Raw genomic sequence first — 72,089 nt, 5'->3', positions numbered from 1 at the left:
TAAGTGGCCCTTGATAATCCCAGGTGTAACTTCCAAGGAGGGTGGGCAGGATAGTAAGAGACTTGGAAAATACCATATTTTCCAAGTTTGGTTGAGCCTGGAGCAAGGAAGCCCTAACATGGAGACCAACATGTTCTTCAAACATTTAGAGGTCATCATTGTGTGGGGGTGGATTTGTTTTGTTTGCTATTGCTTCAGAGAATGAAACTTGGTTTCAGAAAAAGAGGGGGCCTTCCAGAGGGGAGCTTAGTAATATCTATTTGCTGGGGGAGGGAGGGAGATGGGGGAGTGCGATGGGGCACAGGAAGTAGCCAGAAGGGTGAGTTTCACATTTACTCCCAGCCGCTCCTTCATGCACACAGAATCTCAATGACAGAAATTCAGAAGTTGTGGTCAGGATTCCAGGTGCTCTTTGACAGGGAGGTCCTGGTCTCAGAGACACAAACAAACTCTGGCCTTCTAGCAAGATGACCCTCAGAACCAGGGGTGACTTTCCATCAGCCTTATGCCCTGTTTTTTTCAGGGTCTTGACTCATGAGCAACTTTTTGTGGAGGCTATGCTTTTCTTTTTCTTTCTTTCTTTCTTTCTTTCTTTCTTTCTTTCTTTCTTTCTTTCTTTCTTTCTTTCTTTCTTTCTTTCCTTCTCTCTCTCTCTCTCTCTCTCTCTCTCTCTCTCTCTCTCTCTCTCTCTCTCTCTCTCTTTCTTTATTCCTTCCTTTCTTTCTATCTTTCTTTCTTTTTTGTATTGTTTTGTTTTTGTGTTTTAAAAAATAATGTTTTAAAATATAAAATATAGTTATTAGTAATAACACCTGAAAATCACACAAAAAAAATATGCAATGAGTGAATACTTCATATGTTATAAGCTCAGCTGTATAAAATATAACTTTAATTTCCACAACACATTAGAATTTCTGACTCTGAGCACACTTTTGTGAAAATTTAATTGCTTCTAGGAAACCTTTTCTCCCGACATTTGGGTTGAAACCCAGTCCCAATGAGGACTGTTTGCCCCTTACTCTTCTTCCCTCCTCTGGGGTTAGGAGCAAGCCTGAGTGGGGAGGGGGTGACTTATATAAATACCACTTTAGTCAAGGGCAGAAAGGGGTGTTCTCCTTTGCCTAGCTAGGCTGCAAGGGACTGTGCTAGCATCATCTTTCTCCTCTGTCCTTAGTCACACCCACCTGGCATGTCCACCCATGAGCTCAGGTCCTGCTTGCCGCATCTGATCCATAGAAAAAAGTCCTCCTGCATCCACAATCAGGGGCCCCCTTATTTCAGCTGTGGGACCCTTTCTAGACTACAGGCCTCTCTCAGCTAAGTGCTACCTGCTCCTTAAACTTGGGAAAATTTAGCTGCTGTGCCCACCCATGGTGTGGGGGACTTCATGAAGCTGCCTTCAAGCCCATCCATCTAGACAACCCTGCAGCCACGGTCTACCACTGCTCTGGTGCTACCTGCTACTCGGGGGCTTCTCCCTGTGCTACACGTGCACCTCTTTTCCTCGCCCAGCCCCATGGTGAGGCCTGGGTTCCCTTTGCTCTGGAATTTCCACACTGTTCTTGGGGTGATTCTATTGCCACCCCAACCTGAGGGTTGAGGGAGGAAGGAAAGTTCTGTTTGATCATCCTTTCTGATCATTTCTGTCCATTACTTGGAGCCTTTTTTTTTTTTGGTATCTTTATTCTTGGATTTTCCATGGGTGACAATTTCTAAAGCACTAGGAATTGTCCAGTTTTGCTGATGCTAGGAAAATGAAAAGCAATTAATAACTGACCTATTATCCTACCACCTATAAACAGAAAAACAAACTCATCCACAATCTCATCACCCAGAGATAAACGTTTTAGTACATTTCCATTTTGTCTTTTTTTCTTATGCAAAGGATTATTTTAATGTAGTTTAAATCATACTGTATATGCAACTTTGTATTCTCCTTTTTTACTTAAAATTATAACTGGAATATTTCTCCCATATTATTAGACTTGAAGAACATGCTTATAATGACTGTCTATGATTCTGTCATGTGTATCATTTATTTAACCATTCTCTTATTGTTGGACATTTAATTTGTTCTCAAGTGATCACTATCATATACAAAAGCTGGAATGAAATTTATTTAGGAATCTTTGGTGTTCTAGTTATTTTTTCAGAATAGATTCTTATTAGTGAAAGTACTGATTCAAATGACTTGGATATTTTTACTTTTAATAGTTTACTTTTATTGTATTTTTCCATAGCGATTTATCCCCCTTATGCCCTCTTCCACCTTCACCCACCCCCTTCCCCCCTCAATCACCACACCGTTGTCTGTGTCCATGAGTCCTTTTCCTTTTTTGCTTGATCCCTTCACTCTGCCGCACCCAGAGCTGTCATCCTGCTCTCCATCTATGAGTCTGTCTCTATTTTCCTTGTTAGATCAGTTTGTTCATTAGATTCTGTATATAAGTGAAATCATATGCTATTTGTCTTTCTCTGACCGGCTTATTTCATTTAGCTTAATGCTCTCCAGGTCCATCCATGCTGTTGCAAAGGATAACATTTTCTTTTTTTATTGATTTGGATATTTTTAAAGCTCTTCATTTCTCTGGCCAAACTGCCTACCAGAAAGCCTGTGCCAATTTACACCCCCCACCCCATTTAACTGGTGCACTGTATCAGGTCCGCTGCTCTCTATTTTCCTCCGCTACTGCTCCCATGCTGACCCCTGTGGGAACTTAGATGTGGGAAAAGCATCATAACTCTTTTTTAATGTAATTTATTAATATCTTCAGTCTTACCTCAAATATTCCATATGTCTAATTTTCATAAGCTAAAATAATTTTGATGTCAAGCTGAACAAAATGATCCCTCATTTAAATTGTTTCAGTTTACTTTCAAAGAAATGTTACCATTTACTCACTGACAATGAAGAAGAAAATAAATGACATTATGGTATGTTTTCCAAAAGAGCTGTAGCAAAGAGTGCCAAAGGGAGGTTATAGATATTTCACTGTGCCCGATGCCACCAAGTTCAAACTTGGAAAGATTTTCACCTGCCAAATGCCAAGTGCTCTCAAGTCAGCTCCATCCACCACCACCGCGACCCTGCCTGCTCCAGCTTCTTTGCATGCCAGTAGGAGATAGGCATTTACTTCTCTTTTTGGTCATTTGTCTCATTATTTTGATTATTTATCTGTGTAATTTTCTATGAGGCCCACATCCCTGTGTTAAAATAATGCTCTTCCCCATTCACACTAACTGTGTCTGATCGTGTATGGAAAACACCAAGGACTTGTTAAAGCAGGTAGAGGAGAGCAGGCCCAAAGGCCTAAGGAACAGAAGAGGACCGGTCACCTCCAGGAGATGGCAGCAGGGCCCTGGGAGGGCTCGCTGGGTGGAGCCTCCACGCACACGGCTGATGGTGGAGATCTCAAGATGGCATCTGGGTTGGCACCAGGTCTCTGGATTTGTCCGTAGAGCTCCCTAGTAGGGCAGCAGTGCATTCAAACTGTTCCAAGGCAGTGTTCAGGATGTATGGTTGCCACTCAGCAGGTAGGACAAGAAGGATCATGGGAAAGCTTGGGGTCAGATTGCTGAGGTTGTTTCTGTCGGAGCCGAGCCAGTGGTAACAAGTCTCTCAGGGCGAGGATAGAACTACAAGAGGGTGAAATATCATGCCAGGAAGTGAGAGATGAAGTGAGAGCCTCTCACAAAACAGGACATGGACAAGGGCATGTCAGCAAAAGCCAGAGGAACGATTGGTTTTCGCAGGGAGGAAGTGGCAGTGGTTGGTGTTTAAATCATTGGGCCGGATTCCTGGCTCTGCCCTTTCTGCTACTTAAAGGGCCTAGGCCCTGAGTGGCTAAGGATTAATTTCTGATAAGTGTGGTGTTTCTTCATTCATATGGACATTTATTAAATATCTACTATCTGTGATGTTAGGTGTTTCGATGCAGAGTGATGAGAAGACACCATCTTGCCTGAAGGAGTTCATCTTGACTCGTTTGGTCCAGTGACATTTGATTAGCCAAGAACTGTAAGTTATACGAAATTATAATATTTGTCCTGTGGAGACAGACTGGAATTTATTTCTTCAATGTAAAGCATCGCTTAATGGAATGCAAGTTACCGTTATACAAGGACCTGCCAGATTTCTTGTGAAGGTAACTCAGCACCAGTTGCCTTGGACGTGATTTGGAAGAACCCTTTGTACTCAGTGCCACAGCACCGAAGGTGGGAGATGTGAGCCTGAGCATATCGTGATAAAAAATTATTAAGCCACAGTGCCCAGAGGTGATTACTCTCTTCTTTGGGTGGAGATAGACTACAGGCTTTCTCCCAAGCCTGCCCTCATAATGACCTGGCTCTGAAAATCCAAACCCTGAAAAGATATGCATTTGAGGGGGTAAATGAGAAAAGTAGGGCCTGGGCTAGGGTGGGGCCAGGGAGAGGGGGAAGGTGCAAGATTTAAGGAGGCACTCATTCGCAGGGTTGTACCTCCTTAAACATTGCATCTTTGGTCTCTCCCTTGCTACAGCCTAGTCCCAGCCCTGGGAAGGAGGCAAAATCTAAACCCAGAATAGAAAAAAAACCATTGTACTTCATCAAATCTTTCTACTCTTTTAAGGAAAGTTCTTTTACCATTTGGGCTGGTGATTCTATCTGTAAAATTGGCCTCAAGAACACAGTGGTCCTTGCAGTAGGCTTTTCATCATCATGTAAGAAACTATGGGAAACTTTCCATTCTATTCTGTTCGGAAGGCTTCAAACTATATACTGTTTCCTGTGGGTTTAACACCCACCCAAATGTCTGTCTCTCAAAAGAGAGTCATTTTAGGGTTAAAGAAAGCATGTGGAGATTTGGGCTTTCTGAGGCTGGAATGGCTTTTCCTCAGGAAAACAGTGTAATCATAGCTAATGTTGACTTCTTATTCTGCCATTTGCTTCAATCCTCATAACTCTGTGGGAGCTGTACTGTTCTCATCTTCTGTTCTTTATAGAAGAAGAAGCAGAGGCTCAGACAGGTTCTGGAACCTGACCACACCACACAGAGGTGGAGCCTGGATTTAGCCCAATCACATTTTCTCTGTTAACCCCAAATCAAAGGAATGTAGGGCCTAAAGAAAGTTGAGGAGTCTGGCTGCTGGACACTGCCTAAAAGTAAGCAAATCATTATTCTTAACAATAGCAGAAATGGCTATATACTGTATTTGAAGGAAAGTGAAAAAAGTTATAAAATGGATTGAGTTTGGTTAACAAAAGAATTTTAAAAATTTGTTTACCCACATAATTTCAGTCAGTAGAAAATACATGGAAATCAATATTGCAGAAGAGACTTTTACCTGTTGACTTTAGTGAGGACTCAGCTGGTGTCGAAATGATTTCTACTTCAGGTTTAGAAAGTAAATAAAAAGTAAATGATTACATTATTTCTGGTTAATGTTTTCCAGAGCAATGCTACTCAATGCAGAGAATCACATCCATTTCTCCTGCTGGTTTTTGTCTTTAACTTTTGATATCTTCGAAATCAAGTTAGTGGCACTCTTCAGACAAGAAGGAAGATAAGAGGTGAATGCATCATCTCCTAATGAGCCCCATGATCCACTCTTTGGGGCCATTGGACATGGAGATGTTCAGGAGAGCTGTGTCCTTACCATCCAAGGGTCATATTGTTACAATGAAGCCACTGGAGTTAAGTAACCTATTGTTCCTTAGTAAATCTGGGCACTTCTTTATTTATCATGTACATTACTGGAATTGCGGTGGGTCCTTTCAACAGTGAGTCAATATTGTAGATTAGGTGTATCCATTTATAGACCTGAACTGAGAATTCTCTGGACACAAACTCATTAACTTCAAAACCAATTTCTTACGTATTGTCAGGTATTAAGTATTACAGATAGAAGGTATAATTCTTGCCTTCTAGATGCTCACTGTTGCACTATGTTTAGCTTTTATGAGCACACAAGGGAAGTATAAGCTGTGGTTCCTGCCTGCAGCCTGCATTAAATCCGAGCAACAGAATCTCTGAGTTAGAAGGGTTCTCAGAGGACAGCAGTGTCTATGTCATTTTACTGATCTTGAATCCCCAGCACCTGCTTTCTGACCAGCACAGACCGAGACCTATGCGTGATTGCGGAGGGGCTCTGTGCCAGTCTTCCACTCAACTCAGAGCCTCCCTCCAGTGTCTGGTGTCTGCTTGAGGACATTCAGATACAGGAGTCTCTTCACCACCCTGGCAGTCCATTCTATTGTTAAACTGCTCTAGTAACTAGGATGTAACTAGTTCCCTCCATATTGAGTCAACATGTGCCTACCTTGTAAACTTACCAATGGATTCTCAGTCTCCCCTAGGGACTACACAGCCTAAATCAACTTTCTGCTCTATACTTTGGGCTTTAGGTATTTAGAGACATCCATGTTATATCCTACTAACCTCCTACAACCTCCATCATCTCTGTTCCTTCAGTTACTTCTCAGGTCACTTAGTTTTGAGACCACATCAACATCTTATTGAAATAGACCAGAATGGCACCAGTGGTTAAAAAATAAGATGAATCATCTTGTGATTGATAATCAAATGAATTGCATAGCTATCCAAGTGGGTGAGCACTTGTGTGTGCATATCTGTGTGCACATGTGTGTGCACAAGTGAAGGACAATTTAACTATTACTAGGAAAGGAGGTAGGCTATCTGCTACTTATAGGACAGGAGGCTTTCTCCTGATTTCTAGAGATTTATCTGAACTGTTAAAAGTATTAACAAGGAAACCAACCAACAGAGAAGCCATCCTTCTCCATAGATTGCCTTGATTAGACTTCTTGAATGTTGAGATGGAACATATGGTCTTCAAATATGAGCTAGTTGAAGACCTGTAAGAGAGGACCAAGTCTTCACTCATCCTGAATTCAGCAAGACTCTCAGATGGCAGCATTTCTTCACTATTAGTGGTCTGATCTCTAGAAAACACTTAGGGATGTGGAAAGTCTTTGCTTCTGGTGTTCTTGTTAGGTGACAAGTTGAAATTGAGAGGGTGCTGAGCATAGGGCCAGGGCAAGGAATGTGGGCAACTTTCTTTCTGCACTAGGATTGTGCAATAGGCAGCCAAATCACTCGGTGAGTTAAGCAATGATTGAACCTCCAGGACTCATATTCTAATGGACATTGAGGCAGTGGGAGAGTGGATACAGCAGGAAGCTAAGGGTGAGTAAGACAGAGAGGGGCCAGATGGGGGGGGGGGGGCAAGAGCAGGAGAGCAGCTTAGCTTATTTAGGAGGCTCACATTTAAAATCAAGACAGACCTTGATGTCGCTACTTACTAGCTATGTGACCTGACTGGTGGTTTAATCTTGCTGAGCCTTAATTTCCTCATCTGTTAAATATGGGTAATAAAACCTGGCTAGTAGAGATGTGCTCAGGATTTAAAGAGACTACACTTGCTATGCTCAGCATCGGGCCTGGCACACAGTGAGCTATCAGTAAATAGGAGTTCTTAATAACCCCAATAATATGTTAGTATTGAAAGCACAATGAGGTGCAATAGTGAATATAATGTGACTAAGATACGGTCTTTGTCTTCAATTAGCCTATTTAGGCAATATAGCCCAGTAGCTAAGAGCAAAGGGCTCCTTAACTTTATTATCTTTGTCAAGTTATTTAACCTCTCTGACTTGTACTCATCTGTAAAAAAGCACTGCATACTTCATTCTTATTAAATAATATAGTATGCTTAACATTTCTGGCATCAGGCAAGCATCTATATTACCACTTAGAGACAAGACGCAGAACAGGTGGAATAATGTGACTTCATTTTTGGCAAGAACATGCTGGTAATGAAGAGTTGTGTGTTGGCAACTTCAGGTAATGGGAGGAAACAGAGAGGAAGGGAGATAAAGTTATTGTGAAAAATAATAGATTCTTCCCTATTTCTTGTACTAGTGGCCAGGCCAAGGAAATCAATAAGGTGGGACTCAGGGATAAGGAACAGTAAGCATAGATAAGAATACCTGGGGCCTCAGGGAGCAGACCCTCAGGCAAGTGCTAAGAGATAGAGAGCCAGGCATGTAGGTGCTGGAGTGCTGGAGCACTAGATGGGCTCAGAAAAGTGGGCAGCTCAGGAGGTTCCCTGGGAAGGGATTAGAATGGGCATTTAAATGATATCATTTGTTCATGGGCCTCTCAGTTCCCCCTGGAGTGTTCTGGTGTAATTATCTGGCTGGCTGACTGGGCATGTGTCCTGTGCCGTGGTCCTGGGGCACTTAGAAGGGCCGTGTGCTTGGCACAGCGCTCTACTACAGCCTTCTCGAAATTCTGCACAATGTTTGAATAGGAGCTCTGCATTTTCATTTTGCCTTTGAACCAAGAAATCACGTAGCAGTCCTGTTAATCATCAGTGATACATAAGAGGAACCACATGCAATAGGCCTTCTCAAGAGAAGGGGAGAATCATTCCAGACTGAGGGTGGGCCAGGGAGAGGAAAGAAGGCATCATGGATGAGGACACATTTTGAATTTGACCCTGAAGAATGGCGAGATTTAAACAGGTAAAAATAAGAGTATGGCTGTCTGATTGGAAGGAATATGGTGGCAAAGTAAAGCGGTGGAGAAGTATGGACTGTGTTCAGGGAATGGGAAGAAATCCTTATAAATGTAGAGTCTTGTTCCTGAGTGATTCATTGGGCTCTTTCAGGGCAGTGCCAGGCTCAGCAGACCATGCTATGGATAGTCTTCTTCTCAAGGCCTCTTACAGTCCTTTCCTCCATGTGTGATTCTTCTGGATGCCTGTCCAACTAATAAATTAAATTTAGCCATGTTATTCATAGAAACCACAAAGCATCACAGGGGGCAGGGGCAGGGAGAGACAGATTTAATAAAGGATCAAGTAGAAAAATTTAATTGAAAAGTATGGTTATTTTGCCTGGACCAAATAGCTCAGTTGATTAGAGCATCGTCTGGATATGTCGAGTTTGCAGGTTTGATTTCTGGTGTGGGCACATACAAGAATCAACTGAAGTGCATAAATAAGTGGAACAACAAATCAATGTTTCTCTCTCTTTCTCTCTCTTTCATAATAATAATAATAATAATAATCAATAAATTTAAAGTAATATTTTTAAAAAGTATGATTATTTAAATAAAAATGAAAATACTTACATAGGTCAAATATTAGATGAAATACAGACCAAGAAAACATTCAGTCAGGAATCCCCATAGTTTTAATTTCTCTCTCTCGATCTTTTATAACACAATTTCTGTATAGGGATTTGGACAGCAGACAAGTGATGGAGGCAGAATTCCAGCCTGGGTCCACATGCTGTCCCCCTCCTACTCCCCTACACGGCCATGACCCCCACGGCACCCCAACAGAAGCCCAGAGTGGTCCAGAAAACAGTGCAAGCTTTGGCACTTAAAACGTTACCTATAGTCATACCCTCTTCACACAGATGAGAGACAATAAAAGGAAAAGGCCATTTTTCTTTTAATCATCTCACAATCTCTATTCTCAACCCTATTATTCTAAAATTTGTGTTTAAGATTTTTTATTAACAACATGGATCATGAATGACACACCAACATAAATTCTGTTGTATTCCTATTTGATTTGCATAAATATTAAAGTTTGCCACTTGATCAGTATGCTTTGACTTTTCTTTTTCAATGTACATGTCCAACGGCTTCTTAAAGTTGGAGCTGTCTCTCTCTCTTCTAAATTATATGGGACAGTTACATAGATAACTAGTAGGTCCTGTGCAGTCTTAGGGCTTCAGCTGCCTCTGAGGCTGTCTTTCTGCATGTCTGCAGACTAAGGGGACAGATCCCCAGGACACCATCTGCAGTAGCGGGAGGGGAGCCTTCTGGGGAAGACCCCACCTTCTTGGAATAGAGCTAGGACCGACAGGCCTGCCTGGTACTGAAGCCTCCTCCATGGTCAAGCAAACAACAAAATAGAGTCTGTCGCTCAAATTGGTCTACTGGCCTGGCTCTGCTTTGAACTCATTACCTGAGTCCTATTATGAGAAATAACTAAAGAGAGTTCTGTCAGGAAGGACCTTAGGAAGCTCAAGCATTTCTGTTTTGATGCCCACTGACAGCTTCTAACACAGAAGAGCAGACAGACCTTCTCCCACAATCTGTACAGAACTCATTATGGGCCTGGGTGCACCATGGCCTCAGCTGGGCAGGAGAAAGCAGTGTCCAGCAGCCAGGGTGATGACAGGCCAAGGGCCCCAGTACCTGGGCACAGGCAACGGTTCCCAGGGAAGCCAGTGGTGCCCCACACAAGACAATGGTGCTCTCACGGTCCCTGTGTCACTTGACTGCTGTTAGAAAATACGTCAACTCAATGTAAATAGCTAAGTACCGTATGTTTTTGAAAAGTGAACAGAGAATATGACATTTAACCAAAAGAAATGTGGGAGCATCACATTTAAGGAGGAATAAGAAATGATTACCAAGGAAAGTTTAAACCATCAGAGACCACATGTCATCAGGATAGTATAGCGAGAGGGAGTGGCAGCATTATCTTTTTGTTAAAAATCCAAAACTAACAGTTCAAGGTTTATTTATTTTCTGATGTAATGAAATGTAAGTTCAAAGTTTGTTATTCCTAAGTCCTCTGTTCATGAGCTCAGAGTTAAGTCTAGGGAAAAGGTAATGACCAGAGAACCTGTGGCAAGGGGGCAGGAGGGGGACGGGTGACCTGAGTGAATGCCGACAGGCTTCGGCCACAATGCTCGTGGCACTGCCCTGTCTCTGGTATGATGTTTCCTCAGGCTAAATGAGGTGCTGTGTGAGTGCCACTCTATGACTTGTCAGCTCTCTACCCCACCCCAGTCTGGTTATCCTGAGCCTCACTGCTGAGGCCCCTGGCTAGCCTTGGGGGGATTGCAGCCCCCTGTAGGTTTGTTGAGGGCCTCCAGTGGGCGTGGTGATGGTTGCCTAGGAACCAGTGGTACCCAGCTGGTAGGGAAATTGTGGCAGGGTTCAGAGCTCTACGTCTAACCAGTTATCTTGCTTGGAAGGAAACCCCATTGGTATTCTCAGATTTAGCAGGGTCCCCTACATAGAGGTGCAGACCCCCAATCATTGTCCCCTCACAGGACATGGAGGGACCCACATAAAAGTGAGTGGGGCAAACCCAAAGAGGTTTGGTCCCTGGCAAACATCCCAGGGACCACAGTTCCTCTATTGACAGTCTCTAGCTGGTGTGGTGACATTTGCCTTGGAGCCAGAGTCGACCAGGTGGCAGTGATTTAGTTGGAGGGCCCAGGGTGCCACATGTACAGTTACCCAAGAGACAAGTCGTCCCTTTTGGGGCTCTTGGAGAAAACAGCCTCCAACAAGGGGGTGCATACCCCACAAGAGTTGGCCCCCAGCAAACCTACAGGGGGGCTGCTCTCGGGGATATGCACCCCCACCCTATAGGAGAATCTAACCCATCTAGAAATCTCCTGCCCACTTCCACTCTGCCACTCTGTGATGGTGTCACTTAACTGGGAGGCCAGTTTTCCTGCAGTTTTCCCACTGTGGTGAGAACAACCACAGCCCCAGGGACGAGGCCGTTTCTTTCTTTCTTCCTTTCTTCCCTCCCTCCCTCCCTCCCTTCCTTTCTCTCCTTCCACCTCTCTCTCTCCCTCTCTCTCTCTCTCTCTCTCTCTCTCTCTCTCTCTCTCTCTCTCTCTCTCTCTCACACACACACACACACACACCTTTCACTTATTGGGGGTGCAGAAGGTGGAAGTCAGGGAGCCTGCCACTCTGGAAATAGGGCCACAATCATGGTGGCTATCAGACTTTGGTTTTTTGCCACTGTCTCAATTGCCTGATTTTTTTTCTCAGTAAAGATAATTTGCTAAATATTTAAATGTATGATTTAAATTTCTTATCAGACAAATTCATAAACCAGGAAGAAATCGCCATTCAGAGCAAGCTCGCAGCAGCTGCAGGTTACCCAGTGGCCCTGACGACATGGGCTGCTATGCTGCAGCTCTTCTGCTTTAGCGGTGACAGCGTCTAGCTCTATGCCAAACATAGGAGAGGCACAATGACATCTCAAAGGTGTGTGAAGGGAGAGGGAAACGCTGATGAAGGCCATGCACCTGGAGTGGAGGAAAGGGCTCAACACTGGACTCAGCATGCCATCAGAAATAGTCTTCCCATGAACCAGAACCATCTTCAGTAAACACTGGACAGCGATGACCCTCTTCCCCATCCCCCAGTAGACTGGAAAGTTCCCCCGGAGCTCTGCGATGGGGAGGAGCCTGAGTGTAGGGGTCAGTGGGGAGGGTGCGGGGGAACAGGCCTGTACCCTCACCTGCACTGCCTGGGCTCCTCTGTGCAGGGACTGAGCTCTGGGCAACCTTGGTTCCCCAGGGCCTCCAAAATTCATGTACCTAGCAGCTGCTTAATAAATGTTCAATGAATCAACAGAGTACATTATTTTCCTCTTCTGTTTCCATTTGAAAACGTCTGCAATTGCCGCTGTCTTTATACCAAAGTGCATCTTGTAATGTTTTCTCAAAATTGAGCTCGCTCTCTCCCCACTTGATGTAATTTTGCCCACTTCCTCTCTACACCAGAGACGGTGGGCTTTTCTGAGATTGCCTGAGTCATTTGGGGAGGGGCGGGCACGTGTGGCCAATCAGTAAGGGGGAGCTAAAACGACTGGAACCAACTGGAAACCTGGCAGCAGAAGTTCCATACAGGACTCCTCATATAGTCCACCGGATATATCAGCCCCATTCCCGCCAAGATAGCGCCCTCTCGTGGAAATAAAGAAACATTTTAAAAAATGTTCCTTGCAGGTGCTCAGCTTTCCCTCTGGAGTGTTTTTGCAGGTAGGACTGTAAACTCAGCTGTGATGGGGACTCAGACTGGAGCCAGCTGGACGTTGTCTGCTGTCAGTAGTCATGGTGGCTGGAATTCTGAAACAGAATAATATCACCGCTTACAGAAAGAACTAATGCATTTTGTTACTGAAAATGAACACCTTTAATATGTTTCTTAAGAAGATGGCTAGCTCAAGACTCAGAAAATGAATAATCACACAATAAAAACAAAAACAGACGAACACAAATAAAAAGAGATTCATATGAACAAAGATGAGAGAATTATGTCAACATACAATCAGAAAAAAATATTTTAAAATATATTTTTAGAGGACTTTAATCCCAGAACCATGTAAATAGCCTATATTCTTAGTGTGAGTTATTCACTAAAATAAATGTAAAACTGTGAAATGAAAGACAATTCAACCTGGGAAGGACCACCTGGGTCTGACCCCTGCACACACTTGCCCTGTAACAGCTGTGCCATGGCTTTGACCTTCTAGGTCTCCATGCACGTGGATTCCTCCTTCATGGAACATTCTCAGAACTTGGCCTTGCTCTAGTCCCTCCAGTTCCTTCAGCCATTGCTCTGCACTTTCCCATGACAATTATGAATCACATGAGCTGCAGGGGCTTCCATGAAAATGACTCCTTCATGCTGAACCTTAGGGTAACCAACTATCCTGGTTTGCCTGAGACTTGGGGGTTTGGGGATGTGGGACTCCCAGTGCTAAAACTGGAGACAAGTCCAGGCAAACAGGGATGAGCTGGTCACCCTAGTACTGGCTGGTGGGTAGGGGTGGGGTGGGGTCACACCAAGTACTGGAGATGGCAATTTTTCTAAAAGGTAAGAGCATGACACATTAGGCATCACTTGTAAGCACCTAGATGTAAAAGTGCTGATCCCTAGGATCTAATAAGGACTCAGTAAGACTAAATTACATTGATACATCTCATTTCCTAACAGGCTGTTGTATAACTGGACTTCAACAGCTCCTCTCAGCATATCCTTGTAGACATGATAAAGAAATAAAGATATAAACTTAGTTATTTCCAAGGAGGTGGGTATGACCTTACCCTGATGTTTTAATGAATGACAACTGGGAAGAGGCTTTTAGTGGCAAAACACAAGAGTTGACCTTCACCTCTCTGGCCAGCACTTTTATTCACCATTTGGATGAATATCTTGATGTCTCAGCCAATACAGGAGTCAGATAACATCAAGTGGAGAAGCATAGACAAAATATTGAGTGATTGAATAGCGATCCAAAAACATCTTAACAGTCTGGACCATTGGACTGAATTGAACGAGAGGCAACTGAATAGGGATGAATATGAGCACTTCATCCCAAAGTCCTAGTCCACTTCTTCCATGTTGAGGAGTGACTTGGTAGCAGTGCTATCAATAGAAATATAATGTGCGCTACCTCTGTAATTTAAAATTTTAAGTAGCCTCATTTTAAAAAGTATAAAACAAGAACAAAAAAAGACTGAGGTGAATTTTAATAATATATTTTATTATTTTAATATATTTTACTCACCATATTTAGAATACTACCATGTTAACATATAATCAATATATAGTTATTGAGATATTTTATACTTTTTCACCATCTCCAAAATCTAGTGCATATTTTATACTCATAGCATCTCAATTCACCCTAGCCCCGATTTTAAGTGCTCAATAGCCACATGTGACTATCATATTGGAAATGCAGCTTTAGAGGGTTTTTATTGACATTCAGATCTGTCACCAGACACCCTCCAATTATGTTGTTCTCGGACTGGCTGCATTACTAGAGGCACTACACCTAAAGTTACACTACTCATAAGTGTTGATTTCTTTTAGTGAAAAAAAAAGGACCTGGGTTCTTTGACATATAAATCATTGTAGAAAGTATACTGGTGCTCATGGCCTGTGTGTGACCTGTATTCAACACTTGCTGGTGAGTCCTGAGAGAAGCTCAGTGATGGAAAGCCTATAATTTTTTTCAAAGTGAATATTTACTGAACTGTTTTTATTCTCTGCTCATCACCTGGAGTCCTTGGATATGCCTTTTTGTTCACGGTAGGGGTTGTTACTAGAGCTAGTGCAACCAAACGCAGGTCCAGCTACCAGCCACTTCGAAGACCAGTACTCAAAAGAGGCAGGTGCTGATGTAGAGGAAAGTGGTTTTATTCAGGTGCTGGCCACCTGGAAGATGAAGGACTATGGTCTCAAAGCCCATTTTAGCATCTCAGGCATACTGGCTAGTTTATGTAGTGGAACTGTGGGAAGAGCGAAACTAACATGAAGTTTCTCTGCTCTGGGGTGGTTTCAGTGTCATCTCCCGTGTGCGTCATCATGTAGTTTCATCGCTCCATCTGCAGTTCTACTGCTGGTATCTGGGAACAGGACTTGCAGGCAGTGTTTCTGCTGGTTCTGTATGAGTCGCTGATAGCTGCCCAATTTCTTATGGTCAGGGCCATTCCTTGGTTAAGCAGAAACAGCAACTGCTGATGTCTATACATACTTTATAAGGAAACTTTTATTATTATACATGAAACTTCTGTGAGTTTGTTAGTACAGTCTATTCTATAATTACCATCTGGTTAGCATATTATATTTACTTCAATCACTGTTACATGAGTAGAAGCTTTTTTCAAAGAATACAATAAAATCCTCATTGCATTCCCATTTCTAATAACAACCAATGCAACTTTCGAAATTGGTTTTAAGTTTCCATATCCTGTTCCCTTTTCCCAAAAGTGATTTCCGAGCACCAACACCGACATAGGATTCAGGAATCTGGCAACCTAACCAACAGTGAATGCAGCTGAGGACCAGGAAGTAAACATAAATAAATGAGTAGCCAAAATGTGTTAGAAATGCTCAAATGCTCAGGTTAAAACATTATTCACATTTTGCAGGTGCCACAGAGATAGTCTGATCCCCAGCCTTTAACACCCCTTCTGCTTTATTGCATATCTTGTTGGAATGACACTTTCTTCCTTTCAGGACTGAAGGCGCTATTACCTCTTCTCCCACTATCACGACCTAAAATCCTTATATAAGTAAAACTCATGAATTCATGGCAGTTCAGAGTACATGCTCTGGAGCAGACTGCTTGGGTACAAATCCTGGTACCACTGCTTGTAATCTGCGAGGTGAACTCAATTTCCTCAACTGTAAATTGAGGATAACAGCCCCTCTTCTGTAGAAATGAGCTCACCCGAGTAAAGCACCTGAACAGACACTGGCCCATGGTAAGCACTCAATAGTTTTTTGAGCGAGCAAGTTTTTCCAGTCCTTCACTTGAAAACTCTGTGATATATAGAAGCCTCTGGCCTGTAGAGAACTTACACATTGACTACTACAACCTCCCAAGCCCAGGAACCCCAGCGGCAACATTCCTGGACAGGTGGATATCTGTAGACCACTTGGTAGGAGCTTGCTGCCTCAGGGACCACCACTCCATTTTTGTACGGCACTAACTTCTGGGATTGCAATTGTGCTGCAGTGCAAAAAGCTTGGGCTTTGCAGCCTTTTTTTTTTTTCAACCGTCCCATCATCTCTATCACCACTACCATGTTACTATGGTTTTATTACAAGAAAATCTGTGGAACTTTGATAGAAACCTTTACACATTACAATGTGCTTCAGAGAAAGCACTTAGGGTGAACTGAAGCTGAGAGTCAAATAATCAAAGTATTCTTTTATAACTCATTAAATCATGGCAGCCCTGACCATGGATAAACAGGGGTGACAAAGCCTCACTAACATTCTTATTTGCAGCAAAAGTATTATCTCTATGGGTCTTTCTAGCAAGACTAGTAATGCCAGCTTAGTATGTGACTGATCCTTGTAAAAATCTTGAAAAAGCAGGGATCAGCAAGTGCAAATAATGATCAGGAGCTCTCAAGGGCTCAAGGATGTAAGAGAAATCTTTATTATTTCTATGAAATGCTCAAATAGGGCAACTCAGTACATAATGAATATTAAATGTACAAAAAGTCCACTAAACTTACATATATATTTATGTGGTTTCATTTCATTTCTAAGGTATGTTTTTCAGCATTTCAAATAAGCCTTTTAATTTTGTTCTTTTCCTTCACAAGTGAAGAGTTCAACTACTTGAGTGACTGAGGTTAAAAGTGTAGTTTTTCACTTTATTCTTAGCTCTTCTAAATTGATGAAATTCTCATTTTTTTCACCCTTCCCAGTCATTTTTGAAAGAGGCAAAATGCAATGAAAAGGCAAAGGTGGGAAGGCTGCCGAAGACATACTGACGGCTGGAAGGCAGCTCCACACACACTGCAGAGATCGCTCCACAGCACTGCAACACTCACTAGCGGAGGCACGAGGTCCAGAAGGGTATGGCCAGTTGAGTGTGATGTGACTGTGTAAGGCAGAGAAGTGAACAAGGTCAGGTACTATCTGAATTAGGTGCTGCGGGAGAGGCAAATGTAATTTGCAATTCTACTTTCAATTCATTTTCTAGAGCCAATGGTAACCCTAGCTCCTAACACAAACCAAAGGCTTTTTGATCATCAGGCCAACTGAGATTGGATATGTGAAAGTGCCTTCCAAACAGAAAAGTCCTTATCAGATTGTATTATTCCCAAGTCAAACAAGGAAGTACACTTTCTCAAGGACAATGAGATCTTTGTGTAACCTTGATTCATCTGCCCCAATCCTTATCTATTCAGTTTCTTCAGGCTCCCTTCTGGAAGACTGGTGTGGGGACTGGGTTTGTGCAGGTTTGTGTGACCATCTCGCTCGATGAGAAGACAGCCCAACTCACAGGCACCAGGAGGGAAACTGGCAAATGAAGGGAAAACAACGAAATGGAGATGGAAACGACAACAGTAGGAAAACCGACAAGAAACAGGAGTCAAGAAAAATTAACAACAAAATGTATTTAAAAACAGACTTCTCCAGTTGGTATTTTGAATGAAAGAGCTACCAATTAACTCCAACCCTTTATCGTATGTCTCTTTTGCTCCTGGAGTCCTCTTGTAGCTTTAATTCTTGAAACTCAGGTGGCAGCACCAGACATTAAATCCCCAAAGGGAGAGGTATTATTAAACCTTTTGCTGGTCACTCTTTTCTGACAAAAATGGACAAATTCCTAAGCCCTCTTATTCATTTCATAACAATCATTAGAAGAAAAAAATTAAGCCAAACTTGCATATTGAAAATAAAAACAAAACTCAAAAAAAATCTTGCAGATAATAAATATTGCTGATTCACTTATTTTAAGCAAAGTCCAACTTTATTCACTCTTAATATCCTTGCAGTCCATTGTATACCTTCTGCACTGATCCCTGTTTCAGCAACTGTTTGATGCCTGAGAAAAGAATGAACAAAGGAGTCCATTAACAAAAATGTGACTTCCCTGGAGTACAGAGCCCAACTTCATCCAGAGGCTCACTGAAGGCCTTATGACAACCATGATCGGAATTAAATAATCGCCAATGCCCAACTTCATCACATGTGGATACCTCCACACATGCCCATGTACATCCAAAACGATCTTCTCTTTCTCTGTCTCTCAAGCACACATACCACAAAACCCTATGAGAAAAGGCAATCAAAATGGAATGAAATCTCTTTAGCTGTCTTCCATTCCCTCTTCTTTGTTCTCGTTGCAGTTTTGACCTTTTTCACCTTCTTCCTTTTATTTAGGACCCACCAGCTGGGCCCTCTTCTTAACCTGCCATCGCAGACATCCCCCCTAAGACTAACCCTAGCACACACCTCAGCTCTCCTTGAAATTTGGTCTTGCTCATTTGTGTTAGGTGACTCCATCTGACACTCACACATCCACACAATTTATCACTCCCTCGGTTTCAGAGCCCGACTTACACAGCCTTTTGTAACCCAGTGACAGAAGAGTTTTTAATACTGCCTTTACAGAAAGGCAAGTTCATTCCTAGTCTTGTGTTCACTAGCGTTAATGTCTGATGTCTGAGGTCAGTGGGTTTTCTTTTTTCTTTTCTTTTTGCTTATTTATATTTAATTACACAGAATGTGAAATTTTTTTTAAATATGCTTTATTGATTATGCTGTTACAGTTGTCCCCATTTCTTTTCCCTTTGTTCCCGTCCACCCAGTGATGCCCCTCCCTCCAGTTGTCCCCCCCAGTCCATGCCCATTGGTTGTGCATATAGTTCCTCTCAACATCTTCCTATCTATTCCGCTCCCTCCTACTATGCTGACCTCCCCCGAAAATGTTCCCCATACCTATAATTCCTTCACACTCTCGTTGCCTATTTAGTTTGCCTTTGTTTTGATTCACTAGCTTCTGTTATTGGTTGTTGTGATACAGTTTTCATTTTAATGTTCATAGTTTTGATCCTCTTTCTCCTAAACAAGTCCCTTTAACATTTCATGTAACAGTGGTTTGGATCTGATGAAGTCTTTCAGTTTTACTTTGTCCTGGAAGCACTTTCTCTGCCCTTCTATTCTGAATGACAGCTTCGCTGGATGGAGTATTCATGGTTGTAGGTTTTTGCTTTTCATTACTTTGAATATTTCTTGCCAGTCCCTTCTTGCCTGCAGAGTTTCTTTTGAGAAATCAGCTGATAGTCTTGTTGGGACCCCTTTCTACATAATTCTCCTCTTCTCTCTTGCTGCTTTTAAGATTCTCTTTTTATCCTTAATTTTTGACATCTTGATTATAATGTGTCCTGGTATGGTTCTCCCTGGGTCCAGAGTTTTGGAACTCTCTGTGCTTCCTGGACCTGTAAGTCTATTTCCTTCCCCAAGTTAGGGAAGTTCTGCTTCATTATTTTTTTCACATAATTTTTCAATTTCTAGTTCTTCTTCTTCACCTTCTGGCAGCCCTATGATTTGGATGTTGGCCCACTTATAGCTGTCCCAGAGGTTTCTGAGCCTCTCCTCATTTTCCTCAATTTTTGTTTCCTCTTTCTGCACTGGTTAACTGTTTGTTCCTTCCCTATGTTCCGATTTGTTGATTTGATCCCTGGTTTTCTTTCCCTCACCACTAGTTTTGTATGTTTTCATTCATTTCAGCAGGACTAGCCTTCATTCCTTCCCCATTTTGTTTAAGATCTGCTGTTAGGTCTGCTGTTAATCATTTTTATAACCAAAGCTCTGAACTATGCCTCAGAAAGATTTCCCATCTGCTGCTTCATTAGATTAGATACTTGCTGTCTGGTCAGCTACATCACTGGGATCTCTATCATGATCTGTGCCATCCTGACCATTTTGTGTTTACCTTTGATTCCTGGGCGGGGCTGTCACACCTCCAATGCTATAGGGGGCAGAGCCCTGTGCACTCCTTACGACCTGGCAACCCTCCTCACCACACTGTGGCATTTTGTGTGGGTGTGGGGGTCCAAGATGGATTCCTGCTGTTCACTCTTTGCTGAGAGACTGGGAGCCTCCTCCTCCGTCCCCACACCCTCCAAGGCAATGGGGGTCTGCATTCCCTGGCGTTGAAATCGCAAGCTGACAGGTCTTATCTGCAGCTGGGGGTGCTCCCCAGGTGCTTTTTGCCTCCCCTTAAATATGGGTGTCTGTGCTCACTGCCATCCCACTGCCATCAGTGCTGCTGCTGCCGCCAGCACAGTTTGACCTCTCTGCCCCAGCGTTGCCCTTCCTGCCCGTCCAGACAAGCTCCACTTCTTTATAACTTCATATGTTGGACTTCCATTTATTTTCTGGAACTTCTGGTTATTTCTGGTTTTGTGGTAGTTGTATTCCTTCTTAGTTGTGGAGGGAGACAGAGCGTGTCAGTCTAGGCCTCCATCTTGGCCGGAAGTCTCCTGTGTCGGGTTTTGTTTCTATTGCCTGTCTTCTTTAACCACCTTGCTCTCATACTCAAACACAACAAATACACACATGCATACACATTATACCCCTCACCTTCTCTTGCTTCCTCTGTTAACTGTTCTTTTGGAAAATCCACATCAAAAGTGATTATCAAAGAGCCCTTGTTGTTGTTGTTGTCAAAGCTGGGGAGCCCTTCCCCTTTCTTCCATAGCTTGGCTCCTGGTTTGGTGATCTTATCCCGGGAAATATGTACCTGGAAACCAACAGGAAATGAACTGGAGCAGGACTGGTACTCCCAAAGCACACCCACCACTAGCTTCTAGTGAACACTGGTGCTCAAAGCTCTTATCACATCTCAGAGGAGGGGGAAAGGATGAGGGGAAAAGGAAGCTCAATAGAACACTGGGAGCCAAAGAAACAGACAGTTTTCAAAAGAAAAAAAAAAAAAGGAAAACCAAACACATAGACAAGTACAATAGTAAGGTGTTGCCAATGGAGACTACAGGACAGGACTGACAAAGGTTGTGCAATCAACTCTGAGTAGTAAAACATCCAGACGTTTAGCAGAGGACTGAGGAGAAGAGGCAAAGACAGAGAAAGAAGCCCCAATGGCTCCAAATGACTGCAGCAGCTGAAATAATCTTGAAACCACCCACATGAAAGCTTTTGAGAAGACAGGCAGGAGACAAGAAAAATGGTTTACCTTGTGGCCATCCAAGTGAGTGATATCCATATCAAAGCCCACCAGAGACTCAACTAGTGAGATTGTCACATTTGTATATAAATCATCTCCTCTCCTTTCAAATATTGGGTGCCTAAAAACAGAACAAGGTAAAAATCATTAACTTCTATCTTTCTTTAGGAAGAGTTCAAAAAGTTTTTAGAACATATTGAAAAAAGCATATCACTCACTTAAACAATAAGCATTTATTAGACATCCTTTTGGGTATAGCATTCATCTATAAAGATGTGTAAGATTTATTAAACCCTACTCTTAAGAAGCTTACAATCAGCAGCAGCCAAAGAATGTAAATAAAACTACACACACTTAAATTATGGAAAAGGGAGAAAGACAATTTCTGGCAATGGGGACTGGGGAGACAGCTTCAGGAACAGGTCTAGAGAGGTTTCCAGAGCTGGGCTCCCAAGGCCAGGTCAGCCCTAGAGATGCAGATAAGGTGCGAACAGGAAAGGATGAGGATAGGGTGAGAGGGAATTCTGGCAAAGACAAACTTGAGAAGGTACTGGGTTTACTCAGGAAATAGTACATGTTCCAGTTTCCCTGGGAAGCAATGAGAAAGACAAGGAAAAAAAAGCTGGGGAAAAGATCATGGAAAATAAAGAGTACTGTGAGGGAAAAGTCCTAGGTGGTGGTGGGGCCCATTTCTCCATATTTATGTGGGAACCTTGTTTCAAAGAATCCTAAGAAGCAAAGGTATCACTGGTTTCCAAATTGGTAAGAAGAGAAAAATAATAAATATGAAAGCCTGAATCCCAGGCAAAATTCTTGTCTAAGCAGCACTTCATGCTGAAGAGAAGCCAACAAAGAGCTCTCTGTGCACAAAAGCCGCATATCATGTAGTGGAAGGCCCTTTCCATGGAGAAGTCTCCCATTCTCGTATGGTACCGCATTTCCTCAGTTAAAATCTCAGGTCTCCCTGACTTCCCATTTTGTTTGCTTTAACAACTCCTTACTTGTCTTATTCTTTCCTTCTAACCTCTTTTGAATTTGTTCATCCAGAATAAATATATAACTAGGCTCAATCCGAGGCCCCAACCCAAAATTTTCAGTATTCTTGTAGAGTTACAAGTAATCCTTGAGTGTATTAAGGACATTAAACAGAGGAAAAAGTCTGGAAGTGCTCTGGTGCCTATCCATATTTCTATAACATGACTCATCTGAAAAGCAGGGGCTGAAGTGAAGGCCTCTAAAGTTAGATTACTTACTTGACAACTTTGATTCGGAACCGTAAGTCTCCTGGTTCTCCATCCACGTGAGGCTCACCTACTCAGAAAAGGTTAGAGCAGATTGTGAGCCACGCATGTCGAATACTGCAAATCTCTTTTGCAGTTTTGAGAATATTTTAAAAACCCTACCTAGTAGATAGCTTAACCCATTTCCTAAACAGAGAATGATTCATTGATTTCTTGAACCTGAAGTCTTAAAGCTTTTTTTCTTTTACAGAGTTTTAAATTTAACCCCAAAGGTAAGGTTTCAGAGTATCTTATTAATGCCAACTAATTACATATCTTCTTTCATTGCTGAGTTAAAATTAATCCATGAAGATCTAAACACCCTAAATTTTGAGATAAATAGCTTACTTGATAGAAACTTTTAAACATAATATTCAAAGGATAAACAGCAATGCTTCTGCTTGAGGTGACCAATTATGATGGTCCTAGCAGGCTTTCTGTATCCTAAACTGACTGAAGAGTGCTGGACATAATATCTGCATTTCTTATGTGGCCATTAAGAATATGGGGTGAGGTGAGAGCAGGAGGTACCAGCAATCAGAGAGCAGAAAGTTATAATAATAAAACATCAACACCAATGTGGCGAACCGCTCCTTGTGGTTTAGAATTGTAGCCCCGGTCATGAGCCTGACTTGCCGCCTCCCCAGCTAGTCTTTAAGTCTCAACAAAAGGCTGCGCGGGAGACAAAACCGAGAGCCACTCAGAGGGCTTCCAGGGAATTGGATTTAAACAATGCTTATTATGCTTTAGAACTTGCTCAGCTTTTCTTATCTCTTAGTTAAGTATAAACAATCTCTAGCAAGGAATGTATGAAACCTTGCACCTAATGCCAGTGTGGCTTCAAGATGTTTCATAGACCCGGACACAGACCTGTCACTGTGCCCTCCGTACTGGTACTTGTAATCTCTTATCGTCAACTGTAATTCAAGCGCCTAAAAGCTATTGACAGTTCATAAATTTTGACCTTGTACCTCCCATGCATACCCTTCTCAATAAAAAGCATGAGGAACAGAGGTCTTGCGCTTTCTCCACCAGAAGGAACAGCTGCCTCCCTTACCCCCCAGACAAAATACAGTGTCCTGGATAGATGTGTTCCGCTGTGGTCATGAAGCCTCTGCTGGACAGAGTAGTTTCCAACCGAGCCTAGGGTGTTGGAGGCAACTCTCCCTCACCTTGTGCCCAATCATGGGGCAGGTCAGCCTCACACCAATATTTTACCTTCTCCAATAAAGGGGTACTCCATGCCATCTCTCACTCCAGGTTCTATCTCTACCTCCAGTGTTCGTTCTTCATTCACTAGTCTGAGACAAAGAGAATTTATAATGAAAAAAAGAAAAAGAAAATACAAACGAAATACAAATAAAGTTTTACCCATTCTATCAAGAGCTTTTTCTTGGAAGACTATCCTATATCTCTAGTTGACAGAGCCATATGATATCCACTGACATCTTCTACATACCAAAGCAGGACAAAGTTGCTATACAGTAGACAATCATTCAACTGCTACCTCCAAGAAAAACCTAGAGTAAACTGATTACTTTGAACTGTGCGATCCATAACAGAGAAAACTGCTCACACTTACATACATTTGCATCTGGAAGGGCAGGGGTATATTTATCAGGAATCTAGCAGTAGTTTATCCTATGATCTTTTTTCCCCCTGATATCACATATAGCTAATCTAGTTTTGATATATACAATTTAAGGTTCAATTAAATAGTTGTATTTATAAAACAATCATCAAATAGTACTTCTCTAATCTGAAATGTCAGCTGGATATATAATATTGCTTTAATATTCCAAGTAGGAACAGTGAAACATTAAACATTTATCTGATATATTCCAAAATATAGACTACTGCTTGTTAGTTTAGAAACATAAAGGGAGATATTTAGAAGAAATACTTTTGGAAAAAATAAAAATGTACATTTCTTTGTTCCATCCTCTGGCAGAACACGAGAGAGAGAAAAGTGAGGGGAGGGAGGGGAAAAAAATCTAGGAATGGACCATTAGCATTTTATTAGACAAATGAGATAATTAAACTGCTTCTTGGTACAACAACTGTCACTTACTTGACATTAGGGCACTCATCACAGACCACCTCCTGGGTCATCTGGAAGCGCCCTGGGCCCAGCTGGGTGGTCCGCATCTCTTGCCGACAGTTGCACTTTCGTTTGCCAGGAGCCTGCCTTGCCACAGGTTTGTTTCTAACTACCTAAGAAGTGCATAAACAGTATCAGCTTCCCTCTCGTGTGAAACAGCCTGTGGCCTCCTCACCTGACCGGGGGGCTCTGCACATGTGCCAGGGCTGGAACTTCCCCTTCTCTGGTAAGCTATCCCTCAGGGAGACCTGAGCTGAGAGAAGTGATTTAAGGAGTTACAAATCAGCCCCCAAACAGTAATTAAACAGACAGATATTTAAATGACTCAAATTCTAAAGTTGGAAGAGAGGGGAGAAAGAACAGAAAAATGTGTATTATATTGGCATTTCTAAGCCACCATTAAATACTACTGATTTAAAGTACTTCACAGAATGACTATCTTTTGGAAATCTGAGCTGTGTCATGCATAACCCCTGAAGAACAACCACAGCCTTTAAGAGCTGGTATGTAGCTACCACCAGGGCATTAGCTCTGATCAACCTCATGAAAACAATTCCTTGTTTCAGGCAACTCAGTCTAGGACTGCTTCCAGTGCTCTCTCAATTCAGACACTTTAGCACATAAGAAAACATACAATGATCATCTGTAGTTGACTGCAATCAAACATTCTGATCCCTCTAAGTACATGGAAATTAATATATATGGAGAAATGTATTTTTGCTTTTACCTATTTAATTAGTCAAACACCTGCTCACGCAGCAGGATGACACAGTCCTAGAGACAAATCCCTGAAAGCCTACTTACCAACATATGAAAGCCCAGCTCAACAGAATAAATAACAACAACAGCAATAATTAGAGCAAATACTTTATAGAACTTACTATGTGCCAAGCAATGCTCTAATCGCTTTTACATATATGAATTCATTTAATCTTCATGACAACCTTATGAAGCAGAGAATGTTATTATTTCCATTTTACAGAGGAAGTAATGGAAGCACACAAAGTTCAGTAATACAACCAAAGTCATATAACTGATGTATATGGCACTGCCAGGATTCTAAACCAGGCAGTCTAGCTCCAAAGTCCATGTTTTTAACCACTATGTTCTCTCAGAGTATTTTTTTCTTTAAAAAGCATTACTATTGGTTCATTTAAATAGCAAGGTAACATATCCTTTCTGATAATTAGATTTAAAAGAATTTGTTTAAAAACACACTAACTGCAAAAAGTGAGGCATACTGTGTCTTAGCGATGACTGCCGATAGCAGGTCTGGAAGGGCGCATGGGAGTTAATTAGGCTCATCGCTTTTCTTCCACCTGAACAACCCACCCTATTTTTGAAAGAGATGGCCCACGTATTTTAAATGCCTTTTTTCTTCCATTCTTCAGACTGAGCAACAGTATTACAAGCCAGCTGCCTCTTCTGTAATTGTCTAGCCCTCTTCCTTTAGCTATTCTGAGCAAAAACCTCAACAAAGAAGAAAATGCTTCCTGTCAAGATGGCACGTATGCATATGCTACTGCTATCTCCTCCAAAATCCTAGCAAAATTATAAGAAAACGTGAATTCCAGGAAACAATAATGGTAACACAAAATGTGTGAGAAAACTCCAGAGATAGAAGGTGCTTTGAACTGGGGTGTACTGGGGCAACAGGAGCCAGCAGTGGCAGTGAGAGGGTGTTGGAAAAGAGCAGCAGAAGTTAAGCTCTCGCCTCCTTCCTGAACTGCCTCAGGACAAGCACTGTCTGGCCCCACTCCAGAAAATAATAGACATCGGACATCAAACTAAAACTCCAAGAAAACAAAACCCTGTTAAAACCACTAGGTAAGGGCTTGCCCTATATGTTCTGAAAGGGAAGAGAGGGGTCGATACCCACATGGGGCATATGAGCTCAAAGGCTAAAACAGCTAAGAGACCTAAGGGCTTCAACTATCTACCACACCCCTCAAAGATAACAAGATGGGTAACAGCAAATCCAGTTGAGAAGACAGTCTATAAAATTAATACTTAAGGAGATAAGGGAAGACATTAGCAAAATGAAGTAGAGTAAGAAATAATACAAGAATCAAGTAGAAATATTATGTATAAAAATATGAGTTGACTGAAGATTGAAGTAGTGAGCTGGGAGACCATGAGGCACTCTCCTAGAAGGAAGCAGGAAAGGATAAAAATGTTATTTAATATTTAAAAGAAAGTTAAGAGCAGATAGAAGTAGAAGTGAGAAGAGATGGTTTAAATATCTAAAAATATAGCAGAGATAAATTTTCCAGAATTAACAAAGATGAATAATCACAAATTAAAAGATTCCAAAGTTTTAGTAGAAAATATAGGTAACTCACTTTCTGATTTTAGGGCAGAGAAGTTCTTAAACAAGACACAAAAACTAACCATAAAAGAAAACACTGATAAATTTACCACATTAAAATGAATTATTTATGTTCATTTAAATAAATCTTCAATATAATGAAAAGACAGGTTCCAAACACATAGGATATATTTGTATTACATGCAGACAATAAAGGATTAGTAGTAAGAATAAACTTTTCTTAGAAATCAATAAGAACAGTTCAGGAGAAAAATGGGCAAAAGACATGAAAAGGCATTTCACAACAGAAGAAACAAATATGGCCAATAAACATGAATGTGCATATTCTAATTAATAAAAAATGCAAATTAAGACCACAATAAGATAATATTTTATACCTATTTAATGGGTGAAAATTGAGAAGTCTAATAATTCAGAATATTGAAGAGATGGACAGATCTATAGAATCTTTTATGAATTGCAGGTGAAGTGTTGGTACCAATCAAATGAGAAAACAATATGGTATTATATTATACAAATGAATGCTGGTTCATATTATCCAGCAATTCCACTCTTACATATAAACCCAAGAGAAATTCTTGCTTGTGCATACCTGGGTATATATACAAAAATGTTCATAAAAGCACTGTTTGAAATTGAAAAATACTGGAAATAACCTACTTGCCTATTGAAACATTGTGGTCACAGGGAAATTCTATTCAGGAGAATTATAGCTATATGCAACAACATGGATGAAAAAAGCCAGTCCCAGAGGATAAAGTACAATATGATATACCATTTTTACAAAGTCAAAAACAATGAAAGTAAACAAGATATTAATCAGATATTAACAAATATAATACAACAAGTAAGAATGGCAAGGGAATAATAAAAACAAATTCAGGTTGGTAACTACCTTTGAAGGAAGGCAAGGGAACATAACAGAATGTAAGTAGATATAACCGGGGGTATTGTTTTATTTAGTTTTGGGGCTGGATGATGAGTTCATGATACAATAACAGTGTATCATGAACCAAGGATTATGATTAATGCAATTCTACACATCTGATCACTCTCCCCATCCTGTAAGACAGAGAAGGTGCCCAGAAACTCTTTGTTTTTAGTCAAAAGAACAAGTTCTGGGAGTCAATATGAATAGCTGTATTGCTTGAACTTACTTCCACAAAATTTCCTGCATACACTTCTTCCAAAGTAACTTCTAGATCTACAATAATATCACTTCCTCTCGGAATATTTCTGTCTTGCTGACGAGGATTTCCTCCAAACATGAAACCAAAATCTCCAAAGAAGCTGTAGGTAAGTGTAAAATCAAGAGGAAAAGAAATCAGAGTTCATGTCTTGCAATTATATAGCTTTCTTCACATTCATAAAATATTGTGTCCTACCAATATTGTACAAAACTGAAAAGCATTTTTAATACATTGGAGTCACACATCGTACACAATTTTTAATTTATACAATATCAACTACATTGCCCCACCACAAATTTACTTTTTAATTTAGTACTGTCCCAATATACAGTACAGTGCTTTTATATATATATAATATATATATATAATATATATTATATATATATATATATAATACCAATGAATTAAAGGTTGGGCTTAATCAATGAAACAATGTTTCACTGTTGAGAAATATCAATATAAAATGGGCTTATTTATATATGAGAAGCCTGAAGCCAACATCATACTCAATGGACAAAAACTGAAAGCATTCCCCCTGAAATCAGGAACTAGACAAGGCTGTCCACACTCCCCACTTCTATTCAACATAGTGTTGGAAGTCCTAGCCAGAGCAATCAGACAAGACAAAGAAATAAAAGGCATCCAAATTGGGAAAGAAGAAGTAAAACTATCACTATTTGCAGACGACATGATAGTATACCTAGAAAACCCTATAAAATCCACTAAAAGACTACTTGATATAATAAGTGAATTTGCAAAATCACAGGGTACAAAATAAATATACAGAAATCTAAGGCATTTCTGTACACCAACAATAAAATATCAGAGACAGAGGCAAAAAAGAAAATACCATTTACTATAGCGACAAGAAAAATAAAGTACCTAGGAATAAACTTAACCAAAGAGATAAAAGACCTGTACACTGAAAATTATGCAACATTGAAGAAAGAAATTAAGGAAGATACAAATAAATGGAGGCAAATACCATGTTCTTGGATGGGAAGAATCAACATCATCAAAATGGCCATACTACCCAAAGCAATTTACAAATTCAATGCAATCCCTATTAAAATACCAATGACATATTTCACTGACCTAGAACAAATCCTCCAAAAATTCATATGGAACCAAAAAAGACCCTGAATAGCAAAAGCAATCTTGAAACAGAAGAACACAGCAGGAGGAATCACGATACCAGACATCAAACAATACTACAAAGCCACTGTGATCCAAACAGTCTGGTACTGGCATAAGAACAGACACATAGATCAGTGGAACAGAATTGAAAGCCCAGAAATAAACCCAGGCCTCTATGGTCAACTAATCTTTGATAAAGGAGGAAGGAACATAAAATGGAGTGAGAAGAGCCTCTTTAACAAATGGTGCTGGGAGAACTGGACAGGGACCTGCAAAAAAATGAAACTAGACCACCAACTTACACCACACACGAGAATAAACTCAAGATGGATTAAAGACTTCAATGTAAGCCGTGATACCATAAAAGTCCTAGAGGAAAACATAGGCAGGAAAATTTCAGATATCACACGTAACAATATCTTCACGGATACATCTCCTAAGGCAAGAGAAATAAAGGAAAAAATAAACAAATGGAACTACATCAAACTAAAAAGTTTCTGCTCATCAAAAGAAAACATCAGCAAGATGAAAAGGAAACCAACCATATGGGAAAACATATTTGCCAATGATATCACAGACAGGGGACTGATCTCCAAAATATATAAAGAGCTTATACAACTCAACATCAAGAAAACAAACAACCCAATTAAAAAATGGGCAAAGGACCTGAACAAACACTTCTCCGAAGAGGACATACAGAAGGTCCATAGGCACATGAAAAAATGCTCAACATCATTGGCCATCAGAGAGATGCAAGTAAAAACCACAATGAGATACCACTTTACACCAGTCAGAATGGCCATCATCAACAAATCGACAAACAACAAGTGCTGACAAGGATGTGGAGAAACGGGAATCCTACTGCACTGTTGGTGGGAATGCAGACTGGTGCAGCCACTATGGAGAACAGTATGGAATTACCTCAAAAACCTAAAAATGGAACTGCCTTTTGAACCAGTGATTCCACTGCTAGGATTATACCCGAAAAATCCTAAAACCCTAATTCAAAAAAATTTATGCACCCCTATGTTCATAGCAGCCCTGTTTACAATAGCTAAGTGCTGGAAACAGCCTAAGTGCCCATCTGTAGATGAGTGGATCAAAAAACTGTGGTACATTTACACAATGGAATACTATGCAGCAGAAAGAAAAAAGGAACTCCTGCCATTTGCGACAACATGGATGGAACTGGAGAGAATTATGCTTAGTGAAATAAGCCAGGGAAAGAAAGCAAAATGCCATATGATATCACCCAATACAGGAAACTAAAGAGCAACACAAACAAACGAACTAAATAGGTAAAGACTAGAATAGTAGTCAGTAGTGGGGGGGGAGGGAGAGAAGGGGGATAAGTAAGGGAAGGGTCAGGTCAAGGAACGTATATGAATGACTGATGGACATGGACAACGGGGAGGGATATAATCGTGGGAGAAGGGATGGGCTGGGAGGGGGGAGCAAAAGGGGAAAAATGGGACAACTGTAATTGAATAACCAAAAATTAAATTAAAAAAAAATAAATAAATAAAATAAAATGGGCTTATTTAGAAAGGGTACAGTATATGCAAGCCATGTTATGCTGAACCTAATGGTCATTTTGAACATCTGCGATGTTCACTTTATATACTTTTAGACTTTTGTGAAAGCTACTGCTCTGTACAAATATCTTGGGTACATAATTAAATAAACTAAAAAAGCATCAGTCTTAGTAAAATTCTAAACCTAAAGGAAAAGGAAGTTCTGGTCTATGAAAAATCAAAACTAATTTTTGTAAAAATGGAAGCATCTCTTTGAAATGAATACAGACAGTGACCTCCAACTGTGCAGGTATTCTAATGTTAATTTTTGGTGCCATTAAGCCTGAGATGTTAGCACAGTGATGATGGGGACTATATAACTTCCCCAGCCAACCACCCTTGGTGAATAGATTCCCTGAATCTTAATAAGAGAAGGAGGAGGATTTGCTGGGGGGTGAGGGCAGGGATGGAGAAGTACAAACGAAGTTTCTTTCTGTTTTGGCCTCCCTGGGGATCACTTCTAACAGCAAGGGGAACAGGACACTTCCCTGGCAGGCTAAACCCAAATCAACCTGGGAAAGAAAAGGATTTCCTCATTACCTCTCACACATCTTCACAAGTCCTGAAAATCTAGTCACCTCCAAACCCTATTGTGTGCAACAGTGACTCACCTTCTCTTGGAGAAGGGTTCACAAAACCCTTTGAGAATCTGAAGAAAGCAATAAACCCACTCCCCACAGAAATGCATACTCAAATTTCTTTTTGTTTATAACTTGACTTGAAATCCTAGGTTAAGCTATCCTACTACAGGACATCATTAGGTACATGGAAATTCAAATGCTTAACAAAGTGGGGTTCAAAGAGTGAGAAGGAAAGGTGTTTCTATCCCAGCAACTCAGCACATCCAGAACGTCATCTCACGGCAGGAGATGAAGAGCCTCTACCCTTATTCCTTCCCCAGTGCTGGTGAGCATAACTGTCCCTCTGGTGCTGACAGGATAAAGGAGGCAGCTCTAGGTATGGGAGTAGGAATCTCTCTCTCTCTGCTTACAGGAATAGCTTTCCTCATTAAATGGTTTGTAAATGCTAAGATAGTGCGGAGATAAGGGTGAACTGGTTTCCAATACATATCTCCCCGCAACACTGCCAAGGTTCATTTGACTGATGCAGTTGGCTGGACAGACAGCTCTTTCAATGCTACCTGTCTTTCCTGGAATTTTGTGAAAACGGAAGGGTACGTTCCCGCAGGGAAGATGATACTCCACCTTTTAGTTAAGGATCAGTTGAGTTACACTTTTCATCTAAAGCTTTTGAACAAGGGAGCAAGTATAATTCTTTAATAATCACGAAGTGATCCATTCTTAGGCGCTGCTAGTTTGCAGAAGGGTAAATTACATACTGTGAAAAAATGTCTCCATGGGAGCTCTGGTGACCATCTTTTAATCCCTCTTCACCGTAAGTATCATATTGTTTCCGTTTCTCACTATCTGACAGAACCTGGGGACAAAAAAAGATCATGAGTTGGTAATATTCAGATATTCATATTCATCATTTTTTAAAACTCTGATACTGTGTCTAAGATTTTAATGAATGTAGTTTTCATTATATATGATATTAAGGAGTGTTTATAAATTTTCTTTAGCAGACTAAATTCTTTGATGCACTGTTCATTTTATAACTTCCAGATTGCTCAATTCATGTTTTTAATTTAAATTTATCCAAATTCACCTAGTCACATAAAAATCATATCTGAGATTTACAATGTAGCTATGAAGGTGAGGGGAGTAACAGGAAAGAGGTGAGATGAAATATTCAGGTTTACTTCCCAATAGCTTATGCTATCGACCACGATGCTGTATTATCTCTCTAAACTGTAAACTAGGATATGACGATGACAGGCTGTCATTAATGCCAGAAGCAGTAAATTAAGACAGCCTCAAAATTGTTTAGATCTACATGTCCATACTATGGCCCCCTCCCCCAACACACACACACACTAGGAGACTGACAAGTCAAGGGAATCAAATGATAGACCCTCCTTTTCCATTTTGGGAGGTATGTAGAAATCCATTTTTGAAAGAATGCTGTCTGCCACATATATGTTTAAATTCATAATCTGTGTTTTTGCAGAGAGAAAATGGGACACTGCTCTGTGAAGGTTGCTCAAGGTCCATTTCATAGTTTGAAAAAGACTTTGAAATTTTAATAGTTTTAGAAAACTACACAGTCAAAGGTGTATATGTGTTCTCATTGGGCCCACTCCATACATGATACTAAAGAATGTAAAAACAAAGGAAGTTTCCATACTCTTCACTTTCCTTCCCCTGCAAAAAAGCTTCCTGTCTATTTAGAGACATCTGAAGTTTATGTGCACATATGCCTTTGAAAATTAAATAAACATATACCCTTTCCTTGATACTTTTAACTCCTATTTAAACAGCAGACTAAAGAAGAAAGTTATTGTAAACCCATACTTGTGTTGGCTCAGAAGAAGAGAGGTTGTAGATGGGGCTTGTTGACTCAGCAAAAGAGAGGGAAGATCTGACTTAAACAGGGCACACTTTTGGCTCAAGGCCTAAATGATATGCAAGGGGCCCAGGAAACATTTGTTAACATTCAAAATATATTTAGAAGAATAAAAAATTCTGAGTGCACGTGATATTGAGCATTCTTAAAAGCAAAGACAAATAGGTTAGCCCATAAGTTACTAGAGTATTTGACTAAAGTCACTATGATAGACCAGTGAGAAGAAGGAATGTTTTGGTAAATACCCTAAAAAAAAGGTAGCTACTTTGGAAAACCAGAAATGGATAAATTTAAAAAAAAAAAAAAAAAGATATTATGCAATTTGCATTCCAACATTTCCACTTTCAAGTCTACTTCTCTGATTTTGTCTTGAAAAAGAAATGAATCCTACATTTGGATCAGTAAGAAACACCATGTCAGTGTGAGAAGATGGTGGAGGAGGGGAGGCTGCGCTTTCCGGCTCTCGAGACTCGTCTGTAGTTTGGACTAACTGCAGACAGAACATCTCAGTGAGCAGCTGGACACTGGCAGGAGTTGAGCCTTGGCACTGCTAAATTAGAGAAAACCATCTGGGAGCGACCTGTTTGGTGAGGATAGCGAAGGAAAAAGGGACGAGACAGGGTTTCTGACTGGGTTGGCTCCCTGAGCTGCGGCTGGAAGTACACAAAGGCTTTTTGGCGACCACAGGCTTCCCCAGAGAGGAATCGGGAGGAGAACGGATCTCTGCTCACTGGCAGAGCCAGGACTGGGCCAGGTAGCATCTGATGCTGAAAGACAAGAAACAGCGTACTGCTGTGCATGTAAGAACGTGATTTTCCTTAATATTTTTCTCTTGAACAGACCTGCCTAGGTTTGGATAAAGAACATGGTAGATTCTTTAAAGAACTTGGTAAATTTATAGCAACAGCATTCTTGGTAAATATTTTTGGGTATTGAGTTCCTAGCAAACAATAGGAATATTCATGGTGTAAGAAACAAGGACATAGTGACTCCCAAACCAATAGAAAGTCATTAGTAACAAAGGGCAAATGTAATTAAAGGGTCTCAAGGGCAAATGTAATTAGAGGATCTCTGAGAAGGGAGTTGACAGCATTAGCATATTTACAAATCAGATGATCTGGTTAGATTGTATCTCCAGAGTAAACAGTAATGGAGAAACAGGGAAGAAGGAAAGGGGTGGGGGAGCTAATCAATTTCACTTTAGGGTGGGGCACTTTACTATAAAACCAGCTTTCTTTGTCTACTTTATGAGCACATTCTCCTGGCTGAGGGTGCACCCTACTCTGCAGACTCATGAATAAATGCCTCACTTTGCTGCTCAAGTCCTGTGTCCTGGTTTTTATTGTGAGCGTTTCTCACAATGGGAAATATAGTGCAAAAATATGGAATCTATATTATCAATAAGAAACAAAATGTTATATGTAATGAAAGAGGGTCCATCAACCCTTTCAAGATTATTTATGAGCCTGAGGTTAGAAATTTTGGTCCCATAGAATCCCTGAAGGTGCCAAGAGAAGAAAGGGGGACCCCTGTAATTCTACATTTCACCTGGGTATAAGTCTCTGTTTAGGTTTGTTTACTTCTTTAATCAAGGAGGCCATAGGATACCTTCCTTTGGGTTTTTTTCCACTACTAACATATTTTTCAGATTTGTTTCTATCCTTCTCATTAGAGATTTAACTTGAATTCAGAAGTTTTAGCTCCATAATGTTTGGCGTTAAAATTTTTTCTGTGCCCTTTTAGAAAATGGAAATAAATGGTGACTAGAGTTGATAACACTGTATTGCATAATTGAAATTTACTAAGAAAGCAGAACTAAAATATTCTTACCAAAAAAAAAAAAAAAAAAAAGATAAATATGTGAGGGGATAGATGTTAACTGGATGATGAGTGGAATCCTTTCACAGTGTATACATATATCAAACCATTATGATGAACGCTTTAAAAATATTACAATTTCATTTGTCAATTATACCTCAATAAAGCTAAACAAAAGTAAAACCACAGATCTCTAATTCTATGTCTAGAGGAAAGATAAATTGCAACACATGCGAAACAACTACCTACTCTATGAATAGATATAAAAAAATTCTCAATAGCTTATTTGTAAAATTTTCCGCCATAGTGTTGAAAGGTTCTGTATATAACAGATTTTCAAACAGTAAATAATTTATTAAGTATTCAGTAAGTATTCCTCAATGTTGTTAAAAATGAAAAATAAAAAGAAAATGGGAATAAGAATATGCCCAGTTCTATATTTCATGGTGTCCTAGTGAAGAGTAAATGGGATGGTACACATGAAAGTGTTTTGACTTCTAGATTAGAGGTTGCAAATTCAAACTATAAGTGTTTTGTTTGATCTGCACAAGTATGAAATTTTAAAATTGAATGTTACCAAAATCTTATAATCAAGAAAATTTACTTAAAAATCTGGATTTCTACTTCCCTGGAAATATTAAATGCTCCGGCAACAGTGTTTGTATTTGTATATGGCAAAAACTAGATGGGTCTGAGTAACAGCTGCTCCCTTGAAATGGGGCAAGAAGGCTTCAGTTTGTCCCTATCAATTCCCAATATGGGAAGTAGAATATCCACTGTCATGCTTTATCTTATACCTGCCATGCATGTTATTTGTCTGGTCCATATAGGCATACAGATTTGCATCCTCCTTTAGATTTTGTTTGTTTCCGGCTCCAGCTCCTAAACTAATTAATTGATGATCAATTTATTTATTAACTTATCAATCTAACTTTCTTTCAATCATCTTTTTCAATATTACTCTCCTTAATAAAACAAATGTTAATATGAAAAAGGCAGGAAATGGCATCTACAAACATTAATGTACAATATAGTATCAAATACTACTTCTACTTTTTTTTTTTTTAAAAACAATACGTGATTAGGTTTATAAAATGATTCAAACAAGACAGAGTATGTAAGGTGATACTGTCCCCTTGTCATCTCTGTTCTCACACAGTTGTTATTGCTCGGATTTAACCATATTAACAGTTTTATGTCTACATATCCAAAAAATATATATGTATGTATTACAGGCAAATCATCCTTTTACTACTTCTACTTTTATCTACTGTCTATTTTTAAAAAGAAATGACCTGAGAGTATTTCCCTGTGTTACAATCTTTTCTATATCTGTAGGTTTTATTCATACTTTTTCCTTTTTCCTGACTCACCTCATAAGCAGCACCCAGATCCTGGAATTTCTCCTGGGCTTGTGGATCATCAGGGTTCCGGTCAGGATGAAGTTGCAGGGCTAGTTTCCTGTAAGCCTTTTTAATGTCCTTTATAGAGGCACTGCGAGGCACCCCTAAGATCTTATAGAAATCTCTCCTGGAGAGTGGGTAGAGAGAAAGCATACTTCATTAAAAAGTTATATAATACATTTTTTAAAGTGAAAACAATTTTAATTTTTGATTTCAGAGAGGGGGCAGGGAGGAAGAGAGGGAGAGAAACATTGATGTGAGAGAGAAATATTGATTGGCTGGCTGCCTTCTGTACATGCCCTGACTGGACCAAACCTGCAACTGAAGCATGTCCCCTGACTGGGAATCGAGCCCTTGACCTTTTGGTTTGCAGGACATTGCCCAAACAACTGAGCCACACTAGCCGGGACTAAAAAGCTACAGTATTAATAATATTTATGTTTATATATTTTTAAACACCTCAGTGTACTTATTACTTTAAGTGTAATAAGTGCTAACAAAAACAAAAAAGCGTTACCTAGGAGAAGTTAAAAATTTTTTAAGTTGAGATGTTTTACAAGAAAAAAATGACAAAATTTAAGCATATATGCACTGGGGAAAAGCCCTTAAGAAAATCGTCAGCAGCCGTCCGTCTCGAGAGACGATGGTGTAGCTTCTTAAGAGTCTATCTGCACCGCCGAGAATGGCTGTGCAGTCCAACTCGGGAGTGACACGGTATCTGTCTCCTCCCGTGTTGAATCAACATCTTGCGATGACGCTGGAGTGTCCTCTCCAGTGAAGCTGAAGCTACAGAGCCTGGGCAGGGTGATATGGAGGGTCTGCTGTTGCCCATGCAGCAGACCCCCCCTCTCTTCGCAGCTGAAGGATCCAAGGGAAAGACGGAGTCAATACAGCTTGGCTTCAGGTGCGCCGCAGGAGTTGCCGGTGTTGACTACAACGTCAAACGGCCTTAGGGACTCCGGCTCCGGATTTTCTGTCGGGGTTTACTCCCTTAGCCTTTCCCCTGAAGAGGTATGCCGCAAGGCAGCGAAATAACAAGCACTTAAATGTAAAGCTCTGCTAGGTAGGACTGTCTGCATTTACAGCAATCTATTAATTGTTAGAAGCTAAGACCCTACTATTCCTCATATTCTAATGTATAAGCCTGTTATATCATATCCTGTGGGCACCAGGCTTATAGCACCATGGATCTTAAAGACTGGAAGGATCCTCAAGAATTCAGATGATCTAGGGGGTGGGACTGCTGGAGGAAAGGGAGGTACTGGGCAGAGGGAAGCAAAGGGGGGAAAAACTGGGACTACTGTTAACAACATAATCAATAAAATATACTGTACTTAAAAAAAAAAAAAAAAGAATTCAGGTGATCCTTCTCCCTTCATGCAGAAGAAACATTATCCTCCTCATGTAACGGGATGTAAGTTTAGGTGGTTCCTTCAAGGTCACATAATTCATAAGTGGGGTAGGGTGGGAGGGATAGAATCCTAGTCTACTACCAGTTGGTGAAATGTTCTTCTGGCTCATAATACCTTTCAGCTTCTCAAAATGTGCCATGGAGAGAGACAGTGAGGCATGATGACAGCTTAGGTTCAAAATCTCAAGTAGCTGTACAAGAGCTTTCCAAAGGGTCTGCCTTGTTTACTCAGTTTAATTTCCTTCAGTCCCAGCAAAGCTTCCCTACCTGTTCTGCTCACTTTCTCACTAACCCTGGCACTAACCCACCTACTTTAATGTCAACTCCCCAACGGCTCGTTGCAAGCTCAACATTATATTGTTCTCTTCTCCAGCTCAACAGCCGCCCACCCCCCGCGTTGTGTTTGGCACTGCATCCAACTCCCACCCCTCCTGACAAATCTAGCTCCATAGGTCCTCTGGATTTAAGTGAGCCCCTCTCACTCGTGTCACCCGTTGCTCTCCTCCCCACCCCAACAGCCTGGTCCACACTAACCATTCCTCCGCCCCACCATCTCACCATAGCAACGCCCCCTCTTCTTCCTCCTTCCAGCCTCATCCCAGCCAAGACTGACTCACGAGCCCCGTGCCACGCGGATGCCTGTTCCTCACCCGGCGATCACGGCCCCGATGAGGTACAGCAGCAACAAGCAGAAGGTGCCCAGGTTTTGCGGAGCCATGGTTTCTCGGTGCCAGCCTCCTCACCGTCTCCGCCGCTGCCGCCGCCGCGTCAGCTCGCCTGCCTACCCGGCCCTGAAAGGCTGCCTCACGCTGATGTCTCCTACTGGGTCCGGAGCGACGCAAATTCGCCCCCTCCTCTGCCAGTCCACTTCCCGGGAGTCCCGTGTCCCGGTGAGAGAAGCCCCCTAGCAGATGAGAGCCAATCGCTACTTGGGACATCACACGCGGCCGGCTCCTCGCAGCCAATCAGCGCCGTACACTTCACCTCCGAGGCAGCGCGGACGGCCAATTACGCTTCGGAACTGCAGTGGCAGTTCCTAGCCAATTAGAAGAGGGGACGTCAGAGAGCCGCGCCGCCGCAGGAATCCGTTCAGCCCGGCTCCCGCAAGTGGTAGAAAACTACGTAAAAGGGCAGTGGGGAAAGAGGGTATCTTAAGGTACATGAAGTTACCCCGCCCGCCTCCTCTGACTGTCACCCAATCACGAGGCCCTTCCTTCAGCTCTGACCAATTGCAGGAGGAAAATTTGATCCTCTTTACCAGTCTCGGAATTTCATTCATATGGAACTACGCGCTGGATGCGGGGGCGGGGGAAGAGTGCGAAATGGGCGGGAACAATTACTACAAGCCCCTAGTGCTGTGAACGTCCAGTTTAGGAGCTCTTATTTTACCTTCTCCTGACAGCCCAGGGGGAAATGGTCTGGGTTTCACAGAGAAGAGGCCATGGAGGTGGACAGACTGAAGTTCGGATTCAGCTTCTACCGCTTCTTAGGGGTGAAAAACCCACGCTCCTTGCCCTTAGTCTGAGCCTTGACCGCTATTTACTGGTAGTGTTGGGACATTTTAATAGGAGAAAAATCTTTAAACTGTCTAGCACAGTGTCTGGCATATAGTAAGCCGCAGTGAATAACTATTATTAGTTATAAGAACTGATTGCCCCTGCCCCCGCCTACTTTCGCTCATCTCGGTAAACGCACCACCTAGTTTGTTCACGACAAAACTACATGTGTTCCTTGATTCCTGTGTTGCATCTCCGATCTAAATGTTTACCTTTCAACTATAACCCAAATCTGTCCACTACTTCTCTGGGCTGAGTCACATTATCCCCCACCTGGCAAGGGCCTCCTAACTGGTCTTCCTGCCTCCGCTCTTAAAATCTCTTGTTCACTTCTGCCCACCCCATCGCCAGGATTTTTTACAAGCATACCAGATCATATCATTCCCCTGCTTAGAGGCCTCAAATGGCTTTTCATTGCACTTAGAATAAAATCCCAACTCTTTATGGTACATTAAAAACCTTATGTCTCAATAATACTGGGAAAATTTTTTTAAGAATATCTTATATGATATGTACCTTTACTCAGTCAGTATACTCCTTACCATATTCCAGCAAAACTGCATTCCTTTCTCTTTTTCGAATACACCACGCTCATTCCTGCCTAGGGCCTTTGTTCTAGCTGTTCTCTGCCTGAAACAGTCTTTGCTCAGATCCTCACATAGATGACTCCTTTTTAAACACAGATAATTACCTTAAATGCCACCACCTCAAAAGACTTCCCTGATCAACCAATCAAAATTAGCCCCTGCTGAATCCCTTTTTCTTACACCACCTTGCTTTATTTTACTGTTTCCATCCCTGCCTCCCTACTCCGGTACACTGGAATGCCAATTTCATGAGAGCATTAAACTAATTGTTCTATTCTTAGCTATATGGAAGGGTACCTTAGAACAGTGAGTAAATGTTGCTTTGACTGTAATCTTTGTATGCTGGCTTCTTATACTTCAGGCCTCAGCTGAAATTTTACATTGACTCCCTCCCCCAGTAATCACTATATGATATTATCCTATTTTACTTCCTTAATATGTGTTATTTATTCTATTAAAATATACACTCCAACAAAACAAGGATGTTATCTGTTTTAATACTGTAATCCTAGTGCCTAGCACTATGCCTGGCACACAGGCTCAACAAATGCTGTTGCAGAAAACAAAGGCAGAGAGAGAATCTGCGCAAGGTCACTGAGCTACTTAATGGTGCAGTCTGGACTGTAACCCAGATTTGTTTGAATAGATTGCCCCTGCACTTTACTCCTTGACTTATGCTTAGTTCAGAGAGATAAGGTTATGCTTTCAGGAAGATGCCTACTAGAGGAGGAAACTACATAAAAGAGAAACTAAATGCATTTTATGGTCTTTTTACCTTTGTATCTACCAAAGCTAGAGAGACCATAAACTGAACTAAGGAAACAGGAAACGGCTGAAAATCATGAAATGGAGGTTTAAAGGAAGGAGTGATGTCTGCTGCTGGGCGGAATCCAAAAGTTTCATGAAGGCCTGGATTTGTATCTTGTGTGTCCTTGGGGGTGTATTACTATCATCCCTCTACACCTTAGTTTTCTCATCAGTAAAACTAGTGTACTTAACCTAAAGGGTTCTTGGGAAGACAGATTATACATACAGGTGCCCAACCCAGAGTAGACACTCTGTAAACTGTCGTTATTGATATTACTGATCAAAGCGTGCTGACCTTTCCAGCAGTTATTGCCTGCCCACATTTCTGTGGAGCAACAGAAACTTCCTACTCCCCTGAGTTGAAAGGCTCGATACCAGAAGGCAGCTGGGTACGGCTCCAGGTCCCAGAATCCAGGGAGCTTACCCGCCTCTGCCAAATTTTTCTCAGACCTCTATAGAGAAGCGGTTGGCCGCTCTAGCAATATGGTCCTCCAATTGTCGGTGGCGTGAACCCTCGCGCCTGCGCAGTATGCGTGGCAACGGGCGAGAGGCGGGCCAGGCGAGCGGGGCGCGGCGAGGGCGGCAGCGGTGCGCGGAAAGGTGCAACGGAGCAGCGCCTGCCTTTGCAGGTAACCGCTCACAGATCGGCGTCGGGGAGGGGAGGGGAGGGTTGTCACGCCTCAGGCTCCGAGTGGGGAGGCTGCCTTGCTCTTGCCAGGTCTCGGTCATCTACGGACCCTGTGAGCTGAGGCTTCTCAGTTCCCGAAGTCCCGTGGAGCTCTCGGGTGGCCCACGCAGCGTCCTACCCAGGACAGCATCCGTGTTGGCAACGAGTCTTCTGGAGGACTGCCTTGGGCTTCTGTCTGATCTCCCTGTCTGAAAAACCCTGATCCCAGCGCACCCCGGGGGAGTCTTTGGAGAGGGAAAGAGCCCCGGTTTAAGTTTGTTTACTAATTTACTCCTCTCGAGTCCGGAGTTAATACAGAGAGGGTTCATCTCCAGTACCTGGCTTTTGATGGCACACTTCAGACCTAGGAACTCAGAACCTCACGGAGAAGCCTGTCTCCATTTTGGGGGGAACTAAGATCTTCCTCAGGTAACTTCATCGTGTAGTTTTATTCAGAACAATGCTAAACCATTCCCAGATCCGAAAGCAGCTGCCATTTACCCTCTCACACCCTTCCTTTGGGTTCCTGCTCCGCTGTTCCTCCTCTTGGAACATGGCCATATATGGCCTCAGGTCTAAAGCCGTTCATTCTGGTAAGTCTCTTCTGGATTCACTCCCGTTTAAGAACTAGGTTCTTAAAATACATTTGTAAGCAGCACAGTTCTCGTCACACAGACTTGAATTGCAGTCCAGGGCTGTGGTGGTTTAAGTATGTGACTGGATAACTCCCTTAACTTTTCTAAGCCTCGGCATTTTTTCATCTGAAAATGGGCTAATCATACTAATCTAAAAGGGGTTGTGAGGATGGAAAGAGGTGAATTATGAAAAATATTTAGCATGCTGCCTGGCATATAGTAAGCACTCAATTGATATCAATTATTTTTTTGAACAGATAATTCCACAGAGAAGCACAATTTTCTTAGAATCAAATGCAGAATATAATAACAATAAAGCACTTTTCATCAGTCATAGGAGGGAGGACTTTTTAAGTGATGTTACTTCGTGGGAGGAGTGCTCAGGAAAGAGTACCTTGGGTCAAGTGAAGGTACAATTTGATAGAATCATTTTGGAAAGCAATGGAACTATATGTCAGGAACTTCAGAATTGTCAGTTATTTCATTTCACAAATGCACATCTGAAATTTTTCTCTGGAAAATAATCCTAATGCAGAAAATATGCAGAAAGGTGGTATTATAGTATTTATAATAGGGAAAAATATTTAAATTTTTATAATGGAAATTTTTAATATACACAGAAATATAATAGGTAAATGACCCCCATTGCTCATGACCCATCTTTAACAGTGATTAATATATTGCCTATCTTGTTTTTGTGAAAATTTTAAACTTACTAAATGTCTAAAAACGGAAGAGCAGTTGAATAAGCTGGGGTACATTTAGAGTGCTATGAAACTTTTCAAATAATACAGAATTGTAAATATGTTGTTATCACAACTATGAAAATTCAAAAACTAACATCCAATCTATGTATAGAAAAATGAGTAAAATATTAACTAGTTTCTGTTTGGTGGTGGGACTGTGGATGATTTTCTCCTTTTTAATTTTTAGATATTTTATAAATATTTCATTAAAAGTATGTATTGTTGTTATAACAAAGAAACAAACAAAATTAAAGATATTGCACCTGAACGTAATAGAATATACCTGTTGCCAAGAATAGCTTTAACTTTCCTTGATCTATTTTTGTCGCCTACATTTGCATGGGAATTGTCTTGTGTTAGTGCTTCTTAATGAGTTTATATGGTCAGCTAACACGTCCAAATTAACCAGTTATCCTTGTATGTAAGTGATTTGACTGAAGTTTTATTCCCTTAATTTTTATTAGTATTCCCCTTCACAGTAGAGTAAGATTTCTTGTGATAGGGTGACTCTTTTTCCCATTTCTTCTTTTCCTCAACTGATACCTTATGCATGTATACACTTTTCCTAACACAACCACTTCGATCAGTTCAATAAGATAATTGTTTTATCACAAAATTTTTCTTATTTAAATAGATTGTAATGAGAGCACAACAAAAAAATCCGTAATGAGAACTCAACAAAAAAATCTGTTCTGCTCTTGGTTGCTGAGCTATATCTGCTTTTTAAATGATATAGTACATTTAAAAACAGATAAGGGAGGGGTCACCTTACAAGAAAATGTGTAAAAGTTTTGTTTCAAATCAGTTTGTGAAGAAACTTTGTTTCCTAGGTATGCAAAGAAGCCTTTTTACACAGATGTACATAGAGATAATATGGATCAATCTGGAGTTCTCCTCTGGGTGAAAGCAGAACCCTTTATAGTGGGCGCCTTACAGGTCCCCCCTCCATCCAAATTCAGTCTTCACTACCTCAGGAAGATATCCACCTATGTGCGAACCCGTGCCACAGAGGGAGCTTACCCACGCCTGTACTGGTCTGCCTGGAGGCACATTGCATGTGGGAAGCTGCAGCTGGCTAAGGATCTGGCGTGGCTTTACTTTGAAATATTTGATAGTCTTGCAGTAAAGACACCGGAGGAGCGCCTGGAATGGTCTGAGATTCTGTCCAGCTGCATATCTGAGGATGAAGTCGAAAAGCAGAGAAATCAGGTATGGATTTATATGTATACATATGTGTGTTTAATTACTCTGGGAAATAAACTTTAAAATTCTTTAATTAAAAATTTTTATTTAAAATATTTTAATGTACACACTAGTTGTACAGTGTGTGGTTTTGGATTAATGACCACTGAAATCCCAAAGCACGATTTGGGTTTTAGAAGATCCAATTTGGCAGTGCTGTATTTAATGAAGTAGTCCTTAGCAATCCTTGTTCACCCGCTTCTGAAGCAATAATGTTACAAAAACCCGGTAACTGAGAGAGAGAAATGTTTCCATTGACTTGAAAACTTCTTTGAGGTCAATGAATATTTATGAACCACTGATATGAATCACCTGACTTTTTCAGTGGGTATCTGCTATGTGCTGGGATTCAAAGATTAGAACAGACAGTATCTCTGCTTCCATGGCTCCATGGAGCTCATAGACTATTAGGGGAAGCTGCTGTGTAAAAAAATGCTATTTAATAGTGTAAAATGTACAATAATAAAAGTATGCATAACATACAGAAATAGAATAAAGAAGAGAATGATTAGTTCTGATGATCAGGAGGGACTTCACAGAGGAAGTGTATTAATCAGACTAAGCTAGTTACAGTAACGAGCAATCCAGCATTTCAGTGGCTTACACAGAACAGTTTATTTCTCATTTATGCAACAGTGCAACACAGGGCATCTCTAGACTGCGGTAGTCCAAGGAGTGACTCAGGGATCCAACCTTCTTCTGTTTTGGAGCCACTATTAGTCAGCTTTGCTGCAGTTAAAAACAAACAAAAAATGACATTCCAGTGGCTTACAGTAACCCAGCTTTATTTCTTGCTTATTTTATATGTAGGCTGCATCTTAGGTATGGCTCTCTTCCAGGCTGTGGCTTCACTGTATGTTCTTATTTGGGGGCCCAGGCTGAAGAAACAGTTTCTGTGTAGGTCATCTATTCCTGTGACAGAAGGGAGTAGCAACAGAGCAGGAGGAGACTCATGATGCCTCTTAAAACTTTCGTTCAGAAGTGGAACATAAACTATGACTACTTTCATTCCATTGGCTCCAGTTTTGTCATATGTCCATGCCTAAAATCAGTGGGTGGTTTGGGGGTTGGGGGGTAGGCAGGGATGGGTAAACTACCTCACAGAAGGTAAGGAAAATCCCATTGTTCATATAAGCATCTTAAAGGACAGGGAAGTGAACAGTTGCAAATATAATACAATTTGCCACAGCCTTGCCCACTAAGATCTCACAGTCCTCTTCCATTTCTTTTTGGAGAACTTTTAGGAAGCTTGAAAATGGTATTTGAAAATCCACCCACATTTCCTTGACTATAACACAGTTATACTATAGCTAACTTGAAGGGAGCCTGGGAAGTTCCATCTGATTGTGTGCCCAAGAAGAAAAGAAAAGGTATTAGCATCTAGCCAGCCTTTGCTACATGGGGTAATACCTAAACAAGGTTTTGGGGATTGAAGAAAAGTTTTGCAAGCAACGAAGAGGGGAAGGGCATTACAGTTTTTCATTAATCAAACTCTTATTGAATGCCTACTATGTGCTGGCCACAGTAGAAGAGTGCTTACTATGTGCTAGGTTTTATTCTTATTAGGAATATAAAAATAAAAAAGACAAGGATCTCGTGGTTCCATAGGGAGGCAGGTACATGAAGGGATACTGACAACATAACTTATAGTTGTTCAGTGGAAATGTGTAAAACTAGGAAATTATGCTGAGTTTAAAAAAGCCAGTCCCAAAAGTTTACATAGTATATGATTCTGTTTATGTAATATTCTTGAAATGATAAAATTATGCAGATGAAGAAAAAATCAGTGGTGGTCGGTGGGGCAAGTGTGGGAGAGAAGTGGGTATGTTTATAAAGGACATCATGAGAGATTTTGTGTTTATGGAAATGTTCTGTATCTTGATTGTCAATGTTAATATCCTGTTCGTAATATAGTATTATAGTTTCACAGGATAGGAAACTGGGTAAAGGGTATGTAGGAGTTCTCTTTTAGTACTTACAACTGCATGTGAACCTACAGTTATCTCAAAGAATTTAAGAAAGTATAAATTTTTGAAAATATGTAGATACATGGGGCTCCACATTGACAGTTGATTGAAAAGGTCTAGGTGATCCTGTGAATAGCAGTAGCAATTTTTAATCAGGTTGGGAATCAGGGTAAACAGAATTGTAGTCCCAGGTATATTACTTTATTTCTTTTGCCTTTCTTATATGTATATGGGAATGCATCTATGAGGATAATCATGAGTTTTAAAATCTGAGCTTCAAATCATACCCTTCTTCAAATAAGAAATGACTTGTAAACAACAATCAGACCAGTCATTAAGTCAAACAAACATCCCTTTAAGAATTTGATGAAAACTTGAGGCCTGCTCCCTACAAAATGTACATACACTGAAAAACTACATACAATTTTAGGTGTTGCACTGATATTTTAAACTTTCTTAGTAAGCCTTGTGTGAGCCTTAGGTAAACTGACTTCTGTGTCTTAACTAAATTTCCATTTATTTATTTACTCATATTGCTAAGGTTTTTTGGTTTTTTTTTAATATGCTTTATTGATTATGCTGTTACAGTTGTCCCAATTTCTTTTCCCTTCGTTCCCCTCCACCCAGTGACATCCCTCCCTCCAGTTGTCCGCCCCCCCTTAGTCCATGCCCATTGGTTGTGCATATAGTTCCTCTCAACATCTTCCTGTCTACTCCACTCCCTCCTACTATGCTTCCTAATTCCTGCACCACCTCCCTCTTCCCCCCTTCCCCCTCTCTGCTGACCTCCCCCCAATATGTCCCCTGTACCTATAATTCTTTTTCCCCTCTCGTTGCCTACTTAGTTTGCCTTTGTTTCGATTCCCTAGCTTCTGTTGTTGGTTGTTGTGATACAGCTTTCATTTTAACGTTCATAGTTTTTATCCTTTCTTTTAAATAAGTCCCTTTAACATTCCATATAACAGTGGTTTGGATCTGATGAACTCCTTCCGTTTTACTTTGTCCTGGAAGCACTTTCTCTGCCCTTCTATTCTGAATGACAGCTTCATTGGATAGAGTAATTGTGGTTGTAGGTTTTTGCTTTTCATTACTTTGAATATTTATTGCCAGTCCCTTTTTGCCTGCAGAGTTTCTTTAGAGAAATCAGCTGACAGTCTTGTTGGGACCCCTTTGTATGTAATTCTCCTCTTCTCTCTTGCTGCTTTTAAGATTCTCTCTTTATCCTTAATTTTTGACGTTTTAATTATAATGTGTCTTGATGTGGTTCTCCCTGGGTCCAGTTGTTTTGGAACTCTCTGTGCTTCCTGGACCTGTAAGTCTATTTCCTTCCCCAAGTTAAGGAAGTTTTCCTTCATTATTTTTTTACATAATTTTTTAATTTCTAGTTCTTCTTCTTCACCTTCTGGCAATCCTATGATTCGGATGTTGGTCCGCATTTAGGTGTCCCAGAGGTTTCTGAGCCTCTCCTCATTTTCCTCACTTCTCGTTTCCTCTTTCTGCACTGGTTGACTGTTCGTTCCTTCCCTGTGTTCTGATTTGTTGATTTGATCCCTGGTTTTCTTTCCCTCACCACTAGTTTCGTATGTGTTTTTGTTCATTTCAGGAGGACTAGTCTTCATTCTTTCCCTGTCTTGTTTAAGACCTGCTGTTAGGTCTGTAAGCGCTTTTATAACCAAAGCTCTGGACTGTGCCTCAGAAAGATTTTCTATCTGCTGCTTCGTTAGATTAGATATTTGCTGTCTGGTCAGCTGCGTGATTGGGATCTCTATCATGATCTGTGCCATCCTGAACAGTTTTGTGTTTACCTTTGCTTCCTGGGCAGGGCTGTCACAGCTCTTCCGCTATGGGGGTGGGGGGGGGGGAAGCCCTGTGCACTCATCGCAACTGGGTGTTTTCTGCAGGGGTCGGGGTCCAACATGAATTCCTGCTGTTCAATCTCCACTGAGAGACCTGGAGCCTCCTCCTCCGTCCCCACCCCCACCTGGCCTCACAGTCCAAGGCAATGGGGTCTGCCTTCCCCGACTTTGGAATCGCAGGCTGACGGGTCTGGTCTGCAGCAGGAGGTGCTCCGCAGGCGCTTCTTGCCTCCCCTTAAAAACGTGTGTCTGTGCTTACCGATGTTCTGCCATCGTTACTGCTGCTGCTGCAGACAGCACAGCTTGACCTCTCCTCCCCAGCTTCACCCCTCCTACCCGTCCAGATGAGCACCATTCTTTATAACTTCATACATTGGACTTCCATTTATTTTCTGGAATTTCTGGTTATTTCTGGTTTTGCGGTAGTTGTAGTCCTTCTTAGTTGTGGAGAGAGATGGGGCGTGTCAGTCTAGGCCTCCATCTTGGTCGGAAGTCTCCTGTGTTTGTTTGCTCCTGTGTCCCAGGGAGAGCTGTCACTCCTACTACATTGTAAAGTGCGGAGCCTTAGGGATTCGTTAGTAAAGGGCGACCTATTTCACCAGGTTGTGGTGCTGTATGCGGGGGAGGGGTCTGAGAGGGAACAATGCTGCCTGCCCAGCACTTGCCCCTTTTCCAGGCCCTTCTCCCACTTCCGCAGCGGACTGGCACCCCTCTAGCTGCTGCCCTGGCCATCGTTCCCAGAGTGGGTGGGTCTGCGGATGTTCTAGGTCTGTGGGGGCCCTTTAAACAAGCGGAGTCTGCTGAGAGACCAGCAGTTTCTGCCTCCGTCTCAACCCCCACTGGTTTGCACAGTCAAAAGCAATGAGGCTTGATTTTCCCTGGAGCTGGGACAGTGAGCTGCTCTGGTGACTAGCTGGGAACGCTCCCCAGGTGTTCCTTCTGACTTTTTAAAATGTGTAACTGTGCTTTCCATTCACCTGCTGCTGCCACCGCTGCTGCCAGCACCACACCGCGTCCTCTCCGCCCCTCCTACCTGTCTGGATGAGTATTTCTTCTTTATATCCTTGTTTGCTGGACTTCCTTGCACTTTGATTTTCTGGAACTTGTGGTTGTTTCTAGTTTTGAGGTAGTTGTATCCTTCTTAGTTGTGGAGGGAGACGCAGCGTGTCTGTCTAGGCCTCCATCTTGGCCAGAAGTGGACTTTTTTTTGTTTTGTTTTTTTAACTGTTAACTTTAAACTTCTGAAATAATATACTTTTAAACAGTATGTACTTCTTTCTTCTTCATCAGTTTTGGGAAAGAGTGTTTGTGGCCATGGATGCTACATAGCTTTCCAAGAAGGTGACTCCAGTTTAATTAGTTTATTTATTTATTTTAATTGAATTTATTGGGGTGACATTGGTTAATAAAATTATATAGGTTTCAGGGGTACAATTCTATCATACATCATCTGTATATTGTATTGTGTGTTCACCACCCCAAGTCAAGTTTCCTTCTATCATTATTTTAATTAGTTTAGAAACTGCTACATCTGGGTATCAGAGACATACATATCAAATGCTAGCAATGTTTCTACATTTGTCTTCCTAGGATTAGCAAACTGTTATGAATTTTTTCTTACTATCTGTTTAGTTGTAGACCAGTGTTCAATGTGGTTTTAGGGCCTGTGTTCATCATTTATTTCCTTCTTGGACAGCTTTCTGTGGACACCCTACAGTTCCTGCTCTTCTTGTATATACAGCAGTTAAATAAGGTCTCACTGAGGACATCTTTGATTGGAGAAGAGTGGCCCACTGCCAGAAACAGATCTCATTCTCCTGAACTGACTGAAAAATCCGGTTGTCATAATAAGGTACTGTTTACATTTTGGTGTCTTTCTCTGAAAGACAATATGTGAGGGAGACAGTTTGCCTTCATTAGAAATTATGTTGGGTTGATTTATGTTGATTTGCTGGCTTGTTTTGTTTTGCATTGCTTTTTACTTTTTTTTTTTCCAAATTATAAAACAAAATCAATATGTGTAATCTTAACATAGAGAAGTGATTTCAATTCCTTTACTGGTACAAAAGTCACTTACATGATTTTCCGGCAAATCATTCACTATACTCTTATCAGCATTCCCATTTTTGTAGATGTTAATGAATTTGAATTTACCTCTTTGACTAAGGATAAGTAAGAAGATGCAGTGTTTGTCACGTCTGTTGAAATCTACTGAAAGAAGTTCTGTAAAAATATCTTCTCATATGTTTAGGTAATATGCTTAAGTATACTTAAGGTCAGCATGCTTAAGTAATTATTTATGATGTGATATATCCTAGAACTTAAATTTAACTGTTTCACATCATGAGTTTTAGAAAATTTATACTTTTCTGTTTTTATAAAGAAACCCAAAATGTCTTTATTTGTTTATGTAAAAGTATTTTTTAAAACTTTTAAGTAAAATGTAGATCTTAGTATTTTTGCCATGTGCAAACCCTTTAATCTCCTTTTTCAGAGAAATCTTTTCACCCATATATTCCTTATTCTCCTCTGGTTCTCCTTCCAATTCTTTGTTCTCAGTCCTCATGAGCCTCTTCCCCCTTGGCCCGTATAAGCCACTATTCCCTTAGTATCCTGCCTGTGACAGTTTTGTCTTCTCATTTGACATAGTTATTCAGGGTAATTCTTTCTCTTTCCATGACTTCACATATTTCAATGACTCCTGAGTTTTTCTGCATTCTAGATCACCCTGATATAAATGCCATATCTCTACCTTAAATTCAGCATGTGCAAGTCCAGATGTATCAGAGATGTCAGCCATTTCCTGCTGTTTTCACATGTTCCTGCTGAATGAACACCATTTAGAGATGATGTTTTTTTAAATATATTTTATTGATTATGCTATTAAAGTTGTCCCAATTTTTCCCCCTTTGCCCCCCTCCACGTGGTACCCCCCACTACCTCAAGCAATCCCTACACCATTGTTCATGTCCATGGCTCATGCACATAAGTTCTTTGGCTTCTCCATTTCCTATACTGTACTTTAGATTCCCCTGCTATTCTGTACCTATCAATTTGTACTTCTTAATCCCTGCATGTTTTTCACTATTCTCCCCCTTTTCACTCCCAACTGATAAACCCCCAAATGATTCTCATATATATGATTCTGTTTCTGTTCTGCTTGTTGGCTTAGATTGTTTTTTAGATTCAATTGTTGATAGTTGTGAGTTTGTTGAAATTTTAATGTTCGTAGTTTTGATCTTCTTTTTCTTAATAAGTCTCTTTAACATTTCACATAATAATGGCTTGGTGATGATGAATTCCTTTAGCTTTACCTTGTCTGGGAAACACTTTATCTGCCCTTCCATTCTAAATGATAGCTTTGCTGGGTAGAGCAATCTTGGCTGTTGGTCCATGCTTTTCATCACTTTGAATACTTCTTGCCAATCCCTTCCAACCTGCAAAATATCTTTTAAGAAATCAGGTTACAGTCTTATGGAAACTCCTTTGTAGATAACTCTCTTCTTTTCTCTTACTGCTCTTAAGATTCTCTCTTTATCTTTAGCCTTTGGCATTTTAATTATGATGTGTCTTCAAGCTAGACCCAAAGAGAACCACAGCAAGACACATGGTTCTCTTTGGGTCTAGCTTGTTCGGGACTCTGTGTGCTTCCTGGACTTGTATGTCTATTTCCTTCTCCAAATTTGGGAAGTTTTCTTAATTATTTTTTCAAGTAAGTTTTCAACTTCTTGCTCTTTCTCTTCTCCTTCCAGTACCCCTGTGATTCGAATGTTGGTACATTTGAAGTTGTTCCAGAGGCTTCTTACCCAGTCCTCGTTTGGGGGGGGATCCTTTTTGCTTCTTGTTTTTCTGATTGATTTTTTCTTCCTTATGTTCCAAATCATTGATTTGATATTCAGCTTCATCCCCTCCACTGTTGATTCTCTGTAAATTTTTCTTTATTTCACTTAGTGTAACCTTCATTTCTGCCTTTATTTCTACCTGGGTCTTTTTTATATTGTTGAAGTACCCAGTGAGTTCCTTGAGCATCCTAATAACCAGTGTTTTGAACTCTGCATTTGATAGGTTGCTTATCTCCACTTTTTTTATTTTCTGGAGTTTTGTTCTCTTCTTTTATTTGGGACATATTTCTTTGTCTTTTCATTTTAGCAGCCTCCCTGTGTTTGTTTCTATGTATTAGGTAGAGCTGAGAGCTGCTTCGACTCCCTGTTTTAGTAGCATGGCCTATTGTAGAAAAGCACACCCATAAATTGGATGGGATGGAATCTTAGGTAATCACCAGTGCAGGGCAACCCATGTGAACCAGGTTGATGAATTTCTCACATATGGTGTCACCACTCTATGGCTGTTCGTGGGGGAGGACTCAGAAAAGGGACAATGCCGTTACCTGGCCTCTGTAGTTTTGTCCAGGAGGAAGCTTTGCTATAGGTCTTACCTCATTGTGTTACAGTTATTTGTTTATATTCTCTTTTCACTACATAGACTGTGTTCTTGAGAACAGGAAGCATGTATGTCTTAGTTAATTTTCATAATTAGTCACTTACCACTGCTCATATCACAAAAAATATCTGTCAAATGAATAAGCCAAGTCACTGGGACATCTGCCAACTCAAAGCTTAATCCCAAAATTGTAACCCTCTCTTAAATTTAGTTACTATAATGTTAGTTGCTTTGTTTCATCCAGTGGAATTTGAAGTTTTTTCTGTAATTTGAGCAGGTAAATAAAGAAACCCAATGCTTCATGAATGAATGTTCAGTGTGGTTATTTTATGTTTGGTCTGGAACTTTCAGAGTATTTACTAGCTCTGTGACCTTGAATGAGTTTTTAAACGTTTCTCTTTTCTTCATCTGTAAAATGTGCTATCTTCAGATTGTTGTTAGGATTAAATATGTTAAACTTTGTGTAATACTTAGGGTTTGGCACTTACTAAGGGTTAGCTATTAGTATTTTGAATTGGCTAAGATTGAGAGAGAATCTGTTTATACCTATCACACACACACAAAAGACTTTATAAGGTTTACTTGGACCTTAAATGGTTTGTTGAGGTTGAGGCAAAGCATAAATACAAAATAATTAAAATATAAAAATTTCAGGTCTTGTAGAATCTTTTTATTCTGTTAAGAGTCCTTTCTTTTGATCTTTTTTTAGAACTGGAATGATTACAGTCACCAAGCGTTTGTCTGTGATCATCTGTCAGATCTCCTTGAGCTGCTTTTAGATCCAGAACAACTCACTACATCCTCTCATTCAACTAATAGTAGTCTAGTCTCTAGAGAAGCTGTTGTGGCACTCAGCTTTCTTATTGAAGGTACAGTGAGGAGAGCAAGGAAGATATATCCACTTCATGAACTTGCACTGTGGCAACCACTACATGCAGAAAGTGGGTTCTCAAAGATCTCTAAGACCTTTTCTTTCTACAAGCTGGAAGCCTGGTTGAGAGCCTGTTTGACTGAGAATCCATTTGGTACCTCTGCTTGTCTCAAGTCTGGAAAGAAATTGGCATGGGCTCACCAAGGTATTTAATATTTTAATCTATTAAATTGAATGACAGGTTAGGGAACCTAGTGTTTTCTGGTGTATTAGTGATCAAACATCTTCTATAGAAGAACTAAAAAATATTGGCTACTGTTAAAGATAAAAAGGGGACATTTTTCTTGTATATATATGCCTTTTTCTCTCAAGGCAGCATCAGTCTCAGAGAACTGGTTTATTAGTCTAAGTCATTTTGATTTCCATTAACAGAAACTCCTACTTCAATTAGTCTTCTTTTTGCTCTGCTTTTCTCTTTTGGACTCTTCCTTCCTCTCATTCTCATAGGCACATTTGCTTGAGGTTTTCCTGTTTCCTATGCACCACAGCAGAATTTGGCCATTACGCAGTTAACCTCAGAGAGTTGGTGCAGAGATGAGGTCCTTGTCAGCTCCACAGACATAAGCAGACTAGATAGTTCTAAACTGAGATTTAAATTTATCATACAGAGACTCTGGCCTTGGTTGCATCCTTATCTAATCCCATTAGTCCAGCGATGGCTAAAAAGATAGGTGCAGGTGCTATATGACTTGTAGGGGCCCAGGTATAAGTTTGAAGAGAAGATGAACCCAAGTATAAGTTAAAGAGAAGGAGGTGCCTATACTGAGGCAAATACCAGACAAAATTAATAAAAAACACTTAGAATATACTTTCATAATCTTTGAGTTTCAAAGATAAAGACAAAGTAAGAAAAATATCAGTTTTGTATCAAATTTTTATAATGTTAAAAAACAGAAATCTTGAGCAAAAACAGTGCTCTAAGAATTCTATGTCCAACTAAGCTATTACTCTGTTATGAGATTAAAGACTCAGATATGTAAGACTCCCACAGATACATAGGAAATACTACATAATTCTTGATGTTGATAAAAAAATATAGGTTCAAGTAAATTTTTAAACATTAGGGTAGGCACTGGTATGGGGAGAAAAGGATATTTACCCTCTTAGGATTATACTAAAAGGTTAACAGGGATAGATAGTAGGATAACAAATAATTTTATTTTCTTTTACCACTAGTATTTAAAATTTTTCTACAACAACCACATATTATATAAGGTAATAGGAAGGATTATTTTTTTCAAAGAATAATAGCATACTTAAGTGATCTCTTCACATTTGGCCACTCTTCTTCACAAGGCTGTCCTGATGGCCTGCAGGGAAGTACAGCCTGAGAAGTCAACCACATAGTGGCAGGACTGTGTTAGGAGGGCAATCTGCACAAACCTTTTTGTCAGTTTGTGCAAGGCACTGTGTTTAAGAGGAAGGTATGCTCTCAGTAATGATATTGGGAGTAAAGACAAAAACCAAAAAAGAATTCGTAGACTGATGTGGTGAGTAACTTAGGAGGGACTCAGAATTAGTATTATGGCGATTTAAAGAGATTATTTAAGGGTAGGGATGATAAATTAAGGCAACTTGGAGAACAAGGTATTTGAGTTGGCCCAGCTGTCCAGCTCACCAGCTGTATAGCCATGGGCACATAACTTAATTTGAAGGATAGAAATAAAAAATACCTTAGATCTGTCTTGGCAATCTTGAATGGATTATAGGTTTAAAATTTTTTTATACCAAAAAGTTATGAAATATTGCAATGTACAGAAAAGTACAGATAATAGATAGCAAACACCTCTTTACCCATACCCAGATCTAACATTTTTTTAAACTTCACATATCTCTAATTTTAGCCATGTTTACATGTAGATGTGTGTAACATCATATGGTTGTTGTTTTTCTTTCATTTGAAACTATTTCATTTATTTATATTTTTTCAAATAGTTGAAGGGACGACCAAAAGAGCTAAGATTGCTTGTAATACTCATGTGGCCCCTAGGATGCACCGCATGGTGGTGATGAGCCAGGTTTACAGGCAGACATTGGCCAAGAGCTCAGATACTCTGGTGGGGGCACACGTAAAGATTCATCGTTGCAACGAATCTTTTATATATCTGCTCTCTCCCTTACGGTAAGCGTAATCTTCATCGTGATTAATCTTTTTTTACCATCAGAGAATAATTTTGTAGTCAGATATTTTTATCTTATTGTCATTCACAAGAATTTACCTCAGTTTTTCATTTTCAGATCTGTGACAGTTGAGAAGTGCAGAAATAGCACCTTCATCCTCGGCCCAGTACAGACTGCTCTCCACGTCCACAGCTGTGACAACATTAAAGTCATTGCTGTTTGTCGTCGTTTGTCTATCTCTTCTACTATAGGCTGCATCTTCCACGTTCTGACACCTACACGCCCACTTATTCTCTCTGGGAACCACAAAGTAACTCTTGCCCCTTTTCACACCCATTACCCAATGCTGGAGGACCATATGGCCAGAACTGGCCTTGCTACAGTGCCTAACTATTGGGATAATCCAATGATTGTGTGTAGAGAAAACAGAGACACAAATGTCTTCAGACTCTTACCACCTTGTGAATTCTATGTATTTATTATTCCCTTTGAAATGGAAGGGGACACAACAGAGATACCTGGGGGTCTTCCATCTGCATATCAGAAAGCACTGGGGCAAAGAGAACAAAAGATACAAATCTGGCAGAAAACAGTGAAGGAGGCTCGTTTGACAAAGTAAGTATTTTCTAGAAGTAATAATCTTTCTTAGTAAAATTCTATGGAAAGCAAATTAATCTGCACATAGTTATAGCTGTGTTAAAGTAATAAAAATATATAGTATGTCTTCATATAAGGCTTGTGTTTCAGGTATTTCAGGCACTGTTTGCTTAGGGAGATGAGTGAGTGGATACTCAAGTATTAGACTTCCTTTTTTAAAGATGCTTAAATTTTGTTGGCAGATATAAAACTTACATGAATGGAAGATCATACAAGAGTATGCCACATAATCCTATACTTAGGATAGGTTTTAGTTTTTAATTGACTCTTCTACACTATGTTGGTGGTTCTGAGACTTGCTCATGCATTAGCATCATCCAAGGGGCTTGTTAAAAATACTGATTTCCTGGCTTCACCATACCACAGACAGACTCTTCGTGCTAGTCCATGTACTAATGCTAGTTTTTGTCAAAGTTTTCCCTAATCCATGTTTCCCTAATCCATACAGTGTTGTCAGATAAAGCTAAATTTGGTCAATTTAAAATATTTGTTTTATTATGAGATTATTTTCTTCCTACTTTTGATTACTAAACTCTTATCTTTAATAACATGCTGTGATAGTAGATAGTTGTGGTTTATTATGTCCACCACAAAATTTTAAGACTATTGATCTCTGATTCCAGAAGCCAGGAGCACTGCCTGGTTTAGAGCACTTTAGAAAACATCCATGTAATAGGTAGGGAAGATTAATGGAAGAAGTACAATTTGGGTTGGATCACAAAGAATGAGTTAAGTTTGGATAGGAAGTGAAGATGGAGCAGAATACTTTTAATATCACTAGAGGAGCAGATGTGGAAGCAGAAGTAGACCTTAGGTATCTTGGAAATCAATTGCTGAAATAGGATTCTCATTATGGAATAGTGGTACTTAAACTTGGATGGTAGATTGAGCCAGGTTATATAGAATCTTGAGTGCGAGGCAGTGAAAATTAAGACTTAAATGGAATTAAGCAGTAGGAGCCATTAAAAGGTTTTGAATAGTGAACTGAAGTACAGAAAACTGTTTCATTTATTCAGGAACATTTATAACAGCAGTTTTCAACCTGTGGGTTGTGACCCCTTTGGGGGTCGAATGACCCTTTCACAGGGGTTGCCTAAGACCATCAGAAAACATATAATTACATATTGTTTTTGTGATTAATCACTATGCTTTAGTTATGGTTGGGGATTGTTGGGGGTCACCACAACATGAGGAACTGTATTAAAGGGTCATGGCATTAGGAAAGTTGAGAACCACTGATTTATAAAATGCCTATAGTATGCAAGCTACTTTATTAGATGCCATGGCAGATTTTAAAATGTGTAAGGAAACATGGTTGGCATATCTCAAGATCCTCTGGTTAGAGAGATTTGAAAGAGGGAAGTCAGGGTGATGTTGCAATGGACTAGACTAAGAAACTGGACTGGAGTGGAGGGAAAGGGAGTGGACCAGAAATACTTTTGACAGAAGGCAGGATTCAGTGTAAGATTTTGTGAAGAACACAAGAAAATCAAAGGTGTCTCCGAAAATTGGAGCCCAGTTTAGAAACTTTTGATTAATCAATTTTCTTCTGAAAAGAATACCATATACATCTTGAAAGTGGTGGATACTCAGAATAAATAATTATTGTCCATACAAATATTTTGGTATTTAGTCAAATTTTATTTGTTAACGATATTAGGAAAGGAACATAGGAAACACAGTTCCAAAAGATGAAGAGTTTCTTCTTCTATAACATTATAGCATTGTCCACATGAGAGCTGTAGCAAGTTTGAGAAATGGGTATCAAGTTCTTTGGGGGGATCTTTACAGTAAATGCCATATATCCTGATAATATCTTGATCATTATGACTTTTCCCTAAGACAGAAAAACTCCTTAATAATTGTATTTCATTTCCCTACTACTTTTTTTTCTGGTTGTCATTATTTTGGAAAATTGAAGCCACTCTAAAATGTTTCTATTTCTGATGATTCAGACTGCTGTTTGATATATAAGTAAAAATGCTTATTTTAATTAGATCTTTTATTAGATTTTAGGGTTAGTATTCTTTTTCTTTTTTTTTTTTTAAGTTTTTCTTTATTTTTAGTGAGAGGGGAAGGGAGGGAGAAAGAGAGAGAGAGAAACATCAGTGTGAGAGAGAAACATTGATTGGTTCCCTCTCATACGTGCCCTGACCAGGACTGAACCTGCATGTGCCCTGAACGGGAATCAAACCCTTCACTTTGTGGAATGACACCCAAACAACTGAGCCACACCAGTCAAGGCAAGATTAGTGTCCTTTGGGTAGCTGTATCTGTATTTTACTGGAAAGTACTCAGACTTAGAAATTAGTATTGACCATGCCACTTTACTATGTGATGTTGAGTCTGTCATTTAACTTCTCTGGCTTTTAATTGTATCATATGTGTTAAGTAAGTATATTCTCCACCTGTTATGAATTATGTGAAGGTTCAATAAGTAATGTGTGTGTGTAAAACACTGTGTATAGAGGTGTGTGCTGTACTGTGTTTAGTAGTATTTATCTGAGACACTGCTTAATGATGTGTTTGTGAGACACATCTTCTGGGTAAAATCGTTTACCCAGAATATCTGAGACCTGTCCTGTTAGAATAAAGTTTATTTTAAGAGAAATAGCAATTGAAAAAAGATTTGATCCAGCCATAGTTTTTTCTGGATGTTTTCTTGTGGCTTTGTTCTCATAATATGGAATAAGGAATGAAATACAGGGTGGGGAAAAAGTAGGTTTACAGTTATTTGTATTGAAAATAGTACAGTAATTAATAAATAATAATATAAGAATAAAGTCTGTGTTTTGTGTACTCACAATTGTAAACCTACTTTAGTCCTGCCCTGTATATATCCATGGTTATACAATTGCTTTAGACACTTAAAATAGTCGCTACCTACCAAAAAATATAAAGATCACTAACAGTTACAACTCATACTTTACCTGGGAATTTGTTGTGACAATGCTGCTATTTTTTGCAAACATTCCACCTAGTTTGTATCGTGAATTGAGCCACCAAGACATTAATGCTGCAAACTGGTCATTCTCAGTTTAGCATATCATAGAATGATGATGACCATAATAACAGGTAATATATATTGAGCACTTACTGTACAACAAGTACTATTTTAAGCACCTTCTATGTATTAAGTCATTTATTCTTTGTAAAAATACCCTATTACAGAAAAGGAAACTGAGAAACACAGAGATTAAATTATTTACCCAAAGTCATACAGGAGCTGGGATTCACAACTAGTCAGCCTGATTCTAGAACCTGGATTCTTAGTGTCTGTATTATTTTCTGGGAACTACTGTTTATTATATTATATTATATTATATTATATTATATTATATTGTATTATATTATTCTATTGATGTTATATAATTGATTGTTGAAAAAAATCTTTTTAAGCCAGTTCTATTGTTTGAATTCTTATAGTATTTAGTTGCCTAGATTTTTCTTGCATATGTGCAGAGTTTGGAATGTGGTGCTTAGTAAATGTTAGCCCTGAATCGTTGTGTATTAAGGCAGTGAGATCCAGCACAACACTAAAACCAAGGGAAAGCACTCAATTTGATTTGGGGACTATAGGAAGACAGAAGAATTGTTGATCGATTTGAAAATAAACTTCCAACACAGTCTTTTAAAGGTTATTAGATTGTATCATTTTTCTGCTCTGACCCCTCTAATGACTTACCATCATACTTGGAATAAAATCTAAAGCCTTTACCATTAAAGTGTTATATAATCACTTGGAGTAAAATTAATACGAATTAGTGTTTTTACATTCTTCTTGTTCTCAACTGCAATTTTAGAGATCAAAGGAAGCAGTTCCAGATACTTGTGGAGAATAAGTTTTATGAGTGGTTGGTTAATACAGGACATCTCCAGCAGCTGGACAGCCTTGTGCCGCCTGCAGCAGGGTCCAAACAAGCAGCAGGATAAGACTCCTACATCGAAGCACTGGTAGGCATTTATAATGCAGACCACTTAAGACAAAGTACTTTAGGAAAATATTATAAGCGTACAAAAAACTGCACAGAATATTATGTTACCAAATGTTGCCAAATTTTTTTCACCACTCCCACTGGCATAGACAGACCATTATATACCCGTGTTTGCCACAGTTCATAGTGAGAAGACCAACCCAAATATTTAGGTGGACCCTATAGAATTATGGGCAAATATAATGGCACAATTTGTCCTGTCCAAAGACACTACTTTCCCCATAAACTTTAAGTTTTATTCCTCCTTTATAACACATCTTTCCTCTTTCCCATCACTCCCCTCACACAAACTGATTAAGAAATTACCATATTTTTAAGACGCACCTAGGTTTAGAGGAGGAAAACAAGAAAAAAAATTCTGAACCAAATGATGTACTAAAATATTTAATAAAATATGGGAGAATAATATTTCAACCATGTAAAGTGAACAGCAGTCAACAGCTGTATTAAGAACCATCATCACTGTCATTAACAAATGAGGAGAGACTTTAAGGTTCAAGTGCTCTTCTAGTTTTCTGGGAACCCCTAGGACTCATCATCGCTAGTGTCAGAATATATGAAGCTCAGGTGCTCACAATCACTAATATCACTTTCTTCATTATCTTCATATATGATACTATCTTCAGTTCCATCTAAGGCATTACTAATGCCACATTTTTTGACTGACCGTACAACAGTTTTATCCTTCACAGACAGGTCAGGTAATACACACCACGATCTGTGACGCAATATTTTCTCCATAAGATGCACAGACATTTACCCCACTTTTTGGGGGAAAAAAAGTGCATCTTATGGAGTAAAAAATATGGTAGCTGGTTTTTGTTAATTTCATGTGAGCATTAATAAGTTACCAGAATTAATCCAAATGAAGATTTTAATAATGAACTCTAGGAGATCACAAATTCAGTGGAGGAGAGAGAACATAGATAGACACAAATTTAAAATGGAAATTATTTAATCCAAATACATAATATTTTTATATAAATTTGCTTTGCCATTTTAAAATATTTTTAAAGAATGACAGAAAAACAAAGGACATAAATAGGTAGAAAAATAAAACACAAAGATTCTCACTTTCACTTAAAATTAAAGAAATCTAGGATGCTGTTTTTTATGTATCAGATTGGCAAGGATCAAAAACTGATGGTATGCATGTTACAACACTGGCAAGACATTTCACTTACCACTGGGGAAAGTGTAAATTTGTGCAACTGTCTTGGAGGATAGTTTGACAAAATCAACATTAAAAATACACATTCTTTGACTTAGCAGTTTCACTTCTTAGATTTATCTTATAGATACACTCATGTGTGGACAGGTCTCTGTAGAAAGTATGTTCATTGCAGCACTGTTTGAAATAGCTGCAGACTGGGAACAATCCAAATGCTTCTCAATAGTGGGTTAGTGCCTAATGAACTGATGCATTGATGCCATGGAATTCATCTTTAAAAAAAATTCAGTATATCCGAATGCTGATAATAAATAATCACTTATCCAAGAGTGGGAAGTTTGGGGCAAATGTGTGTTAAATGTTCCCTGTGTGTTGAAAAAAGAGAGGGATTATCACACATATTTATATGTTAATTATATGCCTTAAAATGTCTGAAAAGATATAAAGAAATTATAAACAGTATTTGTCTTTGAGAAATGAGACTCAGTGGGGAAAAACTTATTTTTAATTTTTATTGAGGTATGATTCACTTAACATAAAGATCACCTTTCTAAAGTGAAGAATTCAGCAGCTTTTATTATATTCACATGTTTGTGCAGCCATCACCATTAACAAATATAGACATTCTCATCACCCTAAGAATAAACCCCAAACACACAGTTACTCCCTATTCCTCCACCTGTGAATATCTCCTCTTCCCTCAGTACCTGGCAACCACTATCTTTTTGTCTCTTAATTTGTCAACTCTGGACATTTCACATAAAATAGAATCATAAAACATGTGACCTTTATGTCTGGTTTCTTTCACTCAACATAGTTTTCCAGGTTTATTAATGTATTATGTGTCAGTATATCATTCCTTTTTATAACTGGATAATATTCCATTGTATGCATATACCACATTTTGTATATCTGTTCATCAGTTGATGGACATTTGAGTTTCCACTTTTTAGCTTTTGTGCATAATGCTGCTATGTACTTTTGTGTACAAGTTTTTGCGTAGACATATTTTCATTTTTATTCGGTACATACCTAGGAGTAGAAGGCCATATGTTTAACAGTTGACTAATTGCTCAACTATTTTTCAAACCTGTGAACTTATTGTTTACTTTATATGTTATTTACATTTTAGAAGTATTACTTTTTGTTAAAAAGGAATTTTATGATATTTAGTCAGTTCATGCTAAGGTTAAGAATTGGAAATCTATAATTGGGACTTCCAGCTAAGATGGGGGCCTAGACAGACACGCTGTGTCTCCCTCCGCAACTAAGAAGTAATACAACTACCTCAAAACTAGAGGCAACCAGAAGTTCCAGAAAATCGAGCTGCATGGAAGTCCAACAAACAAAGATATAAAGAAGAAATACTCATCCAGACAGGAAGGAGGGGCAGAGCTGGAGTGGAGAGGATGTGTGTGGTGGTGGCAGCAGCAGGCTGGCAAAAAGTGCAGTCATACATTTTAAAAAGTCAGGAGGGACACCTGGGGAGCGCTCCCAGCACCAGACCAGACCACACAGCTCACGGTCCCAGCACCAGGGAAAATAAAGCCTCATTGCTTCTGACTGTGCAAACCAGTGGTGGTTGGGGCAGAGGAAGAAACTGTTGGTCCCTCAGCAGAGTCCACTTGTTTAAAGGACCCCCATGGTCCTAGAACATCCACAGACCCACCCACTCTGGGAACGACAGCCAAGGCAACAGCTAGAGAGGTGCCAGTCCCATACAGAAGTGGGAGAAATGCCTGGAAAAGGGGCAAGTGCTGAGCAAATGGCATTGTTCCCTCTCAGACCCCTCAGCACATACAGCACGACAACATGGTGAAACTGGTCGCCCTGTACTGATGAATACCTAAGGCTCTGCCCCTTACAATGTAACAGGTGCAACAGCTCTATCTAAGATACAGAGGCAAACAAACACAGGAGCCTGTCAAGTTGAGGAGACAGAAAAGTATGGTCCAAAAGGGGCAATGGATCAAGGTTCCAGTGGGAGAACTAAGCAATGAGGAGATAGCCAACCTAACAAACAAGATAACCAGCTCAAAACACTGTTGATAAAGATGCTCACAGACTTCACAGATATCCTTAAAAATGGCAAACACATAAGGGAAGCAATGAAAGCTATGCTAAATGAAACGGAGGAAAATCCACACAAAATCAATGGTGACAGGAAGGAAACCGGGGTTCAGATCAATGATTTGGAACATAAGGAAGAAAAAACAGTCAACCAGTACAGAATGAGGAAACAAGAATTGAAAAGAATAAGGAGAGGCTTAGGAACCTCTGGGACAACTTCAAACATGCAAATTTGCGAACCATAGGGTTGCCAGAAGGAGAAGAGGAAGAGCAAGAAATTGAAAACTTATGTGAGAAAATAATGAAGGAAAACTCCCCAAATTTGGTGAAGGAAATAGTTATACAAGTTCAGGAAGCACAGAAAGTCCCAAACAAGCTACTCCCAAAAAGGACCACACCAAGACATATCATAATTAAAATGCCAAAGGTGAAAGATAAAGAGAGAATCTTAAAAGCAGGAAGAGAAAAGCAGAGAGTTTCCTACAAAAGGGTGCCTATAAAACTTTCAGCTGATTTCTCAGAAGAAACTTTGCAGGCAAGAAGGGACTGTCAAGCACTATTCAAAGTGATGAAAGCAAGGACCCTCAACCAAGATTACTCTATCCAGCAAAACTATCATTTAGAATGGAAGGGCTGATAAAGTGTTTCCCAGACAAGGTAAAGCTTGAAGAACTCATCGTCACCAAACTATTATTATATGAAATGTCAAAGGGACTTACTTAAGAAAAAGATCAAAATTATGAACATTTAAATATCAACAAATTCACAACTATCAACAGCTGAATCTAAAAAATAAAAACAAAATCCAACTAAGCAGACAAGAATAGGAACAGAATCATAGGTATGGGGATCATTTGGAGGGTTATCAGCTGGGAGGGGGAAAGGGGAGAATTGGGGAAATCGAGCAGGGATTAAGAAGCATAATTGTTTGGTACAAAATAGACATAGGGAAGTTATTAATTCTATAGGAAAGGGTAAAGCCAAAGAACTTATATGCACAACCCATGGACATGAACTAAGGGGGCTGGGATTGCTGGAGGGAAGGGGAGTACTGGGCAGAGGGGAGCAAAGGGGAAAAAATGTGATGCTGTAACAACATAGTAAAATATACTTTAAAAAAAAGAATTGGAAATCTGATGAAGACTATAAGGAAATGGGAACTATAACAGGGTAAAATTTTAGTTTAAACTAATCCCCATAACCTGCCAATGTTTAACGTTTATGTATACATTTCTTTTATTATGAACTAATGTGTTTCTCAGGAAAAAAAGGAATATGATTAATTTTAAACTTGTATTCTAATTTTCATGTGACCTTAATAATTTATGTGATTTTATAATTGCAAAGGTTTTTTTTCTAAATATTTGCATGAAAGCAATAGAAAATTAAGTTAATTTTAATTCTTTTCTTTTCTCTTTAGGGCCCTGGAAGCATGAGAATGTTTGGAAGATGATGTACATCTTGAAATTAAATTGGAAAGGTGCTTTTGCTGCTAAAAAGACTTTGGGGCTTTTTCTTCCTATTTAAGACCTTTCCTTGATGTCCATTTTATACTCACTTATCACCATTTCAGTTGACTTTTAGGCAAACTTCTGACTATCATATAAATGTACTATTTATAGAACATCAGAAGATTTATCTTTGTGATGCCAAAATGGAAAAGTTGATGAAGCCAGTCCTGTTGTATAGGTTAATATTAAAGTGATTGAATGTAGGTTTTCAAGTTAACTTCACATTTTAATTTGTATTATAAAAGGGTTTCATCCTTTCTGGGGTTAAGAGTTTTATAGTTCTTTCTATCTATTTAAAAGGAAATTGCTACTCTTTTCAAAAATAATTGGGAAGAAAGTATGATTGTTGATATATATAAATGTAGCAGAGATAGTTTTATACAAAGATATTTTAGTCCTTAAAGTATAAAACTTAATGAAACTGTAAAGTCTTTATTTTTCATTTTCTGTTTCAGAATTTCAATAAACATGCTCTAAAAAGTAATTTTCTCCTTTTGATAAAAAGATAAAGCTTCGCTTTAAATTTAGAAAAGGTTTCCAATGTTATTCTGTGATGTTATACCAAAATAAAGTTTACATTTGATTGAGAAAGTTGTGTTCTTTAAGATAACATAAAACAATGATCAAATTAGTAAAATGAATCCAATTGCTGATAAACATTTCATATGCTCATTGACCATTTAATTAGTAATTATATCCAAAAAGGGCTTGATCCTTTATTTCTAAAGTGAAAATTAAACTTTTGAATGTTTTAATTCTGAGGTTTTTGTAGTTTTTATTTTAAGATGAAATTCAAGCAAACAGAGCATTATCAAACATTTGATAGAAGTGTGTTTTGTAAATTGCTATTGGTTAATTAAAATAATGATATTAATTACTTTCTTTAAACTTTATAAAATTCAGAGCATAAGCATATAACTTAACACTTTGTTTCCCAGTAATCTTCTTCATATCAAGACACATTTGCCATTTTCTGAATTGAATATAATATATCTTGGTGGCATCTCATTTATAAAAATATTTGTTGGATACTTAGTAAGTGGAAAATTGAGGAAGTGGGACTTTTGAGAAAAATATAGTTGACCAGGGAAAGAAAACTGAGGAACAGTTGATTTGTTTTGTTTGTTTGTGAGCGTATGTAAGGTGTAATCTCATCTCTAAAGTCACGGGTGTATTAAGTGCCCACATGTTCTCTAAACAGGTCCCAGTAAGATATCGCAGAGAAATGCCATCCAGTAAGTAGCAAGTTGGCTTAGCTAAACCTTTGCAAAATCAGGAATCCCCATAGTAGTTTTCTGTCTCTCAGGTTACATAGGTAGCACCCCTTCTTATGGATTAGAACTGTTGTGTGTGTGTGTAAAAATTCTACTTGAAGAACCTGTGTGAGAGTGAATTCCTATATACCCTTTTTCTAGATTCACCAGGCATTAACATTTTGCAGCATTCACTTTACCATTTTATATAGTATTATTACTTTATTTTTGCTCAATGATTTGAAAGTAGATTGCAGATATCTTGGACCTTTGCTCATAAATACATTAGCATGTATTTCATAAAAACACAGACATTCTTATACTTAGTCATAGTACAATGATTAAATTTAGGAAGTTTAACACTGGTACAATAGTATTATCTAATATATAATTTATATTAAAATTTTTGCTAATTGTTTGAAAGATGTCCTTTGCAGTGACTTTATTCAAACACAAGATCATGCACTGCCTTTAGCTATGTAAGTTATGTTGTTTTGCAACATGTCACTTCTGTTCAGAAATAGGGGATATCCTTTTGACTCATCTGCTGATTTCTAAAAAATCAAATTACCCAGGTAAGAGGACCTTTTTCATTTTTTATTTTGAAAACTGGCTGAATTTTGGTGTTTTGCCTCAGCCCAGTCTATAGTGCAAAAAGGCTTGGTAAGCACTAAAGTGGGTACTGAAGCTTTCCTTTTATTTCATAATCCCAATTGTTTTTCTAGATCAATAGCTTCTAAATGACTGACTAAATTTTTGGATCCTATTCTCATGACTAAGCAAATGTTTGATTTGAAACCAGCCGAGTATAAATGTCTCTGTGCCTCTTAACTCTGTAGCTGTTCCTGGATTTTAGCACTGGGGAAACCAATCTATGCACCAAAAATGTCTAAGACTGGCACCAAGGTAAGTAAATGGTCATGCTGATTAGCCTACCCACTTTCTTTTCACCTCTTGATACATTGAAAGAAGCAAGAAGAGCTTTTGCTTCTTTGCCTGAAGGTGAGTATGATAGTTAGAAGATTAGGATTGGGAGAGAAGATTAAGAAATGCTTACTCTATTTTCTGCTGTAAGAGAAAATATCCCTAACAGTTTATTAAGGAACAATCTTTATATGTGGTGCTATGTTGAATACTGTATGAGTATATAATACGTAAATACCATGATTTCTTTTTTCCAGCAATGAATATTCTATGAACTTCCACAAGGATAGGACATGCTGATCAGAAAATTATGCGAAGTAGAAAGCTTTCAGTATTCAATGAAAATTTTGTTTAATGAAGTTTAGCGTCAACCATTAATATTTTAAAAGGACAAGGTAGATAGACCAATCAAGTGAATTAAATTCTACATCTCCTCTTCATTCAAGCAGTTACTTTTACCCTTTGAACCCAAATAAAGTGCCTAGTAAGTTAGGAAAATTGCCCTTAAATATTTGATTCATAGTTGCTGGACAGGATATTGATCCCTCAGGAAGAGCTTCAGAAATGAGGAAATACACCTTCATTCTGTTTTAGCTCTTCCACTGACCCGATGGTCTAAGGCAAAGCCACTGGTGCCTGATTTTCCCCCCTGATTTTTTATTGTGAACATTTTCAAACTCATTGAACCTTTTTTTTTAACCCCTCTCTCGAGGATACATTTATAGATTTTTTTTTTTTTTTTTTTTTAAGAGAGGAAAGGGGAAAGAGAGAAACATCGATTTGTTGCCTCCTGTAGACGCCCCGACCAGGAATTGAACCCGCAATCTAGATATGTGCCCTGACCGGGAATTGAACCCATGGCCTTTCTGTGCATGGGATAGTGCTCCAACAAACTCAGCCACACTAGCCAGGGCCAAACCCACTGAATCTTAATAAGAAAGAAATGGCAAATGAATACTTGTGTATCCTTCACGTACATTTTCTAATCATTAACATTTTGCCTTGTTTTGTCTCTGTCTCTTTTTACTAAACCATTCGAAAACTGATCTTAATACTTTCACCTTAAATATTTACAAGGACATTTCCCTGTATAAACATTATATTTTTATCATGTCCCCCAAATTTATCATAAATATAATACCTAATATTCAGACTATTCAAACTTTCCCTCAAAATGTGCTGATGGCTGGCTTTTCCCCGATGTAGGATCCAATGAAAGATTGATGGTGCATTGCATTTGGTCGTCATGTTCCTTTAGCCTTAAATTATATAGAACTGCCCCTTTACCCTCTTTGTTGTTGTTTCTTGAGACAATGACATTTTTCAGAGTTCAAACCAGGTGTCTTGTAGAAGTCCTGAAATCTAGATTAATCTGATTGTTCCCTCGTGTTTAGATTCCGACTAACCATCTATGGCAAGGCAGCTACTACATAGGCAACATCAAGTACTCCTTATTGCATCATTTTAGGGAACACCTGTTTATGTGTTCCAGAGTTGGTCAGTGTCTGATGGCTTTTCCATTTAGAAAATAGAACTAATAATCATTCTTGTCATTCAGAAGATTTGGGGATAAAAATGAGACAGTGTCTTTAGTGCTGAGGTTCTTGAAAATAGGTCATTGCACATCCCACTAAAAAGAATTTGAGTTCTTTAGAGGGATATCCATGTGCTTGTGAGGGAAGGCGTTACAGAACCATGGTAGATGAAAACATGCCTGCTTTCAGAGCTTTCCAAAGTAGTAATGCTGTGCTCTCTCTTATTTCTTGTAGCTGGGCTTTTTACTTAAGTTAAATAACTCTTGTCTGCTAGGCCTCCTCACTATCTTGCTAGCAATACAATCAGAGAAGTTATGGGCTTGGCAAAAAAGAACGTATTACGTTGGTTTTTATTACCTCTAGGATACTTGAGACACTTTTTTTTCTGCTGTATTGGATTAGTAGGCTATTTTACAAAAAAATAAACTTGAAAATGATAGGAATTTTTAATTTCTAGGTAAATCTGCACATTTCTTAGCCTTCTCTGCAGATTTGTATCATTTATTTATTTTTGCCCAAGAGCCAAAACCTCTCAGCTGACCACAGAGGAGATTTCATGGTCCTTCTACAAATGGAAAGTGAGTAGAGATGCAACACTCTCTGGGCCCTGAGATTTGGAAGTTCTCCCACTGAACGGAGAGCTTGGTCCTGAAGCTCAGTAATGGTTCCAGGAGAACATTAGTGCTTTGTTTCAATCCTAGACTGACTGGCTGCTTTGCTGGAGGAGGACAGCAAGGTGACCTTGTAAAACATCATGTATATTTTCACTTCTCAGATACTGATGCTAGACAAATGTGCAGAGGGCAGTAAGTATGAGAAACAGTGGAAGAAAATAAATGATGCTAATTTAATTTCCCATAGCATATCTCTTGCAAAGCCTCTTTTATTGTGTAATTAGTTGATCAAAAACCGAAGGTAAATTGAATTAAGAATTTTGAGTCTGTCTATTCATAGAAACGTTACCTTGATTTTTCTAAAGATCTTTCCATAGGTTTTGGGGAAAGCCTCTCAGACTCGGGATCAGTCTCGTTCTTTCTTTTTCTTTTTTTTTTTTTTTTAAGATTTTATTTATTTTTAGAGAGAGAGGAAGGGAGGAAGAAAGGGATGGAGAGAAACATCAATGAGTGGTTGCCTCTCACACGCCCCCAACTCAGGACCTGACCCAAAACCCAGGCATGTGCCCTGACTGGGAATTGAACCAGCAATTCTTTGGTTCGCAGGCCAACACACAATCCACTGAGCCACACCAGCCAGGGCTTGTTCTGTTTTTTCTTTTTTTTTTTTTTAAGAGAGTGAATGAAATGCTATATGCCAAACAAAGAGAGCTGTGCAAATAGGAAGACAGCAAAGTGAAATATGAAGTAAAATAAAATGAACCACAGATTACTAACCAGGAATTTGCACTGCAATCCACTTGCTTGCCTGCAACTGACTGATAACTTGCTAGTGACCTTAGGCAAGTTATTTAACTTATTTTTCTATAACAACTATACCAAAAGCTTATTAACAATTTTGAGCAAAGTATTAAACTAAGTGCTTTATTGACGTTATTCCACTGGACCCTCAGAACAACCCTGTGCAGTAGATATTGTTATCCAGTTTTACAAATGAAAAGACTGAGCTTCAGAGAATGGCCTGCCTGTCCAAGGTCATAGAGCCAGTAGCTAGTGCTGCTGCAATTTTGTTTATTTCATCTGTAAACTGAGGCTCTGTATCTAAATATGTGCTATGCTAAAATGGGAAGGAAGATGGAAGAGAGAAATTTGGGAAGGGAAGGAAGGAGATGAAGTAGATGATTTAGGGGTGGGAAGGAGTAAGGAAGCTTTTTAGGGAACAGGAAATAGAGTTGAAAGAAATGGGAAAGTAAGGAGGGGAGACTAAGATAGAAGGAAATAATTAATGGGGAACTATCTAGAAAGAACCACATGGGGTGGAAGGGAATGAGGTTTTATGCACATTTGTGAGTCATTCTTGGTTTCTTCCTCTCCTTTATTCTCTACATCATATTAGTCACCAAATCCTAAATTTCTTTTGACTGCTTCCTCACCATCATTCACGTTGCAGTTGCCTTTCCGTTGGCCCTCGTCGCTCACCTTGCCCATAGCAACCATCTGTTTCCAGGTACATCTCCCACATGATCACCAATAGATGGCTCCTGTGTCTTTTCTGGCTTTATTTCCTGATATGTCATAAATACTCAATATGTACTAGGTTTAGTGAACTACTGGTCCCTGTAATGACTTTTCACTCCTTTATTCCTTTGAACAGGCTATCCTTTTTCCTTTGCCTCTGGAAAACCCCTACTTATCTACCCTTCAAGCCTCTCCTCAAAGATCCTTTCCAGACTACTGTACTGGGTGGGCTCTGTTCCTCCCAAGGCTTTCTCCTTTTATACCGATAAAGCAAATTAGCCACAAGGTGGCGGCATAACGCCAGGGAATTAACGTCTCCAATCAATGACACTTGTGATTTCAGTTTAAATTATATCTTGGTTTGCAGAATTATAGAAGAAGGGACAAACTCTAGTCCATTTGGTCTAGTGATTGTCAGACATTGTTTCATGAAGCCCTAGGAATTTCTGGGAACTCCATCTCCTTTTTCAACCAGAAAATCTCTGGATTTTATTTTACAGCCAGGGCTTCCAGTGTAGTCTATTCCTTTCATTTGACAAATGGGAAATTGGAGCCCAGAGAAATGGCTTGACTGAAGTAGTAGGGCTGATTGTGGAGATGCAGCTCTGGAGTCCAGGTTTACCATTTCTGCTTTCTCAAGGCTACATATTTCCAGGGCCATCATATACCCCAGATGTGTACCCCAGTATTCTCTTAGGAACTTGGTAAGAGTTTGAAAGAACATCTTGCCTTGTCATTTTGTTTCTTTGTAACAATTCTCTTGGCAATAAAATCATCGTCGTCGTCGGCAGCCGTCCATCTCGAGAGACGATGGTGTAGCTTCTTAAGAGTCTATCTGCACCGCCGAGAATGGCTGTGCAGTCCGACTCGGGAGTGACACGGTATCTGTCTCCTCCCGTGTTGAATCGACATCTTGCAATGACGCTGGAGTGTCCTCTCCAGTGAAGCTGAAGCTACAGAGCCTGGGCAGGGTGATATGGAGGGTCTGCTGTTGCCCATGCAGCAGACCCCCCCTCTCTTCGCAGCTGAAGGATCCAAGGGAAAGACAGAGTCAATACAGCTTGGCTTCAGGTGCGCCGCAGGAGTTGCCGGTGTTGACTACAACGTCAAACCGCCTTAGGGACTCCGGCTCCGGATTTTCTGTCGGGGTTTACTCCCTTAGCCTTTCCCCTGAAGAGGTATGCCGCAAGGCAGCGGAGGTTTTTTGGAATCAGAGTTTTCAGAACATAATATGGTACATTTTCATGTATGTATGCTCTATATCCATCTAAAATAAGTTCTCTAAAACTAAGG

At 39.7% G+C, this 72,089-nt stretch overlaps 2 protein-coding genes across 4 annotated transcripts; one reads left to right on the top strand and one right to left on the bottom strand.

Moving 5' to 3' along the window:
- Positions 1-17,684: 17,684 nt before the first annotated feature.
- Positions 17,685-38,932, bottom strand: DNAJB11 (DnaJ heat shock protein family (Hsp40) member B11). Its single transcript, XM_090275158.1, has 10 exons — positions 38,644-38,932; positions 36,553-36,709; positions 32,235-32,332; positions 28,152-28,284; positions 24,636-24,778; positions 23,783-23,865; positions 22,538-22,595; positions 21,294-21,405; positions 20,684-20,843; positions 17,685-18,140 (listed from the first exon to the last, which is right to left on the bottom strand). The coding sequence occupies exons 1-10, from the start codon at positions 38,709-38,711 to the stop codon at positions 18,076-18,078; spliced, it is 1,077 nt and encodes a 358-aa protein (XP_090131284.1). The 5' UTR covers positions 38,712-38,932; the 3' UTR covers positions 17,685-18,075.
- A 2,570-nt stretch (positions 38,933-41,502) lies between these two features.
- Positions 41,503-65,707, top strand: TBCCD1 (TBCC domain containing 1). 3 transcript variants are annotated; one of them, XM_090275152.1, is made up of 8 exons: positions 41,503-41,572; positions 43,822-44,200; positions 49,798-49,908; positions 53,206-53,572; positions 55,363-55,549; positions 55,666-56,163; positions 60,009-60,159; positions 64,862-65,707. In XM_090275152.1, exons 2-7 carry the CDS (start codon positions 43,865-43,867, stop codon positions 60,136-60,138), a joined length of 1,629 nt encoding a protein of 542 aa, XP_090131278.1. In that variant the 5' UTR covers positions 41,503-41,572; positions 43,822-43,864; the 3' UTR covers positions 60,139-60,159; positions 64,862-65,707. The 3 variants fall into 3 exon arrangements, with proteins under 3 accessions (XP_090131278.1, XP_090131275.1, XP_090131282.1); XM_090275149.1 differs by having other exon boundaries at positions 49,753-49,908; XM_090275156.1 differs by lacking the exons at positions 60,009-60,159; positions 64,862-65,707 and adding an exon at positions 58,364-59,841 and having other exon boundaries at positions 49,753-49,908.
- The last annotated feature ends 6,382 nt before the right edge of the window (positions 65,708-72,089 follow it).

Source organism: Furipterus horrens, unplaced genomic scaffold (genome assembly GCF_987537825.1).
Source record: "Furipterus horrens unplaced genomic scaffold, mFurHor1.1.pri manual_scaffold_1, whole genome shotgun sequence".
Lineage (NCBI taxonomy): Eukaryota > Metazoa > Chordata > Mammalia > Chiroptera > Furipteridae > Furipterus > Furipterus horrens.
Note: the sequence above shows the minus strand (reverse complement) of the source record. Positions and strands in the feature narration are given on the sequence as shown.

What these genes read in the sequence shown, in the direction of transcription:
- DNAJB11 (XM_090275158.1), bottom strand. Translation starts at nt 38,711, where the DNA reads ATGGCTCCGCAAAACCTGGGCACCTTCTGCTTGTTGCTGCTGTACCTC. An exon ending in ATGCAGGAAATTTTGTGGAA is followed by an intron (nt 24,779 to 28,151) that starts GTAAGTTCAAGC and finishes TGCACTTCTTAG; the next exon opens with GTAGTTAGAAACAAACCTGT. An exon ending in AACAGAGGAAGCAAGAGAAG is followed by an intron (nt 18,141 to 20,683) that starts GTGAGGGGTATA and finishes TTCTTTTCTCAG; the next exon opens with GCATCAAACAGTTGCTGAAA.
- TBCCD1 (XM_090275149.1), top strand. Translation starts at nt 43,865, where the DNA reads ATGGATCAATCTGGAGTTCTCCTCTGGGTGAAAGCAGAACCCTTTATA. An exon ending in TCGAAAAGCAGAGAAATCAG is followed by an intron (nt 44,201 to 49,752) that starts GTATGGATTTAT and finishes CTTCTTGGACAG; the next exon opens with CTTTCTGTGGACACCCTACA. An exon ending in TATCTGCTCTCTCCCTTACG is followed by an intron (nt 55,550 to 55,665) that starts GTAAGCGTAATC and finishes TTTCATTTTCAG; the next exon opens with ATCTGTGACAGTTGAGAAGT.